General features: G+C 47.5%; 4 protein-coding genes across 4 annotated transcripts; all 4 read left to right on the top strand.

Annotated features, from left to right (window-relative positions):
* The first annotated feature begins 3,626 nt into the window (after nucleotides 1-3,626).
* LOC144225492 (CMRF35-like molecule 7) lies at nucleotides 3,627-8,385 on the top strand. The gene is made up of 3 exons (XM_077756699.1): nucleotides 3,627-3,713; nucleotides 5,178-5,507; nucleotides 7,893-8,385. Exons 1-3 carry the CDS (start codon nucleotides 3,674-3,676, stop codon nucleotides 8,069-8,071), a joined length of 549 nt encoding a protein of 182 aa, XP_077612825.1. The 5' UTR covers nucleotides 3,627-3,673; the 3' UTR covers nucleotides 8,072-8,385.
* A 5,978-nt stretch (nucleotides 8,386-14,363) lies between these two features.
* LOC144225484 (protein CD300H-like) lies at nucleotides 14,364-24,038 on the top strand. The gene is made up of 3 exons (XM_077756687.1): nucleotides 14,364-14,555; nucleotides 20,696-21,053; nucleotides 23,410-24,038. Exons 1-3 carry the CDS (start codon nucleotides 14,516-14,518, stop codon nucleotides 23,663-23,665), a joined length of 654 nt encoding a protein of 217 aa, XP_077612813.1. The 5' UTR covers nucleotides 14,364-14,515; the 3' UTR covers nucleotides 23,666-24,038.
* A 9,421-nt stretch (nucleotides 24,039-33,459) lies between these two features.
* LOC144223371 (CMRF35-like molecule 6) lies at nucleotides 33,460-38,048 on the top strand. The gene is made up of 4 exons (XM_077754085.1): nucleotides 33,460-33,864; nucleotides 34,365-34,697; nucleotides 36,536-36,659; nucleotides 37,708-38,048. The coding sequence occupies exons 1-4, from the start codon at nucleotides 33,804-33,806 to the stop codon at nucleotides 37,844-37,846; spliced, it is 657 nt and encodes a 218-aa protein (XP_077610211.1). The 5' UTR covers nucleotides 33,460-33,803; the 3' UTR covers nucleotides 37,847-38,048.
* Nucleotides 38,049-39,451: 1,403 nt separating this feature from the next.
* On the top strand, nucleotides 39,452-50,619 carry LOC144223362 (CMRF35-like molecule 7). The gene is given in 5 exon segments (XM_077754074.1): nucleotides 39,452-39,602; nucleotides 46,379-46,708; nucleotides 47,929-48,016; nucleotides 49,270-49,345; nucleotides 49,347-50,619. Coding segments are annotated over 5 exon segments (564 nt in total). The 5' UTR covers nucleotides 39,452-39,562; the 3' UTR covers nucleotides 49,377-50,619.
* The last annotated feature ends 13,536 nt before the right edge of the window (nucleotides 50,620-64,155 follow it).

Genomic DNA, 64,155 nt, shown 5'->3' with positions numbered 1-64,155 from the left:
GGGTGTTATTGGGGGGGGGATGTAATGGCCAAAGGTCAGGCCAAACCCAGGAGCGGGTGATGATGGGTTGCCGGGGGGATGGACAGCTTCATTTGTGAAAACGGGACAAATCTTAAGCTTCTGTACTTCCGTTTGTGTTCATGTGTAAGGGCGGAGCCTTCTCCTGGATTGAGGCCCCAGTGAACCCTGAATTTTTGAAGTGGTGGTGAGCAGAAATACTGGCCTCTCCTCTAATTTTTCCCTCCCTCCCTTCCTTTCTTAAGGTGGACTGAGGGGTAATTGGGATAAAATAAACCACATATGCTTAAAGTGCAGAGTTTCAAATGTTTTTCTTGTTTTTGCTACTTATCAAATCTTACATACAGTATAACTTTGCACTGATGTTCAGTTCTATGTGTTTAACACACACATCATTTCACAGAACCACCCACACAAACATGCAAAGCAATGATATCACCTTGCCAGAAAGGTCTTTAACTCTGACCTCCATTTCTTTAATGGCAGGCTGTCCAGCTGGTGAGGATAGGACTTCAGGTGCCTATGTGGCTTCTGTGGGCAGAGGTTCCCGCGTGCGCTGGTTCAGGATTCTGGAGCCTTTGCAGGTGCTCCTAGGATGTGCCCCCATGTTGCATCATCTAGTGGCCAGTCTGTGGCCGGCGATGGTCTTCAACAAGTTCTCAAAGTCCACTATTCTCCTCAGGGTCTGATCAGGAGTGCACACTGGGGAGTGATCCTGGGAGATCAAAGGTCCTTTCTTCAGCTGCTTTCTCTTCTCCATCCTTCCAATACCCTTCCCAGCTTTCAGAACCTCTACCGCCTTCCTCCCTGGTCCTTTGGTTGGGAAACTTGGAGAGCTGAGGCTTTTCTCTCCCCAGTCGGCTGTGTATTTCCTTGTCTTTGGGTTTGCATCCAGAGACAAGCAGCAGCAGAACAAAGAGAGAGAGCATGCGCTGGTATTTCCACCCCCCACCCCCCAGCCCCCAACTCCTCCTCAGGTCTTGAGACCCAAGCTCTTCTGGGCAGCAAGGACCTTCCTCCTTCAGAGTTCCAGCTGTCGGCCCCTAGCGGCAGCAGGTGGAATTGCAGCTTCTGTCCTGAGACTTGCTGGGGACCAGGTTGGGAGGGAAAGAAAACACAAACACCAAGAAAACATGGGAATCTGACACCCACACCCACACACCTTCCATTAGTTCTTCGTTTTCCTGTTCCTCCTGAGCTCTGAAGGTCCTGCTGAGCGTGCACTTTCAGGTTCCCGCTCAGGCAGGAGGATGTAAAATGAAAAATAACCTGAAAACTCACAGCGGGACTGGCCTTATACTTGGTCTGGCTTCCTTCCCCGGTCTCTTACTACGGCTCATTTTGCAGAACACTCAGACAGCAGCTCCATGTATTCTGGCTGGGTTCTCGGTTATAGTCAGGGAGGGAGGTCTGGTGACTTCATCTTACCTGAGCTGGAAGGATACTGCACAGATTTTCAAGAACGAAATTTTGGAAACAGTTCAAAGGCCAGAAATACAGGAGTCGTTCATTGTGCTACAGCCACACAACGGAGCACTAAGGCAACTCTTTCAAGGAATAAATAGCACGGGTGTGATGGCTTGGAAAGATTTCCATGATAAAATATAAAACCTATTCATTGGAGTGAAAAATACACACAGAAAGTGCACATATCAGAAGTGCAAAGATCAATGCATTTGCAGAAATAAAACACACCCATGCCACCAGCACTCTGATCCAGAAACAGACATTCCCATCCCCTAGAAGACTTTTTAATTTCATGAAATATTGGAGGAAATTAAGGCAGCTAGAGAAGTTGCTGGAAACCGCCTTCAAATCTTGTTACTGTGGAATTTAGAAGATGCCTCTGCTGGCTCATGTGAAAACATAGCCTCTTGTTCAAGAAGGGATGGAAGCCTGAAAGAAATTGGCGCCATACACATACCAATACCAATTTCTCAAGGTGTTTTGTCCCCACATTTCAGAACCCCAACCAGCTATGTTTTGGCTCATTATTAATTACTATCAGATAACAAACAATGATCAGACATTGAAGTAGGCTTGTAATATAAAAGACAAGGACCAAAGCAGACCAGACCAAAACAAAATATGACCACAGTGTAAGGAGAATTTTCAAAAAACATCAGCAAACAAAGAACAAAAAAAGGAGCTTTCGAAATAAAAGTTTAATTCCTAAAATGAATATTTCATCCGGGATTACAAGAGAGAATAAAAGCCCAAAATTATACATTTTAAAAAACCTCCCAAAAGGTAGAACCAAACTCACAAAGGTAGAAAACAAAAGAAAAAAGGAGACAAAGAAATTGATTCAGAAGGAAGAGGAAAAGGGAGCAAGGGACAGTCAGGACGGGACATCTGAAGGAACATGGGACGTCTGTGGGAAAGTCATGTAGGAATCATTAGCATAAGTGGTTTGGGGCTGGGAAGTGGCCAGCAACTAACTCGCAGTTAAGGGAAATCTGCCAAGGGGTGACAGAGCACAGTGAGGCTGACGGGAACGGACCACTTCTCCTTCCTTATAATCTCCCCATGGCACTTCTTTTTTTTTTTTTTTTTTTGAGATGTAAATCTTTTATTTATTTTTTTCTTAAATAGTTTATTGTCAAGTTGGTTTTCATATAACACCCAGTTCTCATCCCCACAAGTGCCCTCCCCCATGCCCATCACTCCCCTTCCCCTCTCCTCCACACCANATGACAGCTTTGTAGTAGAGGCTAAAGTCTGGGTTGGTGATGCCTCCCGTTTTGGTTTTCTTTTTCAATACTACTTTGGCTATTCAGGGTCTTTTGTGGTTCCATACAAATTTTAGGATAGTTTGTTCTAGTTTTGAGAAGTATGCTGGTGCAATTTTGATTGGGATTGCATTGAACATGTAGATTGCTTTCCCCATGGCACTTCTGCCTCAGAGGGACTCAGGATCAGGGGACCCTGAGAGGAAGAGTCAGCAGGGGATGATCTGTACTGGACCAGGGCCCAGGGCAGGAGGGGTGTTGTGGATGCACTGAGGTGGGCTGCTCGGAAGGAGGTTCAGGATGGGTCTGTCTGTCCAGTGAGGCTGGATATGAACCCCGAGCACTGAGTCTTCCCTCATGCAAACCCAATGTGTGCCCATCCCTCCCTTGGATCTGACTCTGAGGTTCTGGTGTCCCCACACTGCTGCAGTATGTCACCTGGCTTGCTGGCAGCACACTCCCTAGGTCTTCATGCACAATTGCAAGCAGTACACTGGTCAGTGAGACACATTGCTTCCCCAAATTACCGAAGACACACGATGATGTCAGCCATATGCTCCCAAAGAAGGCACTGATTTTCTTCTAATTAATGAAATTAGGAAGTAACAGAAGGAAAATTTTAAGGGAAGGAAATTTTTTTTTCCGTTTTCATGGTTCACATTTATTCTCAGAATTAATTCCTTAACACACAAAGCTGATTAAGTACAATCTATTCTTGTCTGTTGGTTATAATTAGTGAAGTTCATGAGCGAAATAAGTCAGGCAGAGAAGGGAAGGAAAATTTTAAGGGAAGTACATGAGAGAAACTAAAAAAGGAAAAAAAAAATTAAAATAGAGGCAGTTTGCCTCTGAGTTCAGTTCAAGTCCCCAGAGGGCAGCTGACATTTGCTGAGCACCAAGGACACAAGCCAGGCAGGGAGGACATGTGGTTGTTCCCAGCTCTGTTCCTTCTTATCGTCCAAGGTGAGTGATGTGGGGACTTCAGGACCGCACACCTGCAGGGCTGGAGCATGACACGGACGCTGGAGCGTGTCCTAGGGAAATGACAGACTTTCACTCATCCAGACACTTATTAAAAATTTTTTTTGTTTAAGTTTTGTTACCTAAAGTTACTAAGGTAAGTGTTGTTGGAAGAAAATTTAAAAAACAAATAACATAAATGGTGTCTATTTTCTAGATACTGTTTGTTAACCCTGGCTAAAGATTGATGGACAGATCATAGATGGTTGGATAGATGGCTGGCTGGCTGGCTGGCTAGCTGGCTGGTTGGACGGTTGGATGGGTGAGTGGGTGGATAGGTGGATGGATGGATGGATGAATAGATGGTACCATGGTTGTTTGCACGGATAGACAGATGATAGACGCATACATGCACGTACACACTCACACACACACACACACACACACACACACACATACATAAATGCATGAATTCCTGAGGAACTCTGAAGAAGCACAGACGCTCAACCTCCAGCTGAGACCCACTCAGTCAAGGTGGGGTTCAGACCTATGGATCATTTAAAAGCACAACTGGTCTTGATTTGTCACTCAAGCCAGGAAGCACTTTTCTGAAGAGCTCAAACAACAGGGAGGAAGACAGACAGCAAAACTGGAGTGACAGGCTCTCTGGAGAATTGCTCGTCCCCACACTGATGTGTCCCTGCCTGAGTCTCTTCTCTGATTAAGCCAAAGACCAAACCACCATCAGATGTCATTAGCTCAACTACCAAGACTGGTACAAAGTGCTCTGGTGACACCATGGGTGACAGAGTTGTCTGTAGAACAAGAGAAATAATAGAAGAGATGCTGTTTGAGCAAAGCCTTGGAGGATGAATAAAAAGGCTTGATTCTCTCAAGCAGAGAAGAAAGCACATTGTAGGCAGAAGGGAGAGCTTGTGCAAAGGTATGGAGACACAGATGAGCAAGGTGTGTTGTAAAAATACATGCAATCACCTGTGTCAATGAGTGTGAGTGTGTTTGGTGTGTTTACTTCTGTGCCACGTGTCAATTCAGAGGCTGAGGGTTTGTAGGTGTGTGTGGGTTAGAATGTCAGGGGCATAAATGGGGAGGGGGCCCCCTTTGTCTCGCCAGCTCTGGGATTCAGAAATACCCCTGTGGCTGCAATGTGCACTCTGTGTTGCCAGGAAGAGGTGCTGCTTGAGGGTGGGCAAGGGACAGTGATCAGAACGATGTTGAGGGAGCAGAGGTCTCTGTATTGGGCAATTAGGAGCCTCAAGGGAGATTCACAAGAGGGGTGACAGCAAAAGAAATCCTGCAGGTGATGAAGGGGATGGAGGGGAATGTGGTTATTAGACAGGACAGAGGCTCCAGGCCAGTCTTCAGGGGAGGGCCAGGAGACCCAGCAGCGCCAGGGGCAGCCCTAGGGTCAAGGAAGGACAGGATGCATGTTGGGTTTCTGTTTCCTAGGCCACTTCTACACCCGCCAGGAGGAAGCGGAAAGAGGCATATACGGGGGCACACTGACCGTATCCTGTGTGTATAGCCCGGGATGGGAGTCCTACAAGAAATGGTTTTGTCGTGGGAATGATGGGGATTCCTGCAAAATCCTTGTTAAAACCACCGGGTCAGAAAAACTGGTGAAGGAGGGCCGAGCATCCATCCAGGACAATCACAGCCAACGAAAATTCACCATGACCTTGGAGAATCTTCAGGAGGAGGATGAAGACACCTACTGGTGTGGGATTGAGCCATTTGACCCTGACCTGAGGTACAAATTTTCAGTGATTGTCGACCCAGGTAGGTTCTACCCATCTTGTGTGCTGGGGCCCTGGGACCCACCCCCTGGGAGTCAGGACTATTTCTCTGCCCTCTCTGATGGATGGAGAGGAGTCTTGAAACTCGTCTGAGATCACACGTGTGCATGTGCTTGTGTGAGTGTGTGTGCATGTGCAAGTGTGAATGGAGGGCACCAAGAGTCTGGAAAGGACTGGAAGAAAGAGTGAGCCCCCACACCTCTGCACGTCTCCATCTGGCCTCCCCAGAAGGAACAGAGAAGGACAGACTCGGCCAGAGCAGGCTTGTCCAGAGAAGGCAACTCCTCTTTTCCCGATCATGTCCACCCTCAGCACATCCCAGCCTGAGTAGGGTCTTGTCGGGCTTGCAGGGAGGGTGTGGTGATAGAAAGCCATGATCCTCCATCTCTTAGATTATCTCATGGCTCCCAGCACCTCCTCCAGGACAGGATGGAGACTTTCTGGGCACGTGTTTCTCTGCACAGCTCAGTGCCTGGTCTACTGCCCACAGAGATCCAGGTGATGGTCCCAGTTTCAGCGCATGGGCCAAAGGACCCTTCTCCCATGGGGCCCAGAGACCCCAATTCCTGCCAGTGCTTTCCTGGACCTCTGGTGCCCTGTGTCCCTGCTCTTTCTGGAGTTTGGGGCTGGGACTCAGAGCGACTGTTCCCAGGCCCTGTTCCATATCCAGTGTCAGAGGGAAGGAGTCCAGCAGAGTTGGGGTGCTGTGAGGATTCCTGAGGTCCAGAATGGTCTCCATAGTCAAAGCACTGTTTAAATCTATCAAATACTTTTGTCCGTATCTATGAGATGATCATATACTTTTTCTCTTTTGGTCTATCAGTGTGGCACATTATACTTATGGATTCCCTCATAGTCAAACAATTTTGTATTCTGGGGTCACGCCCATTTTGATGACGATGTATTATCTTGCATATATATCCCTGGATTCAGCTTGTTGATTTTTTTTGCTGCAGACTTCTGTATTTATGTTCACGAGTGATTTTTGCCTATGTTTCTTTTTTGCACTACTCTTGTCAGGTTTTGCCAGTAAGAATATGCTAGTCTCATTAAATGAATTTGGGACTGCATCCTCTTATGTTCTGGAATTTTTTGCGTAAGGTAGGCATTATTCCTTAAATGCCTAGTGGAGGTCTCCATTGAAGCTCTGTGAGTCTGGAGGCTTCTTTTGGAGAGGTTTATTTTATTTTATTTTATTTTATTTTATTTTATTTTATTTTTTTATTTAAGTATGCTCTACACCCAACTTGGGACTTGAAGTCATGACCCAGAGATCAAGGTTTGCATGCTCTGGCAGCTGAGCACAGGTGCCACTGGGAGAGTCTTTAATAAGGGATTTGAGGTTCACCTGGGTGGCTCCATCAGTTAAGCATCTGACTTTGGCTCAGGGCATGATCTCACAGTTCATGGGTTCAAGCCCCGCATTGGGCTCTCTCTCCACTGACAGCTCAGTGCCTGGACCTGCTTCACATGCTGTGTCTCCCTCTCTCTCTCTCTGGCCCTCCCTGTTTGCACTCTCCCTCTCTCTCAAAAATCAGTCAATAAATAAAAACTTTTTAAAAAATGGATTTGGGTCATTTCAATAGTTGTAAGATGATTTAGGTTTTCTATTACTATTTGTGTCTATTTTAGTATATCACATTATATTTGCAAGAAATTTGTTTATTCCACCTAAAGTTTCAAGTTTGTTGACATAAACTTGTTTAGATATCCTTTTATCATCATATTGTATTTTTATNTTTTCATTTATTTTTTTTTTTTTTTTTTTTTTTTTTTTTTTTTTTTTTTCTGATTTGATTTTCTTTTTTTTTATTTTTTTTTTTATTTTATTTTTAATAGTTTATTGTCAAATTACTTTCCACATAACACTCAGTGCTCATCAGAGAAGCAAACCATGAGAGACTTTTGAATGCTGATCTTTTCTTCTTTTTAAAATGAGCAGGCTATTGTGTCTATTTAAAATGAGCAGAGTATTCATTCCTGGTATCAATTACCCAGACCTCTCCTTTTATCACAAATATCTTGTGAGAGTTTTGAGTTCTTTTACAAATACAATTTTGGATTTTTGCTCTTCTCTATTTTTTAAAATGTTTATTTATTTTTGAGAGAGAGAGAGTGCACAGCAGGGGAGGGGCAGTCAGAGAGGGAGACATGAGTTCCAAGCAGGCTCTAGGCTCCGAGCTGTCAGACAGAGCCCGATGCAGGGCTCAAACTCACAAACTGTGAGATCATGACCTGAAACGAAGTAGGACGCTTAACTGACTGAGCCACCCAGACTCCTCAAGTCTTCTCTGTTTTATATTTCCTTTCTACCTCATTAATTTTTTCTTTTCTTCATTATTTCCTTCCTTCTACTTTCCACTGCAAGCGACCATGCAGTGTCACTATGGCCCAAGGTGGGAGACCTACGTGAAGTCCTGGTGTCAAGATGCTTATTCGAATGACTGTACCATCTTTGTTGAAATCAGTGGATCAACGCTGACGAAGAACCTTCTGTTCATCAATCAGAAAGAACGCACAGTGTCCGTGCTCTTATGGAGGAAGTAAAACAACTTTTGGAAAAATGAGCTGTTGTTTTTCTGAGTTGCTCCCAGGCATTTTACAGGGTGGCAGCCCTTCTCACACTCCTATTCTGGAAATTTAGATAAGGACCAAAGCTTAGAGTTCTTGCATAAGTTCCTTCTTTGTTTTTTCTGGGGCACCTTTTAAATCAACCACTTGGAGTTGATTCTGTGAAAAATCAGTGACCTCATTCCCAGCCCCCTTGTAAGTCACAGGGACTGTCACCCTGCTCTCAGTCTCTCAGTCCAGGATGGGGGGCTGCCCTTCCCCAGGCTCTTTGAATGCCTCTCCCAGGATCTGTAAACAATACATTTTGTGACTCTGTTTCCATTGTGTGGGCATACTGAAATTGCGCCTTTACTTTTTCTTTTTCTTTTTTTTTAATATATTTTTTTAATGTTTTATTTATTTCTAGGAGAGAGAGAAAGACAGACAGCGTGAGCAGGGGAGGGTCAGAGAGAGAGAGGGAGTCACAGACTGAAACAGGCTCCAGGCTCTGAGCTGGCAGTCAGCACAGAGCCCGACGCGGGGCTCGAACCCACGAACCGCGAGATCATGACCTAAGCGAAAGTCGGACGCTTAACCGACTAAGCCACTCATGCGCCCCTGAAATTGCGCCTTTAATTAAAACGTCCCTGGGTGGTTCATGTCCCTAAAGTGAGAGTGTGGCTATTGAGGGAGCTACCTACCTGCCCACCCGTGTGGGTGGTTGTGCCTTCTCATCCAGCAGGTGGAGATCTGCATATTCTTAATTCCATGAACCATCTCTGACTTCCAAGTACCCCCAGAGGAACTCAGGCAAGTCAATGCAGACACAGCCTGGTGTGGGATTAGGAGTGTTGGAGATGACTGTGGGTCCAAGTTACATGACCACTGGCCCAGAGAAGTACTCTTCCCTCATGCACCATTGGGATCTCCGTGGCAAGAAGTGTTGTGCCCGATTCACAAGTCCCCTGAGACCCCCAAGGAGCCGACACCGATGCAAGTACAAAAGGGTCTTTATTACAAGCTCGAGCAGGGGCTCACCTGTCTACCAGTGTAGTGGAAAAAGGTGAAGCCCCGAACAATAGTGAGCAGGGTTTTTAAGGGGTAAAGGACGGGGGTGTTACAGTGCACACATTGTACATATAGCATCATCACATAAGCACCAATCATAATTGCACAGCACCCATGGTAACAGCTTTGACCATTCAGTATCTGTGAGGTGTCGGTTACTTTTGGCGGGACCCAATCATGACTTTTGAGAATCCTTTGAAAATGACCAATTATGAGGTGAGTTCAAAGGGCCCACGTGGGGTTCAGGCAAGCGGTGAGAAATTGGCTAGTTTGTATAGAATAACTGTCTACAGTTCCCAGCCTTGACTCAGACCACAGGAATGTTTTCTGATTAGCTGATCTGGGGGCGGTCCGAGGATGGCTTGAGCCTTGAACAATCTGAGGCTTTTACTGGAACTGGGACTGGGGTACGTGCAGCCTGAGTTTGCTCTTAATGGAGGACTTAATTTTTGGCTCTTCAGAAGGAAGTAGTGAAAAACGGGGAAGAAAGGCCAGCTTTTATATTTGTGGATTTTTAGAAAGAGAAATTTTAAAAGTACACAAAATGTAGTGTAAAAAAATGTGTTCTGACTTCTACTCTACTCCGCTACCAAAGGTAAGGACTGTAATGTGTGTGTGTGTGTGTGTGTGTGTGTCTGTGTGTATGTGTGTGTGTGTGTCTGTGTCTGTGTCCTTTGGAGAAATCTTATGCGCCTAAAGCATGTATATGTGCATATATTCTTTCCCTCCCTCACAAAAAAATCACATGTATTTNTAAGCGAAAGTCGGACGCTTAACCGACTAAGCCACCCAGGCGCCCCTCACATGTATTTTTCTATATCTTGGCTATTTTCAGTGAATGTATTTTGAAAATCATTCCATCTCTGTATCTATAGATTTTTGTTTGTAATGGCTTCATAGTATTCCATGACAGCTACATATCATGGTTTATTTAATTGCCTCAGGGGCGACTGGGTGGTCTAGTCGGTTAAACTTCTGACTTTGGTTCAGGTCATGATCTCATAGTTTGTGAGTTCGAGCCCCACATTGGGGTCTGTGCTAACAGCTCAGAGCCTGGAACCTGCTTTGGATTCTGTGTCTCCCTCTCTCTCTCTGCCCCCTCCTGCTTGCTCTCTCTCTCTCAAAAATAAAAATTAAAAAAATTGAATAAAAAAATTGTTTCACTCATAACAGGCATTTCAGTTGTTTTGGGTTTTTGTTTTTGTTTTTGTTTTTTTGCAACTACATACAATTGTGTAGCAAATCTCCTTGCATCTGTGGCTTGATGCACATTTATAAATATACCTGCAGGGCCATTCCTATAAAAAATAACTGTGTGACTGGTTGTACATTTTCCCAATTTTTAATAGTTTATTGTCAAGTTGGTTTCCATATAACACCCAGTGCTCATCCCCACAAGTGCCCTCCTCCATGCCCATCACCCCCCTTCCCCTCTCCCCCACACCCATCAGCCCTCAGTTTGTTCTCAGCATTCAAGAGTCTCTCATGGTTTGCCTCCCATCCTCTCCGCCACTATTTTTCCCCTTCTTCTCCCCCATGGTCCTCCGTTAAGTTCCTCCTGTTCCACCTCTACGTGAAAACATATGGTATCTGTCCTTCTCTGACTTATTTCGCTTAGCATAACAGCCTCAAGTTCCATCCATGTTGCTACATTTTCCCAATTTTGATGGATATTACCAAAGAGTTTGCAAACATTTCTACCCTTGTCTGAATATGTTAATAAATGGCAAGCCCCCACTCCCCAACATTGGGTGTTGTCAATTTTTTACATTTACACTCAGATTGGCAGACTTGGCATATTGATTGCACATGACCTGGTACCCCAGGCAGTGGAGAATGCTGTAGCATTCGGTCCGTGGCAGGTGACTAACAGACACCTTAAAGTCGAAACCAGACTCTGTTCTTCCTCCAAGCCCAGCCTTGCCCTTTGGGTTTGTTGTAATCCCATACCCCCAGCTGCTCAGCCTTGAACTTAGGGGAGGCCCTTGATTCCTCTCTTGCTCATATCTAATCTGTTAAGATATCCTGCTGCTCTTTCTTCAAAATATCAATGTCCAGAATCTAACCATGCTTCCATTTGCCCACTGCACCTGGGTGGGGGTCTCCATTGATGACTGGATGTTTGGAGACTGACTGGTCTCTCCCTTGTGCTGTGGTTTGTCCTCACCTAATTAATCTACTCCTCACTCAACAGCAGGAACAAGACGTTGAAAACATGAGCATAATCTTTTCCCTTCTACATTCAAAACCCTACAATGGCCCATACTTCACTCTGTGTTTCTCTCTGACCCCATTTTTCCTCTGCAACCTCAGGTGCCTCCATGCTATTCCTCCAAACAAGCCAGGCCTGCTCCTGACTCCTGGGTCCTCACCCCAGCCCTAAGTGACCCCTGTCTTCCCAGCTGCTGCCTCCTCCAGCCATAGGAGGATGGCTCTTGAGGGGCTTTGAGGGGCTCTGCACCCCAGCTTTCATTCCAGACCCACCTCAATGGGGAGCTGGGACCAAAGCTTTCTCCTTTTCCAGACTGTGGGTCCCTGAGCGGCCCTCGCACCATGATGGCTACCATAGTGGGGGAATCTCTCAGTGTGCCCTCTTGGCATGATGAAGAACTCAAGACATTTTAACCAATACTGATGCCAAGAACCACATCATCAGCCAAGGAAGACTGTAAAGACTTTGGGGCCAGAGGCGGTGGCCGCCAGAGGCCGAGTGTCCATCTATGACCATCTTTGTGACCCGACCTTCACAGTTACCAGAGGATGATGCAACATTGAATGTGTGAGGTTAAAACAGGGCTTCTCCTACCGTCAGAGTGACTGTCGATTCCCCCCCGCAAGTCCCTTCTTGGTGCCGTCACCAAGGGTCTCTCGAGGGCCTGCTGTGCTTCCTGGTGAAGTCAGGTGAAGTCAGGTGAAGTCAGTTCCTGCGTTGCCATGTCTTTTGCATATGGCCAAGTGTCCTCGCCATAGCTAAAGAAAGGAACACACACACAAACAGTGGCTGAGCACACCCCACAGCCTCTTCCTGCCTTGACCCGAAACCAGCAGGGAGCTATGAAGCCTGTGTGTCAGGGATGAACTTCCAGCTCATAGAAACCTCTGATGGTAGGTTTGCTACTCCTGCCACCTCTCCCTGGAGGGGATTATGATATTCTGTCCTGTACATCAGGCATGGCCATTTGCTGTGGTCCATGAAGGAGGAGCCTAAGAGGCATGTACCTGTCTGAGCAGAAGTTCTAGGAGCCACTCTGTGGCTTCCCTCTTCCTGTCATGGACAAGGGCTGCTCCTTTAGGCTGGGTCCCCAAGCAAACATGTAAGATGAGTGACAGAATGACCTTCGTGGCACCAGCATTCTGAGATTTCGGAGTTTTGTTACAGCAGCATCACCTAGAAAAAGCTGACTGATACTGCCCTATGCACAGCAGGCTGCTTGTCCGGGATGAGGATGGCAAGCATGCCTTTCTTGGAAAGTCTGTAGCTCTGAACTGTCCCCTTCACAGACTCAGGCAGTGCCCCCCAAGAGAGGAGTGCTAAGCAGTGTACCCTGAGCCTTCCTCGCCCCAGAGGGGCTCCTCCAGGGAGACTGAGAAGCAGGTGACCCTTTCCTTAGTTCCCAGGGCTGTGAGCAGCTATGAGGCTTTGCTCTCAAAGGGCTGCTGGTGTCAAGCAGGCAGTGGAGGAAGACTGGCCTCTCATGGGCAGACAACAGTCACAGAAAGGACAGACCTGTCCCTTAGAAGCCTGCCTGGCCTGCCCAGACCAATTGCAGATGGAGCCACTTCCAGAGGCCAAAAGAGAGATGCACACACCTGCACACACATGCCTACCTGCTGCCAGCTGTAGCTAGTGAGCTGGGAAGGAACAGGTGAGTTTGAATCCTGAGCTAAGAGCAATCATGTGACTCACCTAAGGTCACACAGCGAATAAATAGCAAAGTGGAACTTTCCTGGGCATTTCACAAATCACACCTGAGGAGGAACAATTTTCTTTAAGAGCATGTTGGGAAGAAAACAATAATTTGCAGACAAAATGTCACAAGGACTAGAAGGGAGAGGATGCAGGAGATGTAGATGAATCTTTGTATCTCTTCATGCAGCCAACCTCTAAGGGTTAAAGGGAGAGCAGTGGAGCCCAAGCAAATGGAAGTTCATGAATTGAAAATTCTTCTGCTTCTAGCAAACTTCTTCCTCCCTAGCTCTGTCAGTTCTGTGTCATTGTTGAACATGGTGGGAGGGGGAATTGTGCGTGCGTGTGCACACACACACACACACACACACATCTGTGCACCTACGCACACAAAACCTCAGAATATATGAGATCTTCTGCTGCACCAAGAAATGAACAAGCAGGCAATTTATTTACTAAAACATCTAGCTAAGAGATGCTTGATAATAGGATTCCAGAATTTTAGACTTTTCTATTTACGTGGGTCTGGGTTCTTAGAGAAGACATTCCAATCGGCATCTGCCTTTCTAAGTCCTCCCTGGCTGTTTCATGTCATGGGGCATATTTCTGGCCAGGTGCACCAGAGTTATCGCTTGATGTACTGAAAACTTTTCTATCTGTGAGAATCTTGGCAGCTCATTTAACCAGATTAAAAGGGGAGGCTTGAGGGGGGCTCGGTGCCAGAGTGATGGGGACTGGTCGGGAGCACACGACCAAGACAGGAACCCAGTCAAGGCCTCTGGGGTCTGGTGAAGCCAGATCGAAAGCTGGGGCCTGAGAAGAGCAGAGCCCACCCCAGAGGTGTACCCAGCCTCACACTCTGCTCCACCAAGAGTGGGAGATGAGTCCAACTTCATGGGGGCACCTTTGAGGTCACAATGGGTCCCCCTGAGAAGGGTTTGATTTAATGCTCTGTTGTCCTACCAGCTCAAAATTGTTGGTAATTCTAGGACAAATGTATTTTCATTTTGCACTGGGCCCTGCAAATAGCTGGTCTTGTCCAGAGAAGGCTTCATCATGCCTGTATGCGCCAGCTGCGCCAGCCACAGGATATTTGCTATTCATAGAGGGGAGGGGTTGCTCGGAAAATCTAGATCAAATTCAGCTGGGACAGTCCTGCCTTGTGGCAAGTGGGTGTGTTGGCTGCGGTGGAGTCATGGTAAGGGTGTTACCCTCATGGGGAGCAGAAACCAGAACTGTGCATTCAAATGTTTCTGAGGAAAAAATTTAGCAAATAACTAACTGACCACATGATGCCCTGAACCCCTCTCTTCCCCCATTTTCTGACAAGCTCTGAGAACAGAGCCAACAAGCTGAAGAAGGAAGCAGAGAAGTGCCAAGAAATGCAGAAGAGGGAGACGGGGTGAGCGGTCCCTGGGTGAAGAGGTTTCAGCTGCAGCAGGAGAGACACCCGGAGGGACGGGGCCATGTGGGTGCCCTCACTTCTGCTGCTCCTCTCTGTCCCAGGTGAGCAGGGCTTGGCAGGTCAGGTGATAACAGTGTGAGGCAAGGCTAGTGATGGGGAAGAGATGAGGTTACAAGCAAAGAAAGGAGGGGGTGAGCTTGAAAAAAACCTCACCCAGCTGAAGAGGAGGAGGTATTGATGGTAAGATGCTTCCCCTAGGTGAGCATGTACTGAGCCCTAAAGAAATTGGCTACTTTAATCATTATGACCACCAGTTTGAAAATCAGGAAGACTGTCTTTAAAAACAAAAAAAGTTTATTTATTTATTTTTGAGAAAGAGAATAGACATGGAGGAAGGGCAGAGAGAACGGGAGACAGAATCCCAAGCAGGCTTTGCGCTATCAGCGCAGAGCCTGATGTGGGGCTCGAACCCACAAACCCTGAGATCTATGACCTGAGCCAAAATCAAGAGTTGGACACTTAACCAACTGAGTCACCCAGGCATCCTTTTTCTTTTTTTTTTAAATATTTTTATTTATTTCTAGGAGAGAGAGAGAGAGAGAGAGAGAGAGCGTGAGCAAGGGAGGGTCAGAGAGAGAGGGAGATACAGAGCCCGACGCGGGGCTCGAACCCACGAACCGCGAGATCATGACCTAAGCAAAGGTCGGACGCTTAACCGACTAAGCCACTCAGGCGCCCCTGTCTTTTTTTTTTTTAAGTAGGCTCCATGTCCATCGTGGAGCCCAGCGTGGGGCTTGAATTTACAACTCTGAGATTAAGACCTGAGCTGAGATCAAGAATTGGACATGCAACAGACTGAGCCACCCAGGCGCCCCAGGAACACTGTCTTATGCACCAGCCCAGGGCGAGGAGAGCAGAGAACTAATACTGATTTGGCTAATCGATGTGTTAACCCAGTTTTCCCCGTAATCTAATCCTATTTTTATTGCAATTGTATGAAAACAAGAGACCGTGATGCAGAGACATGCAAATAATTGACCGTAGACCAGTTCATAAAAGGCAACCAAGGTTCAAAGAGAAATATTGCTAAGGTCATTGCTCTTCTTATAATACTTATATTCAAGGTCATCACTTTTTAAAAATAATACAATGGTCACTTACTACAAAAGCCTCCTTGTGAACAGCTGTTTATGTAACCCAGTTGTTGACACATCCTCCTATGGGGACCCTATGTGTCTCACAGGTCTGGGCTGGCCCCAGGGGCCCTGCAGTATGAGCCCCTGGATAGTGACACTGCTGGGGACTTGTTCATCCTTTTCTGAGAGTTCCCATAAACAATGTTTCTCTCTCTTTTTTGTTTTTGAACACTAGAAGGAAACTATTTTACTATAAAAAGGGAAAAAAATCAAGACAACTCATTAGTTTGCTCTGATCCTATGAAAACACAAATGTAGCAATTAGAAATCAGAGTAATCTGATGTCAGAGCCAACCGTCAGAGCCCAAGGAGGAAAAAAACCTTTATTTCATTAATCCCACTGCCCCCACCTCTAGCTATATTAATCAAGATGCACCAAAACCCTTAAAAATATCACTCCCGTGAGATCGACCCCCGAGTTGGGCTCTGCGCTGACGGGGTGGAGCCTGCTTGGGATTCTCTCTCTCTCTCTCTCTCTCTCTCCCCCTCTCCCATTCATGCTCTTTCCCTCTCTCTCAAAATAAATAAACAAAAAAATCTTAATATAAATATCACTCCCAAAATAGGACACTATTTTGATACTCTGAACATAAAGATACTCTGCATGATAAAGCTGAACAGACAAGCATGCTTTAGACTTTAAACCTGGACCAACTTTTAAATAATATTGCTTTACAGAGATGATTTAATTTAAAAAATTTAGGGGCACCTGGGTGGTTCAGTCAGTTAAGTGACTGACTCTTGATTTTGGCTCAGGTCATGATCTCATAGTTCATGGGTCCAAATCTTGTGTCAGGCTCCGTGTTGAATGCTCAGAACCTGCTAGGGATTCTCTCTCCCTCCCTTTCTCTCCTTCTGCCCCTTCCCTCCTTAGTCTCTCTCTCTCTTTCTCAAAATAAATAAACTTTAATTTTAAAAAAATAATGATAATAATAAATTAAAAAAATAAAGCACATTCTAAACATCCAGTTTTGGTGATCAGGATAGATAAAGTAATTTTATTACAAATTTCAGGATTTAAAAGTAATTTATTACATTTACTAAGATAAATCTGAAATGGCCTGTGTCAAGCATGCGTGTCCTGCATAGGGACACTGTGATCCTCAGGCATGAAAAGACATAGTTGCATCCCACACCCTTTACTGATGGGATCAGCCAGATGGAAAAAAAAATTATGCTGAGTTTCAATAGCACATACTGATAAGGATCATTTTGGTTTATCACTCTGACATTTGGACTGTGAAGAGTTCAGGGGAAAAAGACTTATTCTTGAAGTCTGAAAGCCAAACTAAAGTCTGGAGGGTGGCCTCCAGAAATTCAAGGTCCTCTTTTGCTACTTTTTATTTCAAGGATCTTTATTTAAATGATACTTTCTGTATTTATTTATTTTTATTAAAAATATTTTTAATATTTATTTTTGAGAGAGGGGAGAGGCAGAGGGAGAGGGAGACTCAGATTCTGAAGCAGGCTCCAAGCTCTGAGCTGTCAGCACAGAACTTGTGAACAGTGAGATCGTGAGCTGAGCCGAAGTCCAATGCCCAACCAACCTAGCCACCCAGGAGCCTGGAAATGTTCTGTATTTAATGAGTTATGATTCAATATTTCTGTAAACCCAAGTCTAAAAGTCCCTGCCCCATGGCAAGAGACCACACAGGAGCTGGTTGACCAGTAAGAAGACTGAGACCAGACAAAAGGAAAACACACTCACCCAAGTTACAGACAATGTCCATCCAGCAACAGAGACAAGAGAAGCAGGGTGGCCATATGCAAGAGGGCCCTCGGAGACCTCAAGCTAAGCCATCCTTCTGCTTCTAAAGGAGAGAAATCTCTCTTTGCCCATTTACTTGCTTTTACACTTAACAGGCTAGGAACCCAAGGTCTCTTTTACTTTATATACATACATTTAAGATTACTAAAGGCAACATCTTACAATTGGATCTGTAGGGAACGTCAGGTGCATGATGGGTACAGAGCAAGCACTGTCCCATGGGATCTCAGAAAGAACCTGGGAGGAAAAGTGCAGCACCCGAGAGGCAACTGAGACAGCGGGAAGAGCACCCTTACGCTCCAGGGCTGAGATGGGGAAGAAAAACTACAAGGAGGGTTGGGGGGGGCGGTGGATGCCGGCAAGGCTGAGGGTCAAGGTCAAGGTCAAGGTCTAGGTGTAATAGAGTGCCTCTAAGAATGTTTTTTTTTAAATGTTTTTTATTTATTTCTAGGAGAGAGAGAGAAAGAGAGAGAGAGACAGCGTGAGCAGGGGAGGGTCAGAGAGAGAGGGAGTCACAGACTGAAACAGGCTCCAGGCTCCGAGCTGGCAGTCAGCACAGAGCCCGACGCGGGGCTCGAACCCACGAACTGCGAGATCATGACCTAAGTGAAAGTCGGACGCTTAACCGACTAAGCCACCCAGGCGCCCCTCTAAGAATGTTTTCTTATCCAGACCTGAGGAAACAGCTCCAGATCTTGAGGGTTAGGGCTTAAGCAACTGAAAGAGTAGGTAAGGTGGAAAGCCAGCCCTGAAGGGTCCCCGCCGACCCCATCAGAAATGGAGAGAACAGTGCCTCCACAGCCTGAGCCTGGGACAGCAGCAACTACACGGAGAAGGTTCACTGTTGCTTCTCCCAGTCCTCCCAGCCCCAAGCCTGCATCTGGAGGGCCTCAGACTGGGGCATTTTGCCCCGTTAAGCAAGGTTCCTCAGTCTCCCCACTGTTGACATTGGGGCTGGACCATTCTGTGTTAAAGGGCTGCCTTGTGCACTACTGGATGTTTAGCCACTTCCTTGGCCTCTGCCCACTGGATGCCAGGAGAAACTCCCCACCCCTCCAGTTGTGAACAATCAAAAATATCTACAAACATTCCCAAATGTCTCCTGGGGGGCAATATCACCCCTGGTTGAGAACCACTGCTTTGCAAATTATTGGTGAGAGAGGCAGACAGCCCTGTGATGTAGAATATAGGTCAGTGGGCCACTTGAGCTTGCTTGCCAGGAAATCCAGTAAGAAAACGCAAGGTATTTAAAATGAGGGAGGAGGGGCGCCTGGGTGGCTTAGTCGGTTGAGCGTCCGACTTTCGCTTAGGTCATGATCTCGCGGTTCGTGGGTTCGAGGCCCGCGTCGGGCTCTGTGCTGACTGCCAGCTCAGAGCCTGGAGCCTGTTTCAATCTGTGACTCCCTCTCTCTCTGACCCTCCCCTGCTCACGCTGTTTCTCTCTCTCTCTCCTAGAAATAAATAAAAATATATTAAAAAATAAATAAATAAAATAAAATAAAATGAGGGAGGAAAAAATACAGTTTTCTTTTAATTAAAATAAATTTCATTAATTAAGTTTTTAAGAGAGAGAACAAGGAGCAGAGGAAGAGGGAGAGAGAGAATCTCAAGCAGGTTCAATGCCCAGTGCAGAGCCCAACGTGGGGCTCAATCTCATGCCATAAGATCATGACCTGAGCTAAAATCAAGAGTCTGATGCTCAACTGACTGAGCCACCCAAGTGCCCCTTTCTTTTAGTTTTAGAATAAAGAAATAGAGTGCTCGCTTCGGCAGCACATATACTAGAATAAAAAAATAGCAAAAGTCTCACATTCTGTGGATGACAATATATTGCTTGGACAGGTAGATAGAAGGAGGAAAGAATGGATGATAGGTAGATGGATGATAGGTAGGTAGATTGCATCCACAATTCTTTTCCAGAAGTTGGGTATTTTGCCCAAATCATTTCTCAGCATCCTTTTGCCCTGGGTTAACCCCTTTTCTTGTTAAGAACATATCAGACAAAGGGGCGTCTGGGTGGCTCAGTCAGTTGAGCAACTCCTTTGGCTCAGCTCACAATCTCATGGTTCGTGGGTTCAAGCCCTGCATTGGGTTCTGTGCTCAGAACAGCTCAGAGCCTGGAGCCTGCTTTGGATTCTGTGCCTCTCTCTCTTTCCTTCTCCCCCACTCACGCTCTATCTTTCTCAAAAATAAAAAAACATTAAAAAACTCTTAAGTAAAAAAAAATAATAAAATAAATATTAAATTTAAAAAAATTTAAATAAAATTGTTTTTAAAATTTCTTTTTTCATGAAAAAAAGAGAACAGATCAGACAATAGCTGTTCCTTGGAGTAATGAGGACCTCTCAAGTGCCTGGGACTGGCATGGCTCTCCAGGCAGGAAGCTCCAATCATTTAAAACTGGAACCTCCTGGGTGCCTGGGGGAGGGAGGACAATGTCATGTCCTTGGAGGTGGCAGAAGAGTTAGAGATGAGGCCTAGGACTTGCCAAGGCTGGTGGGTGGCTGCCGAGGGGTGGGGGAGGGAGCAGCGTGGAGCAGGGAGTTCCTAAAGATGCTAGGTGATGGCAACTGTTGCCACAGGTTTCTGTCCCAGGAAGGACATCAAGTGTGAATGTCCTTGATTCAGAGCCCAGATGAACCCCTTCCTGATGGCCTCTTTATATACCACCTGTCCGACTCCCATTTCCGGTATGACCCAGGCACATGGGCAGGAGGTCCCACCTATACAAGCAGGGATTATAAGCTTGGGGCCTATAGGTGATCATTTGGGAAGGGGACATAGCCAGAAACTGAAGGCTTCCTTCTACCTCTCAATATTGTACTTCATCTAGACTTCTTCGGTTCCCATTCTTGCTTCCTGTTTTCTATTCCATCTGTCCATCTGTCCGTCCATCCATCCATCCATCCGTTTATTCAGAATATACTCAGTGGCTTCATTCAATTCTTGGTAATTGATAGGCACAGTTGTTTCCTCTCAAGACTGACATGTCTGGGGACCCAGAACCTATCTGGAGCCACCCAAAATCTTCCTCTTCCCCCACTTCTAATTTGGCTGAGTACAGACAGGCTGGGTATGGCCTCTCAAGTCTCAGAATCTCAACCAGGGAGCTTCAGAGGTCTCCCCCTTTTGTCCGCCTATAGCCCATACCTCCCTGGTTCCTGACCCCTCCCTCTTCGAGCTTTAGGGTGACATCTGGGTTTCCAAGGGACCTGACATCCAAGGCCCCTCCAGTCCAGGCTCTTCAGGTGAAGAAAGCACCAATGGTGTTTTTCAGGCTTCTCATCTCTGAGTGGCCCCAGCACTGTGACAGGCCCTGAGGGGGGATCCCTGAGCGTGCAGTGCCGGTACAAGGAGAAATACAAGGCGTTTCCTAAATACTGGTGCCGACAACCCTGCTTGCTACTTTGGAACCAGATGGTGGAGACCAGAGGGTCGGAGGGAGAGGTGCAGAGTGACCGTGTGTCCATCGTGGACCATTCTGCAGACCTCACCTTCACAGTGACCTTGAAGAACCTCACTGCAGATGATGCAGGAAAATACAGATGTGGGATCGCAACAATACTGAGAGAAGAAGGACTCCACGGCTTCCTGCCAGACCTCTTTTTCCAGGTTCAAGTGTTTGTTTCCCCCAGGTAAGACCCTGCTTTCTTCTGGTGCCACTGAAGAAGTGATCTGAGCTAGTGAATGCCTGCAGAGCACCTGAGGAAATCTCAACTCAGGAGAAAAGAGCCAGGCCCAGTGTTTGTGCCTCAGAGACTCAATGGGTGCACCGTGTGGGTGTGAGTGTGTGGGAAATATGGGTGCATGGGAGTGTATATGAGTGTGAAAGACAGACAGATGGTAGGGATGAATGATGGATGGATGGATGATGGACAGATGGCTAGATGATAGACAGAGGGATAGATAGATGGAAGAAAGATGTCCATTAATGATAATTCTTATGGAGGAGAATTAAGCAGGTGCCAAGGATAGGGTGCTGGGGCATATGGGAAGATTATGGGACATGATGAAAGGAATCAAGATTCACTGAAAACAAATAACCAAGAGGCTGTTGCAGTTTGGGTTTCTTCAAAATCTGATCCTGAGACAGGACTTAGGTGCAATTCATTTATGGAGAGGTGATCCCAGGAAGTATAGTGAGGGAGGAAGGGAGTCGGGAAAGCCAGTGAGGTGTAACTTTGACAAAGGATCTATCACAGTAGCAGCTGGGCTCTGTCCCACTGGGTACCCTGGGAGATACCACATAGGACATAGGACATTCCTCAGAACTGTCCCACTGAATGGTGAGGAAGCTGAAGTAATGATCCGCATGCATCGATTCTCATGGTGGGGGAAGATGGTGGGCTTTGCTATTTTCTTAGAGCGATGAGGGAAGGCTTCTCAAATGAAGAGATATATGAGCAGAGACCTGAAGGATACAGGAAAGCCAGCCAAGCAAGAATCTGGAGAAAGAGTATTGCAGGCAGAGAGAGGGTCACTCTTGGGAACATGGATTCTGTGGCATTTCTGGCCTGTTCTGCTCAGTGAGCCGCACACACTCCTATAGCTAGAGAGAGCCCTCAGGCAGAGATGGGTGAGTTGGAAGTGGGAAACCACTGGCGGGTCCAAGACTACCCGCTCTCAAGCGGGCTTGAGAGCACATGAACCAGGGTGCCAATAGGGTTTACAAGAGGGCCCAGTGCATCCATGGAGAGGGGCAGGCATCAGCCAAACCCGGAGGCTGCGAGCCAGGCAAGGGACTGGGAAGTTAGAAAGCTTAAACAAATGCCCAGTGTGGGAGAGGAAACACAGCATTTGTGAGGAACTGAGGTGGGGATAGGTACTGGGACTCAGGGGGTGAGAAGATTGGCTATGAGCTGAACTTGGGGAGGTCACTCCTGGGGCTTGATGGTTTTATTTCTTAAATAGTTTATTGTCAAGTTGGTTTCCATATAACACCCAGTGCTCATCCCAATACCTCCGTGCCCATCATCTCCTTTCCCCTCTCCCCCATACCCATCAGCCCTCAGTTTGTCATCAGCATTCAAGAGTCTCTCATGGTTTGCCTCCATCCCTCTCTCCAACTATTTTTCCCCTTCTTCTCCCCCACGGTCTTCCGTTAAGTTCCTCCTAATCCACCTACATGTGCAAACATATGGTATCTGTCCTTCTCTACCTGACTTATTTCACTCAGCATAACACCCTCAGGTTCCATCCATGTTGCTACACATGGCCAGATTTCATTCTTTCTCATTGCCATGTAGTATTCCATTGTATAGATGAACCACATCTTCTTGATCCATTCATCAGTTGATGGACACTTAGGCTCTTTCCATGTTTTGGCCATTGTTGAGAGTGCTGCTATGAACATTGGGCTACATGTTTAGCTACATGCCCCTATGCATCAGCACTCTTGTGTCCCTTGGGTAAATTCCTAGCAGTGCTACTGCTGGGTCATTGGGGAGTTCTACTGTTAATTTTTTGAGGAATCTCCACACTTTTCCAGAGGGACTGCACCAGTTTACATTCCCACCAACAGTGTAGGAGGGTTGGGGCTTGATGTTTTTGAACAGTTTAGGCAGAAGAGCTGCTCCCACGATGGATGGTACTGAAGGTGAGTCAAGACGAATTTGAGTGAGTAATTCATTCAAAGGGGCATTTCGTCCTCAAGGTCGGGGCCAGCAGGAGCTGAGTTCCTGTGAGTGTTGTGGACTGTGAGTTCAGAAAGCTGTTTCCGGAAGCTCTCTCATCTCCCTTCTTCTCCAGTCCTCACCACTGCATCCTCATACGTCTGCTGCATCCTGACGCTCAAGGTCGACTCTTGAGCTGAAGGACAGGAGTCTGTGGCCCTCAGCACGGGGCTGTCCGGCCCTGGTACCAACCAGCTTTGACACTGATATTAACTTTTGAGATGACGGGACCTAAGCACAACAGCAGGTGGGGGAGAGGAAGAGCCTGGGCTTCTTGTCGAGGAGGAAACTCCTGCTAATCACTGTGTTCCTCCCACAGGTCCCTGTCTGACCGCGTCCACTTCCTGCTCCTCATATTCCTGAAGGTGCCTCTGTTTCTGATTATGCTCAGTGCCATCCTCTGGGTGAACAGGCCCCAGTGGGCAATTTGTGGGAAACAGCCTGATGACAACGGCCTTCAGCCCTCCTTGCCCATCGATATCCTGTCCAGAGACACCACTGCTCAGACTAGAGAAGGAGAAACTTCTGGCCCCAAACTTTATTTCTCTTCTCACCTGATCACCAAAAACTTGTAAAACAAAACAAAACAAAACAGAAAAAACAACCTTGAAAAATTGTAATGAAATACGTCACACATACAGAAATGTGTATATAATGTAGATGTGCCTGGTGCTTGGCTGGGGAGAACGTGGGAAACATTCCACAGATTCCTAACTTGCCGGCAGAAATCGGCACCAGGCACAGCCCAGTTGGTCAAGGGAGTCCAGGGTGAGGGCCCGCTTTTGGGTGACCTCACCCTCCTGAGAACCCTCAATGCAGACTCTCAACTCAACATTCCTTCCTTTCTTCACTCATTCACTAAATATTCACCAAGAGGCTACATAGCGCCAGGCTTATTTCTAGATGGTGAGGATATAGCAGTCAACAAAACCTGGCCTTATGATCTAATGGTTGGCTTCAGAAAATAAAGAAATAAATAATATTGGTTTGTAATAAGTGTCATGGAGAAGAAAGGGTAAGAGTTCAGAGGATGGGGTGACAGAAAACAGGGACAGCCTCTTGGGTAAGAGCTTCAGGCGGGTGAGGGAGGGAGGGTGGAAGGGCAGAGCAAAAGCAGAGCTCAGGGCAGGTAAGCACCCTGACTGAGGCCAGTGGGACAGGAATCTGGGGAGTCAGGTAGATGTGGAAAGGCCAGGCAAGCTCTCACGGGGGTGGGTAGCCTGCATCTTCTGAGAAATGGGGAGCCACTGAAGGATTTCAGCAGAGGAGGCCCCAGGATGAGATGTGAAGATGTCAAGGTATCCCCTTGAGGATTGGTTCACAAATGATCTCTGATCTGTGAGAAATCACCAAAACAGCCCCAACCTGAGCTGAGTTTCTGAGAGTATTGATTGGCAGGAGGAGGGGTGGGGCTTAGGGCAAAGAAGCTCTTTCTAGAAGCCAGGTCCTATCCGGGGAAACCCTCTGTCTGCTCTCAGTATCACCCACCTAACCCCCAAAGTCAGCTGTTGAGCTGAGGGGCCGGGGTGGTATATCCAGATACCCAAGTCTGGCCCAAATGTGGGTTATTGCGTCCACAGGATCAGAGAGACTTGGGAAGGGGGCAGAAAGGAGAGACCTGGGGCCTTGTCTTGAAGATGCAGCTCACCATCTGTCACCATGTTCCTTGTAGGCTCCTGCTTAGCTGGAATTCTTGGTCCTTCTGCAAGTGGCCCTACTCCTGACCATGCTCAGTGCTATCCTTGGGGTGTCCTCTCCCCCCTTGTGGGGACTTCAAAAGAGATGCATCCACCCTTTGTGCCTTTTGATATGCTGCCCACACATAACAGCCCTTCAGATTAGAGAAGATAAGATACATCATATCTTATTTATCCATTTTTCTGTTGATGGCTTTGGGTTGTTGCCCATTTTGGAGCCATTCCACAGCCAGTGCTGCTATGAACATTTTTATACAGGTCACCTAGTACATACATGAAATAAGTTCATTAAGATATATACATGTGCTTAGGGATAGAATTGCTGGATTTTAGGGCTTGCATATGCTCAGCCACACTAGATAATGCCAAATGATTTTTCCAAACCCATTCACTGCCCCAGTTAATGCTCCCATCAGCAATGGCTGAGAGCCCCCATTGCTCTGCCTCTGTGTGACTACTTGGTTTGTCAAACATTTTACTTTTTGGGTTTTGCCATTTTGAAATATTTCTTCATTTCACTATTCACGGGATGGCCAGACTGTGCAGCTGAGGTCCAAAGGCAGGTAAACGTGACCCAGGAAAGAGGCCATTGCAGGATTCAAGGTCACTGAGAACAGACAACACACACACACCAGGCTCAAGGGGTGCATCATTTACTTACAGCAGGAGAGAGAGAGGGAGCCAGGCTGTGCATCTGTTCTCTATGGCTGGTGCATGACTCTATAGCTAGTGTGGGCAGTGTGGTTTCATGCACCCCACTTGTCTTGCACAAGAACCCAGACCCCTTCCCAGTGAGGGCTGAAATATAGGGAAACTGGGGTGCTCCTGAGGGTCGCTGACTCTAGCACTTAAGCAGAGCAAAGTAGCACTCAGTGAACCTGAAAGGTATTCCCACAAAAAGTAATAAACCCAGCACAGTCTGTGTGGGTTCCTATCTCCCAGTGAGGATGTGTTCCAGGCCCCAGGTACATTCCGTGTGAGTGGGGGGTGGGAGGGCAGAGAAAGAGGGAGACATAGAATCTGAAGCAGGTTCCAGACTCCAAGCTGTCAGGATAGAGCCTGACGCAGGGCTCAAACTCATGAACTGCAAGATCATGACCTGAACCAAAGTTGGATGCCCAACTGACTGAGCAACCCAAGTGTCCCAAGATTCCAACCCTTGATTTTGGCTCAGGTTATGATCTCACAGTTCATGAGATCAAGTCCTGTGTCAGGCTCTGTGCTGACAGCTAAAGCAGTGCTATGAGGGAAATTTATAGCCTCTAATTCTTATACTAGAAAAGAGGAAAGGTTTCAAATCAATCATGTAAATTCTTACCTCAAGAAACTAGAAAAAAAGAGCAAAATAAACCTAAAGCAAGTAGAAGGAAAATCATAAAAATAAGAGCAGACATCAGTGAAATTTAAAACAGAAAAACAGAGGTGGCTAGGTGGCTCAGGTGGTTAAGTGTCTGACTCTTGGTTTCTGCTCAGGTCATGATCTCATGGCTTGTGAGACGGAGCCCCATGTTGGGCTCTGTGCTGCCAGCATGGAGCCTACATGGGATTCTCTGTCTCCTTATCTCTCTGTTTCTCTCTCAAAATAAATAAACATTATATATATATAATATATATATAAATTATATATACATATATATCTCAAAACATATAGCACACAGCTAAAGCAGTGCTTGAGGGAAATTTATAGCCCCTAATTCTTATACTAGAATAGGAAAGATCTTAAATCAATCATGTAAATTCTTACCTAAAAAAAAAACTAGAAAAAAGATCAAAATAAACCCAAAGCTAACAGTGAAATTGAAAACAGGAAAACAATAGAAAAAAATTAGTGAAACAAAAATCCCATTCTTTAAAACAACAACAATAGAAACAAGAAACTTCTAGCAAGACTGACAAAGAACATAGAGAGAATGTCCAAATGATATCAGGGGTTTCACTAAGACCCTGAAGCCATTAAAGGATAATAAGGAAATGCTGCAAACAATTTTATACCCATAAATTTAAAAAACTTAGAAATGGACCGATTTCTTAAGAGCCACAAACTACCAAAACTGACCGAAAACAAAATAAATAACCTCAGTAAGTCCAATTACCATTAAAGAAATGAAATATGTAATTTATAAACATTAAAAAGAAATATCCAGGCCCATATTCACTAGACAACTCTAGTAAGCATTTAAAGATGAATTAATACACAATCTCTTCCAGTAGAGACAATAAAGTAAGGACTTTCCAAGTCATTTTATAAAGCTAGTATTATCCTGATATCAAACTTAACAAAAATAGTACAAAGAAAACTAAAGATCAGTATGTCTCATGAACACGGACACAAAAATCCTCCACAAAATATTAGCAAATGGAAGCCAGCAATGTATAAAAAGAATTATACACCATGATGGAGTGAGGTTTATTAGAGGTGTGCAAGGCTGGCTCAATATTTAGAAATCAATCGTTGTAATTCGTCATATTAAACTAAAGAAAAATCATGAGATCATATCAATTGACACTACAAAAGTATAAGACAAACTCCAATACCCACTCATGATAAAAAAAAAAACCCTCATAAAAATAAGAATAGAGGGAATTTCCTCAACCTGATAAAGATCATCTAAAAGAAAGGCTAACATCATACTTAGTGATGACAAACTAAATGCTTTCCCTCTAAGATCATGAGCAAGACAAAGATGCCCTCTCTCACCATTGTTACTCATCCTAACACTAGAAATTCTGGCCATTGCAATAGGCCAGAAAAAGAAATAAAGGCATAGAGAATTGAAAAGAAGAAATAAAGCTCTTCTTATTTGCCTATGACATAATTGTCTATGTAGAAAATCTCAAGTGACCCACAAAATCCCATAGAACCAATTGGTGAGTTCATCAGGTCATGGAATACAAGATGAGCACACAAAAATCAATCACATTTCTATATACTAACAATGAACATATCTGAACCAAAATTTAAAATGCAATTCCATTTACAATAACCCCAAAGAAAATGAAATGCTTAAGTATAAACTTAACAAAGTATGTACTGGATACATATGTCAAAAATTACAAAATGCTAATGACAGAAATCAAAGAAAATTTAAATAGATGCCAATTCTTCCCAAATCTGAGCTCTAATCTATCTTGCTGAAAACCCAATATGTTTTTTCCAAGGGGCTGGAGACTTTCCCTGAGGCCCAGCCCTCTGTCTGGAGGGATCTGGAAGGATCATAACACAGCCTGATACCCAAGTACAGAAAGGATTTCTATTTCCCAACTTCATGGATGAAAATGAAGGAAACCACCAAAGCACACTTGTGGCAGTTCTTCAAGCCACCAAGAGATGGCAATAGTGACCATCTGCAGAGCTTCTCTGTAGACCCTGTTCAAGGACTTAAAAATAATTTTGCTCTAACAGGATTGCTTCTCAGCTGCTGAGTCCCTCCTGGCTGATTCAAATATCCTGATCCTGGCCACCCCCAGGTGTCAGAACTAACACCATTGTGTCCTCATGGCCTTTCCTCTTCGGGCTGAGTCTTACATCCTGCTCATCAGCTATGTGCATGGGAATCACTTTGTCTCCCTTGGGACCAACCAAAGGTGTGCCTAGACATTCAAAGGTCCAAGGCTCGAGATCCAGCCAGGGGTCTGGAGCCCGAAGGGCAGTTCAGACTAGAATAAGTGAGGCTCTAATACCCTGTGCCTGGGGAACGGGATAGAACCAGGCGAAAAAACAAGACACATCTGCCTCTGGCCCAGGGCTTCAGCTTTATTGAGAAGCAGCACCACAGGGCTCTTCTGGATTTCTTACCCCCTGGAAGAGATGGAGGGATCCAGTGCCCCCTACTAAACATGGCCATTTGGCTTAGAACTTGGTGTGGTGACAGCTGGCAATGCTTCCTCTCACTGCCCATGAACAAGGGAAGCAGCTCTTTCAAGGACCATGATCAGTGCCTGCAAGGTCTGAGGAAAAGAAGCTGAGAGAGTGAGAAACAAGGAGACAGAGGTGCCGGGACGAAGAGAGATGGGCAGACATGGGCTGGAGGCTGGAAGGGGAGGGTCTACCTTGCAGTGTGGGGAGAGATGTATGCACTCTGTCTCTGGCCTGGCATCCCAGGAACAGCCTCAAAAGTGGTCTTTAACATTGTCTCTAAGTTGAATTGTTTACACAACTGCAGGGCTGCATTGACATAAATGTTGATCCTATGTACTTATATATGTGTTTTATTCCTACCAAAGCACAAGTAAATTAACACTGTAATTCAGGAATCATTTTTATAATCCAGTTAATTATACTTTATGACCATTTGTGTATCAAAAAGTTGATTCATGAGCTTCACACATTTGAAATATGCCATATTTTTTTTTGTCCGTGGAGTACTCACACTCTCCCTTCAGCTCCAGGGTGGTCAGCACTTCTGCGAGCCCCAGTGCCCACGGCCCAGGGGTGCTTCCTGGCATCGTGACGACAAGCTTGTGCCTTCGGGGACACCTCACTCGAGGCACCAGGTCTAGGCAGGTAGTGGGGCTCAGCATCCTACAGGCTGGTGTTGGGGGCCAAGCCAAACTGCCACCTCTTCCTACTCTAAAATTTACCATAATTTTTGGGGCTCCTGGGAGGCTCAGTTGGTTAAGTGTATGACTTTGGCTCAGGTCATGAACTCATGATTAATGAGTCAGAGCCCTGCGTTGGGCTCTGTGCTGACAGCTGAGAGCCTGCAGCCTGCTTCAGATTCTGTGTTTCCCTCTCTCTGCCCTTCCCCTGCTCATACTCTTTCTCTCTCAAAAAGAAATAAACATTGAAAATTTTTTTAATTAAAAAAATATGCCATAATTTTTGTAACCCTATTTTGGAATCTCTCTTTTCTTAAAATGCTGAGAGCTTCACAAAATAGAAGTGGCCCAGGCTTCTCTGGACCTCAGAGAGACTGTGAAGCCAAAGAGGAATAAAAAAGATACTTCTGATTCTAGCCCAAAGGAAGGTAATAACATTTGCCTTTAACTTATCTTTGCTTAATTATTTTTTCCTTGCAAGAGAGACTCAATTCACTCTGTGGATGGTTCCCATGCTGTTTCATGTTCAGCTTGCTGACCTCCTAGGCTTTTACTCTGCATTTCTCAATATCAGCCTTTGAAACACCAATGTTACATCAACTCTGGAAGATGTAGTGGGAGGTGACAGGAGGTGGTGAGCTTTTGGACCTTCCTGTGTTGAGTTTTCACATGGATCTTCCTGAATTAGGTCCTCATGTGCAGGCTTGAGGGTTAGAGAAGTAAACTGACACTGGGTCAAAAACACGTGTATTAGGGTTCCCTAGAGAAACAGAACAAATAGGAAAAATATGAGGAGTTTATTATAAGGAATTGGCCTCCATGGCTATGGTAGGTGAGGAGTACCCAAGAAAGTCAGTGGCAAAATTCATTCCAAGTTCAAAGGTCTGAGAGCCAGGAGTGCAGAGATCAGGAAAAGATGAATGTCCTAGCTGAAGCCATCAGGCAGCAAGGAGCAAATTCCTCCTTCCTCTGTTGTTCATTGAATTCTACTCAAATCCTTATTGGATTGGGTGAGGCCCACCCACCCAGGGGAGAGCAACCTACCTCACTGAGTCCACAGATTCAAATGCTAATCCCATCCAGAAACATCCTCACAGACACACCCAGACATAATGTTCCATCTGAACAGCCAGTTAAGTTGACACACAAAATTAACCATCACAGAGCATACTCAGACTTAAAGCCAAATTTCTGCTGTTTTTGCGCTGCCCACATGGTGGACCTTCCAACTTTTCAGGACAGCCAGGAGCTGGCAGAAACTGAAGTATTTTCAGAAAAAGAAGAAGCACTTGGGAAGTGAGAGAGGAAGAGAGATGGTTGTGGGTGGAGAAGTTTCAGTAAACAGTGAGTCCCTGTCAAGTTTCTCAATTTGGATTACAATGGCCACTGGCTGCCTGACAAACCCTCTCATTCTGCTTCCTGGGTCTGAAGTTATGCTTCTCCCCCTTGCTGGCTCTTGGCTACCCTCTTTCCACCAGAGTTATGGTACAAGGGAAAGATGCTTGAGCAGTTGAGCCAGAGGAATCTGGGTTCAGATCCTGACATCAACCCTTATAACATGCTTCTGGTCAGTTTGTTGACTCTCTGAGCTGTTGGCAAGATAGCTAGAAGGGAGAGAGATTATGTAAACTCTTTGCTATATGAATAAAGACAAATGTCAACCCCCCCCAAAAAAAAAAATCAAGCAAAGTTTCAGAGATAATAGTTTCATGGTTTGGTTTTTATTTTTATTTTTATTTAATTTTATTTTTTTGAGAGAGCGAGTGAGCAGGGGAGGGACAGAAAGAGAGGGAGACAGAGAATCTGAAGCAGGCTTTACACTATCAGCACAAAGCCCAATGCAGGGCTCAAATCCATGAACTGTGAGACCATGACCTGAGCCATTTGGACGCTCAACCAACTGAGCGGCCCACACAGAAGCAATAGTATAGGACTTTCAAGGATTAATTATAAATATGTTGTGTCTTGCTCCTTCTGGGATCACTCACTCTGGGAGAAGCTAGTTGCCATATTATGAAAACACTCATGCAGTTCTCTTGGGCAAGGAGCTGAGGTGTCCTGAAAACAGCCATATGAGTGCGTCATCTTGGAAGCAGATCCTCCAGGCCAGTCCAGCCTTCAGATGAGTATAGTCTTGGCCAACATCTTGACCACAACTTCACGAAAGAGATGCCCTGAGCCAAAACCACCCAGATAAGCCACTCTCAGATTCGTGATTCTCAGGAAGTATGACGTAATAATTGCTTGATGCTTTTAGCTGGGGGAATTTGTTATGCTGTGATATCTAATATAGTTGGACCACACTTGCCTGGACCAATGTCTGCAGCCAATTCAGTCTTCATTTATTTACTCAATCACTCATTCACTCATATACCAAATATTTACCATAAGCCGACCATTTGTCACATACTACATTTGGGCACCAGGTCATTCTGCGCTGAATAAAACAGACCACAGATGCTGCTATGATATAAGCTATATCCTAGTGGGGCGGGGGCTGGGGGTTGGAAAGAAAATTTGGTGAACTATGGAGGAAATAAACAGGGACCAGTGATTCAGACAACAGGGTGACCCCTAGGAAGGGTGATTAGGGAAGGCTTTCTGAAGGGGTGACATCCAAGGTGAAATCTAAAGGGTAAGCAGGAACAAGCAATGAGAAGAGGTGGGCAAAGGATCCAAGGAGAGGGACAAGCAGGCGCTAAGGCCCTGGGGCAGGACAGGTACTATGGCTGGAACACAGGGCACACAGGGGCAGGGGGAGCAAGATGGAACTGCAGAACCCAGCAGTGGCTGAGCCCTCTTGGGCTATGTAGACCAACCAAGAAGAGTGGGTTTCATCTGAAGGGGATGGGACGGCGTACTAGCTACTGTTGACTTTTGTTGAAGTGCTCTCTTGCTGATGAGTGGAAAAGAGGAAGGACAAGGCACTGGGGGACCAGGAGGAACAGGGATGTCACCATCACACTGAGAAGAGAGAGGGTGGTTGCAATGTCAGGGGGAAGAGGGAAAGTAAGCAGATGGAAAGTGCTAGAATAAGCATTAAGTGACAGAGAGAGGATCCCTGGTGACATGGTCTGGTTGCAATAATCCTGGGAATATTGTTGCCTTTGATCAGAATAAGATAGTGGGGGGGAGTGGAGGGGAGGGGGGAGATGGGCATGGAGGAGGGCACTTATGGGGATGAGCACTGGGTGTTATATGGAAACCAATTGACAATAAACTATTTGTAAAAAAAAAAAAAAAGAAAGAAAGAAAAGAAAAAAGAAGAAGAAAAAAAAAGATAGTGTGGGAGAAGAGCAGGTCTGGGAAGACAGTGTTTAGGGGGAAGTTGATAGACCTAGTTGTGCATGATGAAGCTGAAAAGCTGGCATAGCCCAGGCAAGATGTTGGGTCCCGAACCTTGACCTGCCTTACTACTGTTTCCAAGGTAAACTCAACCCAAACCCATCACATCAGAAAAACAAGCCACTCTGAGTTAAGACAGACTTGCCTCCCTACCTCCAGACAAGGACCTTCCCTCATTTCTGCACCTTGAAGAGGCCCCCAGTCACCACTGTGAACCCAAAAGAGATGCCAGCAGCTTGTGTTTTGGAGGACCACCATCTTGTTACACAACCATCCCTCTGCACCACTGGATGGAGAGCAGAGGCCCAACTTCAGCTTTACATTTCCCCAGCATCTCTCATACCTCCAATCTCTGCACCCTCTTGCCATCCTCAGTACTCTGCCCTGCAAGTCACAGCAGAGTGGACTTGCCAAAGAAGAAAGTAAAAAGTGAGGTCCTTGTGTTGGTGATGGCTGCTTCATGTCTATGCCTGGAGAACAAAGAAACACAGCCTGAGGGATTTGTGCCCTGGTTGGGAACCCAGAATCAAAATGAGATGTTTGAAGGCATCTGAGGTCACAGTGCCAACTTATGTGGCCAGAGGAGAGCAGGGGTCCCATGGGGAGAGTGTGTGGAGCGGCAAGTTGGGGAGGGGGTTCCTAAAATTACCGTGGTCACCACTGATGGGTGCTGTGGCCTCTACCCCAGAGATGATACATCCTGACTGCAAGGAAGTGACATGTCACAGGGGTGTGGGCGGCCCCCTGAAGAGGAAATGTTCTGATGTGGTTCCACAGTGTGGGGGTGAATGTGGATAGTGAGAGGAGCAGCTGTGGGCTGTGGAGAGGGACGGCAATCTCACACCAACACCAGACCTGGATTGGGACCTGTCCCCAGATTGAGAAGAGCCCAGGGCACCAGGTCCTGGGCTCTGCCCCGGCCCGTGCTCTTCTCTCCCCAAGCTTCCTCCACCATGACCAGCTCGAGTGACCATGGAAGAAGACTGTGGGGACCAAAGCCAGGCTGGACAAGGAACCAAAGAAGCCTAGGAAAGCAGAAGTGGGACATGGAGACCAGAACTTCTGTGAGAGGCTTGAAATTGTTTCCCCTCAAGAGCCTGACATTGCTGTGGGTGACGTCTATGCCGTAGGAATGACCCCAGGGGACGGGAGGGCATGGCTGCCTGCAGCTCTGCTCCTTCTGCAAGTCCCAGGTGAGTGGGGCCGAGCCTGGGCAGGGAAGTCGACCCTGGGTGGGAGGGAGGGTAGGGAGAGGTGGGGAGGAGACGCCCAAGGGGAAGGAAGAAGGATATGGGAGGAAAGAGGGAGAGCAGAGAAAATTCCAGGAGTGGCCAGCTCCTGCCTCAGCAGCGACCAGGAGGATTCAGCGTGAGTCTTGTCCATTGTGCTGGACAGAGCAGCACTGACGAGAGGGGAACCTGGGCTCGCCATTACCTTCATTGTCATGGTCAGAAGTGATGTCTTGGAGCATCACACACACACACACACACACACGCACACACACACCATGGACACCCTCTCCTTATCCACTTTGTGAGGAAGAAGCTCCTTCCCCTTCATCTTCTCCCTTGAGTCCCGCCAAGGCCTCCTCCAGGTCACGAGGGCCTTTGAGGGACCCAGGGGCTATCTTGACCCCAAAGCCCGTGACCCAGGCCCATCTGGTGAGGGGCCTGCACTCGGTTGTGTTTTCCAGGCTGTTCGTCTATAAGTGGCCCCACCTCCGTGTCGGGCCCCGTGGGGGGATCCCTGAGCGTGCGGTGTTCATATGAAGAGTGGTTAAGACGATATCCCAAATACTGGTGCAAACCGACATGTTTCCGGAAGATTGTGGAGACCAAAGAGTCAGACAGAGAAGTGAGGAACGGCCGCGTGTCCATCAGGGACCATCCTGCAAACCTCACCTTCACAGTGACCTTGGAGGACCTCGTAGAGGATGATGCAGGAACATATCGGTGTGGGGTCGATACATCCTGGTTAGGATACACTGGAGAGCCCACCCTCACCATCAAGGTGTCTGTGACCCCAGGTGAGCTGTATGCACCCCTCCCCCAGCGCCAGCACCAGGGCCCCTGAGACTGGGGCTGATCACCCCAAACCTTCAGGAAAGCAGTGACACATGGGATAGAAGAGCAAGGAGAGGATGGTGCTGGTGACGGGGACACCGGGGATGTGTACGCATGTGCTCTCATGAGTGTGTCCACATGTGTGTGTTGAGATGTGTGTACATTCGGGTGTACACTCCCACTCACACAAGCACATGCACACCCCTGGCTGTCGTAGACGCCTCTGTGTGCCACACCCTGACACGCTGTCATGCCTAAAGCTCTCCCAGGGAGGGGTCAAGGAGTGGTCCTGAGTCTGGGGACAGCTGCCTTCTTGTCCTGACAAGGGTCCTGTTCACTCTGAGGGGGACCTCGAGTCTCCTCCTGGACTCTCTCTCCTCCCAGTGGGGAACAGAACTCCTTCAGGTATTTCCTCCTCACCCTTACAGGCTGCCCATGACCCCGGGGCCCTAGAGAACATCACATGTCATGGATGGTTCCTGGGGCACCAGCCTCACTGCTGTGACTCTGAAGGTCTGCAGCAACCTTGAGGCGGGCCCAAGAACAAGCCTGAAACCCTGATCTGGGGCTTCTGTGACCATTTGGGAACCACCCTGCCTTCCAGCTTGACCCACCCCTCTTCCTCTGGCACCTTGTCCCCACAGGAGGGAACCCAGAAAAACCCTTGAAAGTGCTCCCCTCAGACAAAGGAGAAGGATGGGAAAATATGTTCTCAGGTCTTATGGCCCCAAATACACCAAATAATTCTTCTTTAATAGAACCTTGGTTTTGTTTCCGAAGAATCAAATGAAGGTCATCCTTCTAAGTGTGTAGATTTTTTTAATTAAAAAGAAAAAAGGTTATTATTTTTGAAGGAGAGAGAGAGATAGCATGAATAAGGGAGAGGCAGAGAGAGAGACACACACAGACTCTGAAGCAGGCTCCAGGCTCTGAGCTGTCAGCAGAGAGTCTGACGCGGGGCTGGAACTCACAAACCATGAGATCATGACCTGAGACAAAGTTGGACGCTTAACCGACTGAGCCACCCAGGCGCCCCTAAGTATGTGGATTTTTATCTCGTGCTCTTATTCTGATGTTGTCCCTGGTTCCTCTGAGGTCCTTCTTGTAGGTCTTAGTTTCTCTCTCACACATGGGGTATTTCTCTCCCATGCCCTCTGTGGGTTCCTCCTATTCAACAGCGAGGAGCTAAGCATCCACAGATGTCCCTGGGGACATGAGGGAAAGACCTTTTCCCCATTGGCCTCAGGACAGGCCACTTTCTATGGGGTCCACCAGCTGTGTGTCTGCCTCCCTAGATCTTTCTTTCTGGTCATTCCGTCCCCCAGAGAGGACTGTGCTGACAGTTCGGGGACCAAGAGCGTTGAGTGCCATGGTTTCTGTCACTCAGTGCAGACTGTTTCATGATCCTCACCCCAGACGTCAGCCCTGCCTAAGGACCCTGGCTCCCTCAATCTGGATCTATCTCTACAGAGTAAACATCAGCCCATCCTCTGCTGGGGTGCACACGGTGTGGCTGTGGCTGAGCCTGGAGCCATGTGTTCATTCTTTCCACACACTCAAATCCCTGGTGAGCAGGATGACCCACCACGTGAAGGTGCCCACCTGGCCGGGATGCACCTGCAGCGCAGGCCAAGGGAGGACCAGAGACCCAGTCAGGCCTGGGTGTGCTAGGGGGGATGTGGAGCCAGGACATCTGTCCAGATGGCCTGAGTGACCAGGTCAATGTGAGTCAGAGCCACATAGCTGACCGAGTGGGAGACGGGGGTGAGGGTGGGAGGCCTGACATGCGCTTCCTTCTCAGGCAGCACTAAAGCCCCCAGCATCGTGAGGTCCACCAGCCCCCCAAGTCTTCACACGACCCTGCCAGCACCCATGGGGAGCACTGCGATCCGGCAAGAGACCCCCAGTCCCAGCCAACATCCTGGGTAAGGGGCTTGCATGTGGAGATCTGTGACACCTGGCTGACCTCTAGACCACCCGGGGAGCCGAGGAATGAGGCCCTGCACCCTCGTTATTTACCAAGTCCACACCTAACCGGGAAGGTCCTTCTGTGGACACAGCCCTGAGCCACTGAGCCACAATCCTGCTCTGACAAAAGCAGAATTCACACAAGGACTAGGTCAACACACTCATCGAGATAAGTGAGTGAGCTTGTGATGAGTGCTTGGAGAAAATCCGTCAGAGGGGTCGGGAGGGCCCCTGCGGGAGGGGGACGGGAGCGCTATCCAATACACAACCACCAGGGAGAGGACATTTCACTGGAGAACTGCAGGATTTGGGGAGCCCGCACTCAGGTGTCTGCAGAAATGGGGCTCCGGGAAGGGGGAAGAGCAAGTGTCAAGAATTTTACAAAAGGCGCCTTCAGGGCTTGGCCCAGGCCAGGTGCTCTGGGAGCCGGTGACCTCTGCACTGTTCCCCTGTGCCCTCCCCCCAGCCCTGGCCAGAGTGGCATCCTGTTGATCACCAGGCCTCTGAAGAAGGTGAAAGCTGAGCCATGTCATTCGTCCCTTCTATCATCAGCCACTGAATTAGGTGCCGCACAGGCACCAGATTAAAGCTAACATTTCTGATCCCTCGTGGGAGATACTATTTACGGGAGAACAGACACCAGACAAATAACCCCGATACCGATTTCTAGCCCACAGACAGAGTAACCCCCAAACGCAGAAGGCTGAGGTAGAACCCTCTTCCCTGCCCAGGATCCACGTCACTCCCTGGGGCCTCCCTCACATCACTCCAGTGGCCGGGCCCTTTTCCGTGTCCACCAACCTGTCTCAAGGGCACCTGTTATCCCGATGGGCACGGGACTGGTCTGCTGTGTGGGGCTGCCCTGCCCATGGACCCACCTGGGACTGATTTCGGTGTAGGTTGTTGGGGCCTCAGGACACGGGCACAGGGACAGAAGGAAAGCGGAGGGTATCAGGGCCTCTCCCTGAGGATGTGGCTCACTGTCCGTCACCGTGTCCCCCACAGGTCCCCGCTGAGCAGCGTCTACTTCCTGCTCCTGGTCTTCCTGGAGGTGCCCCTGCTTCTGAGCATGCTCAGTGTGGTCCTCTGGGTAACCAGACCTCAGAGGGGCTCTGGGGGGCAGGCGGAGTCAGCCGGATTATGAAAACCAGTAACACCTATTGCCCATGGATGATCTGCTCCGGAGAACACAGCACCTTTCATGGATGAGAACGGCCTTCTGATAACACATCCAGCCGTTATCCACATTTCCATCAGAACACTCTGTAAACACTTTTGGTAACTTTTTTCTTGCAATGTATCATAGACACAAAGGAATAGATCCAATAAATGCGTACTCTTTTAAATACTTTTTAATGTTTATTTATTTTTGAGAGAGACAGAATGTGAGGGAGGGAGGGGCAGAGAGAGAGGGAGACACAGAATCTGAAGCAGGCTCCAGTTTCTGAGCCGTCAGCACAGAGCCTGACGCGGGGCTCGAACCCACAAACCATGAGATTGTGACCTGAGCCGAAGTTGGAGTTGGTGTGCTTAACCAACTGAGCCACCCAGGGGCCCCTCCCACATTTTTTTTTTTAAAAAACGAACTGAACTCAGTCGCATTATAGGAGTTGTTATTCTTATTGTTATTGAGCTGCATGAGCTCTTTATATATTTGGGATATTAACCCCTTATCTGATACATCATTTGCAAATATGTTCTCCCATTCTTTTGGCTATCTTTTCATTTTATTGACTGTTTCTTTTGCTGTGCACAAGTTTCTAATTTGAGGGGTGCCTGGGTGGCTCAGTTGGTTAAGCATCCAACGCTTGGTTTCAGCTGAGGTCCTGATCTCACAGTCGATGAGCTGGATTCTGCGTCTTCTTCTCTCTCTGTCCCTCCCCTTCTTATACTCTATCTTTCAAAAAATAAAATAAAATGTTAAAAAATTTTTTTCATATTTTAAAAACTAAGCTCTTCTTCAAGAGTTTTAGCTACTGGGTTATAAATCAGGTTCCCAATTAAATTACATCAGGTTAAGGCTAGAATTTGCTTTATTACTAATGAGGAAACCCAGTCCACCAGGCTTCTCTCAGCCTCCTGCCCTGGGCTTATTTTGTTCGACTGTCTATCTAGCATCTGAAGCTTTACTCAGGGCACTAATAATAACGTAGAGTGCTGGCCACATCCTAGGATTGTATCCTCAGAACTTCGCATGTCTTTTCTCACTTAATTCCTATAACAATTCTTATGAGCCCAGTTTACAGATAAAAAACTGAGGCTCAGAAAGGTTTAATAAGTTGCCTGTGGTCACACAGCTTGTAAGTGGTGCTTGGGGTTAGAGCCCAGGTGTGTCTGATCCTACAGGCTGCACTTTTATGCCCTTGGCTGTAATGTCTGAGCAAATGCATCCCTAGGTATGCCAAGGTTGCTCACCTGACACCTGACTAAGAAGGAGGCACTGCTCTCTGCTGCCGGGGCCCACTGCTGGGGTAGAGAAACATTTCTGGAGCTGACACCCAGGCTATGTACCCCTTGGACCCAAAGCCCGATAGGTTCAACGCATCCTGCTCTGACCCTTCTGCAGACACATCTCATCCTGCCCCTCCTCATTCCATACAGCCCTGTCTCCTCTCTCCTACATAGTGGGGAATTTTGTGCCCTGTGACCAGGCCCTTCTAAGAAATTACACCCACTTTGCTGAATAATTAAAAGCAGGAAATACTCTATAAAAGGAAGTGAATGGGTAAGAAACGTAAAGGCGGTCCAGTCAAACAAAGCGCAAGCTGGGGCTCAGGCAGAGCTCCGAGAGTCCAGCTTGGATCCGAGTGTGAGCTCCAGTGGTGGGTGCAGAGGGGCAAGGCACCGGGGAGGCAAGACCATGCGGCTGCCGCTAGTTCTTCTCCTTCTCAGGCTCCCAGGTGAGTGCAACTGGGGCCCTGGGGACTTTGTACTACTAGGGCAGGGCAGGGGATGGAGAGCTATCCCAGGCTGAAGGGGAAGTGTCAGATCGGGGGAAATGAGAAGTGGCTTTTTTCATGTATTCAGCAAAAGCATGCTGGGGTCTTACTTTGTGGCACACATACACCAGGCCCTGAGGAAGTGAAGGGAAAAGGGAAACAGGGCTGGCCATTAAAAAGAGAACCCCATGGGATGCCTGGGTGGCTTAGCTGGTTAAGCACCCAACTTCGGCTCAGGTCGGCTCAGATCATGATCTCGCGGTCTGTGAGTTCAAGCCCCGCGTCGGGCTCTGTGCTGACAGCTCAGAGCCTGGAGCCTGCTTCCGATTCTGTGTCTCCCTCTCTCTCTGCCCCTCCCCTGCTCTCACTCTGTCTCTCTCCCTGTCAAAAATAAACATTAAAAAATTTAAAAAGAGGGCCCCCAACACTCAGTGGGTGAGGCATGCAGATTAACAGCAAACAATGGCAGGACAGTGAGACATTGGTGGTACTATGCTTAGAGGTCCAAGCAAGTCTGACTGAAGGAGACACAGAAAGCCATAAAGACAGCACTCATTTGATGAACCTTGAAGAAAGGGATCAGCCAATCAAGCAGAGAATGGAAAAGAGCATGCCAGGGAGAGGGAACTGCTTCGCCAAGACATGGAGGCTTGAGAAAACATGGTCCATTCCTGCACTGGGGGACCCACGGTGGTCAGGGGGCCTTGGGGCGGCTGGTTGGTCATGAGGTTGGAAATGCACAAGACAAGATTACAAAGGCCCTTGGAGGTCATGCCCAGGAACCAAGGCTTTCAAAGAGAAAATTGCTCAGGAACCCAGGTGGGATGATGGGAGATAGGTTGTGTGTTTTTTTCCTCTGTGGAAAGCCACTGCACAACGAAAAGACATTAGGGACAGTCCAGATGTTTGCAAAACATATGCTGTATGTGTGGGTCACACAGTCTTCTCTCTGGGCCAGTAGACTGACAATCTGGCAAAACAAGACTGGTCCACAGGGGTCCCCCACAAAGGGCATAGATAGAGAGTTGGGAGATTGGAGTTCCAGTCCTGACAGGGGCGTGTGACACAGGCAAGTCCCTCATGGCTCTAAGACCTGGATTTCTGGTGTGAATGGAAAGTCCCTGAAGCCCTTCCTAGCTGTAATGTTGTGGGACTCTGCTATTCGGATCAGATATAATCAGTAACGTAGAAGCCCTGTGATGATACCTGTAGATGAGTGGGGAAGGCAGTGGCTTCTCTGCGACTTTTATGCTCCTTAGGCAGGACTCCAAATGGCCCAGAATTCCCAAAAGACAGCAATTCAGAACGCCCGTATTTCCCCCTGGACTCTACCTGTGCATTTGAGTTCAGAGACCTCCCTCTGCTCCCTCTCTTAATCCCAACATCCAGCTCAGCAGGAGGCCAAGGGAAAGGGTGAGCTACCTGGGCTTCCACACAGAATACACTCATGCAGTGAAGTCAGATGCACACACTCCCATTCACATCTGTGCTCTCACACACTCACACAGAGTTACACACACTCATGTGCACACACAGGCTCACATAGAGTGTGTCTTATATGCACACACCCACACAAACTGTCTTCTCCCCCAGATGAAGGCTGGGAGCACAGTGGCTGCTCTATGGCTTAGGCAGGGTGGGCGCTGCAGAGGTGAGGCAGGGTGTCCCTAGTCCTCCTTCAACTTTCCGAGTTAATGAGGGAAGGGGGTGAAGTAGCCAATGATACAAGAAAAGCCACCCCATTAGCAGATGGCCATTAGACACTCTGGGGTTACTTCTGTGAAATGAAGAACAAAAGTGGATGGGGTGAAGTCAGAATGACCCAACTTCCGGTAGGACGTTCTTGTCTGCTGAGTTTCATGGTTCTGCAGCAACCTAAAGGGGAAGGCAGGGTGCTGGCATAGGTGGGTGCTCAGTAAGCATTTGCAAGCGGAAGAACAAGATCACAGACTTGTAGCCCAGAAATTACTCTTTGGAGCCTGAGATGGTGCAGTTGCATGGGGACATGAGCAGGGACGCCCACTCCATCAGTGCAAGGCAAGGTGGGCTCCACTCCCTTTGCACATCCCAGACCCTCATGAGCCCCTCTGCTCTGAGCCCGGCCCTTGGCTGCCTTTGGCCCATTTTGTGTGTCATTTGGCATTTGCTCTCAACCCAGAGAGCTCAACTATTGTCTCGATTTTGACACAAGACTATTCACCAAGGATTGTGCATACGGGGCCAACTTCCCCCAAGGATTGATATGAAGGGTGAGGATTTCTATCTCAGGGTCAGGGGAAGGAAAATTGGAGATTCAAACAGCTTAGGCTTTGGAAACCCGTCAGCCCTGCTCCTGAGTCCCGCTCCGAGCTGACTGCTCTCCTACCATCTCCTCCTTCTTTCAGACCAACTCTCGACAAAACACAAAGACTTGATGAATAGTTCCACCCATTACGGTCTGTGTTCATAAAAACCTCCCACATATTTCTCTTTCAAACAAGCCCAATCACATTATGGATGCTTCACTGCCAGATTAAGTTAGCAAAGCTACAGTAGGAATAGTATCTCTCTTCCATTGTTTGTGATTGTTGGCAAATACCATCTATACTGAGTCTCAGCGCTCCAGGCTCCAAGCTGTCAGCACAGAGCCCAACGGAGGGCTCAAACCCACGAACCGTGAGATCATGATCTGAGCTGTAGTCAGACACCTAACTGATTGAGCCACCCAGGGGCCCTTTCTGCTGACTCTTGCATTTGATTTTAATTTACATCATTGCTGTCTCTTCGCAACCTTGTTCCTAATCGAGTCCTTCTGATTATTACCATTTTTTCTTAGTTGTTTCATTAATGATATAAACATTTTCACATAACAGAATGTATGATTCAGAAAGTGAAATTCGGGGGCCGCCTGGGTGACTCGGTTAAGCATCTGACTTTCAGCTCAGGTCATGATCTCACAGTTTGTGAGTTTGAGTCCCGTGTCGGGCTCTGTGCTGACAGCTCAGAGGCCGGAGGTTGCTTCAGATTCTGTGTCTCCCTCTCTTTCTGCCCCTCTTCTGCTCACACTCTGTCTCTGTCTCCCTCTCTCTCAAAAATAAATAAACTTAAAAAAAAAGAAAATGAAATTCTGCCCTCCACCCCAATTTCAGCACTGACCACTGATAAGAGTTTGCAACAACTACTGTCTTTTTTTTTCCCTACGCATGCGCTATAGAAAAACCACAGAAATAGGAGCCTACACACTCTGTTAGGCAACTTTTCAAAAACCTGATAATATCATATCTGGGACATCTTCCCTGTTATTACCTGTGATTTGTCTTCTTCTCTTAAACGTGGTATGGGTGGACCATAATTTATTAGCCTAATGTCCCAGGAATCGCATTTGAATTGAATTTGCTTCCAAGGTTTACCGTTTGTTATGTTAGCACTGCAATTAGCAGCCTTATACTTCAGTGCCCACTGGTGTGGAAATTATAGTTCATGCCAGAATCAAAATGATTATGGCCAAAAATCTTGACAGCCAGGTCCTTTGTAAAAACAGTCATAAGCTTAGGGCACCTGGGCGGCTCAGTCGGTTAAGCATCTGACTTCAGCTCAGGTCATGAGCTCACCATTTGCGGGTCTGAGTCCTGCATTGGGCTCTGTGCTGACAGCTCAGAGTCTGGAGCCTCCTTCAGATTCTGTATCTCCCTCTCTCCCTGCTTCTCCCCTGCTTATGCTCTATCTCTCAAAAAATGAATAAACATTTAAAAAAAATAATCATAAACTTTATTGGTACCTTCCAGTATCCAAATACTACACAAGGCATGGGGATTGGGAGGGAGGAAGAGAGAAAAAACACAAACACAAAATCTCTGCTCCTCAGGACAGGGTGTCCAGTAAGGGAGACAATGAGAGAGGCTGGTAATGGTAACAAAATACCAGTGCAGCACTCAAGTTCCTATAAAGGTATGGGAACAACGGGAGGAACCAGTTCTGATTGGGAAGGGGAATAAGGTGACCAGTAGGCGGGCTGGGCTCGAAGACGGGTTTCCAGGTGGAAGGTAGGATGTGAGCCACAACGTGGTCCCCGAGAGAGCACATCAGAGTCAGAGGAAGAGAAAAGTGGGGGCACCAGGTTATAGGATCCAGTGGAGGCAGGGAGGGGCAGGAAATGGTGCTGGACAGAGAGAACTTGGATCTAGATGGAAGAAAAAAAAAACTTGAGTGCCCAGCTAGAGTTTTAAATCATTCTGAGACAGTGGCGAGTGGCTACAGTGGAGATCATGAGATGTTGCTCATGACAAGTGCAGTTGAGGATGGGCTAGGGAGAGTTTTAGCACATAACTCCAGCAGTGATATGCAGAGGGCATAGCAGAAGGGGGTGCAGCAGGCGCTGGAGAAACCTCTCTGGATGCCGCAGCCATGATCTAGGCACCAGATGAGCTCCTGACCTGGTGACAGGCTCCCGCTGATGGGGCAACCTCTGAAAGAAGGTCTGCGGTTTGACATGTACCCTAGTGTTACAACAATCCACAGAATGGAAAGTAGCACAGCCATTTTGCAAACAAAGAAACAAGACCCAGGGAGATTAAGTAGCTTGCTCAAGATTTCCCAGGGAGCATGTGGGAGATGTGTCTTTCTGTGTCCAAATTCACTCTCTTTCTGCCGTGTCATGCTGTCATCACGAAGGGTAAGAGTAGGGGAGGAAAGAAGAGAATCATTTTGAAAAACATTTTTGAGGCAGAGTTGACTACATTGTTTACCAATCAGTTGTGGAGGATAAGGGTAAGGCAAGGTCAATGAAGATGCCAAGATCTCTTCCAAATGCGCTAGTAACACAGTTGGGTTTTTTTTTTTTAATGTTTATTTTTGAGAGAGAGAGAGAGAGAGAGCAAGGGAAGGGCAGAGAGAGAGAGGGAGACACAGAATCTGAAGCAGCCTCCAGGCTCTGAGCTGTCAGCACAGAGCCCAACGCAGGGCTCGAACTCACAAACTGAGATCATGATGTAAGTTGAAATCAAACAACCGACTGAGCCACCCAGGCGCCCCATGATGCAGTTGATTTGAAGAGCATAGAGTTTGTTCTGCTGATTGAATACTACTTTTATTTCCAAAGGCTGCTGTAACAAATTACCACACACTTAGTGGCTTGAAACGACAACATTCGCTACCTTACAATTCCGAAAGTCAGAAGTCCAAAATAGTCTGACTGGCTGAAATCAAGGTGCAGGCTAAGTTGGATTCCTTCCGGAGGTTCTGGGGAAGGCCCCTCTTCCTCACCCTGTTTGGCTTTGAGAGGCCACCTACATTCTTTGGTTTATGATCCTTTTATCTTTCTTTAGAGCTGACAATGTAGCATCTTCCAATCTCCCCCCTGACTCTGACACACTCTTTTTCATCTTATAAGGACCCTGGTGACTGCATCAGACCCGACTGAATAATGCAGGATAATTGCCCCACCTCAAGGTTGTTAACTTAATCACATCTGCAAATTCCCTTTGGCCCTGTAAGGTGACACATTCAGACATTATTGGGATTAGGACGTCATTGTCTTTGGGGGGTATAATTCTGCCAACCACAAATGCAAACCTTGAGCCAACTACAATGGCATCAGGGAGAACGTTCAAAGTGTGAGAAAATGCATCTTCCTGGTACAACAGACCTGACTCTCTCTGCCTCATGTAGATGTGCCCACCTCCCTGGCCTGGTCCTGAGGCTCTCGGGCTAAGACAGTCAGGAGAGGCTTCCATTGTGTTTCTCTGCTTCTCTTGCTTGTTCACTCCCATGTGATCAAGGCACAAGTGGTCATGGCCAAGGACAGAGTATCTGCCCGGCCACATACGGTCAGCTTAACTAGAATCAGTCCCCAGAGCAGCAGAATGCCCTTTCCACTTGTGCTTGTCCTTAACCTGTCCCACTCTGAGTAGACCTTTGCTAGCATGCTCTGTGAGTCCTCCACTGGAGAGAATACTGAAGAAGACCAAATTCAGGGTGGATTTAGTTCTGTGACTATTGACTTTGGGGTAGACATGTACAGTGTGTGTATGGAAATGGTAGACTAGTGCTAAGGGGAGAATTTGGGAAACAAACATGGGATTTGGGGGACCATCAGCATATCAGCAATAACCGAAATCATAGAAATGGAGAATCCCTCCATGCAGGTGTAATAAAGTGGGACAACATGAGACCCGGAAAGGGGACCCTGAGCAACCCCTGAGGTGTTCTCAGGCTGGTTCATACTGACTCACAAGAACTGACTCGGGGCCTCTCCTCAGCTGTGTGTCCAGTCACATTGCCTCGACTGTCCAAAACCAGCCAGGACGGGAATAGTTACACTAAAGAAATTGGGGAACAGCTACAGATGGAGATTTCCTTCCCCAGAGGCTTAGTTGTTACGTATTAATTTACCAACACACCATTGTCTGCACCAAGATTTAAAGAGGGAAGAAGAGAAATCAGTAGAGGCCTCTGAGATGAGCCGTCAGAGAAGAGGTTAGAGAGGGCCGAGTCGGGAAGACAAGGAAAGACCGTGTCAGAGAGTCAGGAGTTTCGCTGCTGCGAGCAGGGTCTGGAAGATGAAGGACCCAAGAGGTTGGGACATCATTACCAAGAGAGCTGATGGGGAAGCTGGATGGAGGAGGCAGATGTTCAGGATGAGGTGGGGGCATGGCCGAGAAGGCAAAGACTCTGGCTCAGTCTCTGGACACCAGCCTGGGGCCACTTGAGCCCAATGGCTCCAGGTAGCAGTAGATGTTTCTTGGGATTCTGTTTTCTAGGCTGCTTCTCCATCGAAGGCCCAGAGTCTGTGAGGGGCCTAGAGAGGGAGTCTGTAACCGTGCGGTGTGACTATAAACCAGGATGGGAGACCTACAGTAAGTGGTGGTGTCGTGGAGCATACTGGGATTTGTGCAGGATTCTCGTTCAAACCACAGGATCCCAGCAAGAAGTGAAGGAAGACCGTGTGTCCATCAGGGACAACCAGAGTCACCGCTTCCTTACAGTGACTATGGAGAAAGTCAGGCAAGATGACACAGACACTTACTGGTGTGGGATCAGAAAGAGTGGACCTGACCTCGGGGCACGTATCAGAGTGACCATTGAGCCAGGTAAGAACTTTCTCCTGTACGCAGTGAGGCCTTCGTGCTCAGGACAGGAAGACAGAGTGCTCCTGCTTCCTCCTCCCCGAGGGCAGAAGGGTAAGAGCTGAGTGCCTGAAAACAGTCTCCATCAGTCGCTGAGGTTCCCTGAGGCATCTGGTTGATGCAGGGCAGGGCTGGCTGGCCCTGGGGTGGGGGTGAGGATATGGACCCCGCCTTGGACGTCCATGGTCCAGGCCTGCTCTCCTGGGGACCGGACAACCCTGGCCACCCCATATTATCTGATCAGAAGCCTGGCTGGACCTTAGACCCCCACAGGTATTACTCTAGGAAAAGGTCCGTCTCTGATAGTCACACTCCAGACCTGCCAATACACAGAGAGAGGCAGAGGGGCCACCTGGGGAAGCCAAGAGGGTCCCAGCACTGAACCCCAGAAACTTGGCCAGCCCAGCGTGGCTGCGGGCCCCCAGCCTCTCTCTTCTCTACTTTTTCCCAGCTGCATAAGAACAAGCAGGGAGTTAGAGGGACCCAGGAAGGGGCTGGTGTAACAGTGGATGCTTTAAGGGGAAAGGAAGGCTTTGACCATTCAGCTCATGTCAGGGGACGCTGCTGGTTTTTCTGGAGTCTCCTCAGGCCTGGGACTCAACCAAAAAACAGGTCATGGATACTCAGTGCCAGGCTGGTCTCAGGAATCCATGACCAAACAGGCCACCATAAATTGTCTTCATAGCATCTCATGAAGATGTTTGATTTATCACAACCTTTGCTCATGATTGAGCCAGACGTGCCCTCTTGTTCACCAGCCCTCCTCCCCCTTACCACCCCAATAACTGGGGCACCTCATTTCCAGAACCACCTGTCCCTGAGCCCATCTCAGGCACCACTTGAGCAGAAAAGACCAGGGACTTCCCCTCCCTGCAGAAAGTCCCATCTAAGAGGGATAAGCAGAGAAGAGGTGGGAAGATTTATGTCTCTCCCCACAACCCAGTAGAGCGCTTCTTCCTGCTTCATGTTTATTTCTTCTTGCCACACTTGAAAGTGATGGAAAGTGGCGGTGCTGCGATTCAGATGACTCAACAGCAGGGAAGAAGCATGGGGACTGTATCCAGAGACCCAATGCCCCAGTGCAGGGGCAGGGCAGCTCCCGGGGAGGGCTGGCAGAGCACTGTGAGCCGCGCATGAGTCCCTGTCTGTGCCCATAACCTGTGGCCAACTCTGCCCGTGTCTAGAGGGAACGCTCCTGACCACCTTGGCGAGCATGCTATCCAGGACGACTGCCAATGGCCGTGCCGGGGTGTCGTCCGTCTCCCACAGCAGGTAAGTGGTTGCTATCCTTACCCTGCCTCTACCTGGGGCGTTCCTGCCCATCTCGCCCCTCACCCCTGTCTCCCAAGGCCAGCCCTCCCTGGAAAGCCACTCTGTAGAAGCTTTCTCTGAGCATCATCCTCGCATTTAGTTGTCAGCAAAAAAGGCCTGATGATCTAGTACGTGCCAAGGGGAGATAATACAGGATCTCCACCGTGCGAGGCACCAGGGGCCACCGGGCAGGAATGTGGGTCGGCAGCTTGGAGCTGGTATTTTCGGGAGCAGCGAAGTCACAGAGACAGGCACACAGCCTGTCGTGAGGGACCCTACTGTGCCCATAGGCACTCTGGGAAAGGGGAACCACAGGAGGGACAATTAGAAAGAAACATGGGCTCATGGGTCGCCTGGGTGGCTCAGTCAGCTAAGCATCAGATTCTGTGTCTCCCCCTCTCTCTCTGCTCCTCCCCCCAAAATAAATAAACAGTAGAAAAAAATAGGGGCGCCTGGGTGGCTTAGTCGGTTAAGCGTCCGACTTTCGCTTAGGTCATGATCTCGCGGTTCGTGGGTTCGAGCCCCGCGTCGGGCTCTGTGCTGACTGCCGGCTCAGAGCCTGGAGCCTGTTTCAGAGTCTGTGATTCCCTCTCTCTCTGACCCTCCCCTGCTCACGCTGTCTCTCTCCTAGAAATAAAATAAAACAAATATATATATATATTTGTTTTATTTTATATATATATATAAATATATAAAGAATATATATATATATAATATATATATATATATAAAGAAAAAAAATAGAGGGGCTCCTGGGTGACTCAGTTGGTTAAGCATCAGACATCAGCTCAGGTCATGATCTCACAGTTCATGAGTTCAAGCCCTGCGTCAGGCTCTGTGCTGGCAGCTCAGAGCCGGGAGCCTGTTTTGGATTCTGTCTTCGTCTTCTCTCTGCCCCGACCCTGCTCTCATTCTGTGTGTCTCTCTCTCAAAAAAATAAACATTAAAAAAATTTTAATAAAGACAAAAAAAAAAAAAGAAAGAAAGAAAAGAAGGTGGTTCCGAAACAAAGCAAAACCAAAAAGTTGAAGTTACTTCTGAGATGCCCTCAAGGTTGGACCATTGAGAAGGTTCACAACGGCCTTCAGAGTGGGGCTGCGGGGGCCCAGGGTCACAGTCTTGGCCGTGCTGGCCAGTGCCCCTCTGTGTCAGGGCATCGAGCATGACGGCGCCTGAGGGGCCTGGGGCTCTGATGGCTCTGTCCCCTCTTGCAGGACCCACTACATCCTCCTGGTGTTCGTGAAGGTGCCCATCTTGCTCATACTAGTCGGTGTTCTCCTTTGGTTGAAGGGGCCTCAGTAACAACAGTCTAACTACATGAACTTGTCCTTGATCTTCTCACCAAAGACACAGCCGCTCAGACAGAAGGATGAGCAGAACCTTCCGACCCCTGGGCCCCATTTCCAGAGGAGACATGGGCTGTGGAAGAAATACTTCTGAGTCCTTAGGACGCGGTGACTGGGCACTAAGGGGCTGGCCAGGCACCCTCCCTGCTCTGTACAGCTCAAGGTCACAGCTCGGGGCCCTCCTGAGGAGTCAGGGGGTGCTGGAGAGCCAGTGTCTGTTCCACTCCTTCGGGTAGCAAATGCCCCCACCCCACGGGGGCTTATGGTCAGAGCTGCTGGGGTGAAGCCTAAGCCCTGTCCTCTCTGCTGGAGAGAGCCGGGACAGAGCCAGAGACTGAAGCACAGAGAGAAGAAACAGGGGTGTGGGACAGAGACTGAGAGATGGAGCCCGGCCCAGGCGCTGCTCTGCTTCCTTCCTGAGATCAGCTCAGCACACCTTGTGTGTTTTTCTTAAGAAAACAAGGTTGTTTTCTTAAGCCAGCCACGTTGGGTTTGGATGACTTGTGCCCACAAGAACCCTAACTGATGCACGTGCACATGCACACACACACTCACACCCCAAAAAGGTGGTGGGTTCCTGGTTCTGGGGCATCCCCTCTGCCCCGGGGGGACACTCTGAGTGCACCGAGCAGAAGAGGGACCAGGAGTCTCTCTGGGCCCAGCTCCAGTGCTGACCTTCCGCCCTCCCCCACTCCTCCTCTGTCCCGGCTCCCCGAGCTCCCTGCCCCTCACCCCTCTGGGCCTGGGGCTTCCTGGGTGCTGCCTCTGTTCCTCGGGGCTGCTAGGCCTCAGAAACTACCTCAAGGTTGGGAATGGCAGTCAGGAAAACTGTCTGGGGGAAACAACGTTGCCTCTCCTAAATGACAATGTTTAAATAATCTTAATAATTACTTTCTTTAAATAATCTTAATGATTAAAAACATCTGAGATAGGGCACCTGCCTGGCTCAGTCAGTGGAGTGTGCAACTCTTGATCTCAGGGTTGTGAGTTCAAGCTTCACATTGAGTGTAGAGACTACTTAAAAATAAAATCTTCAAGGGGTGCCTGGGTGGCTCAGTCGGTTAAGCATCCGACTCTTGGTTTCAGCTCAGGTCACGATCTCACAGTTTGTGAGTTCAAGCCCCATGTCAGGCTCTGCGCTGACAGTGCAGAGCCTGGTTGGGATTCTCTTTCTCGTCCCTCCCCCTCTCATACTGTCTTTGTGTCTCTCAAAATAAACAAATAAACTTAAATAAAATAAAATAAAATCTTTTAAAAAATGTCTGAGATAAACAATGTTTTTTTTCATTTGTCCATTTGGATGGATTTGGTCACTTTGTGCCTGATGGGTCATGGGTTGGTTAAGCATTTGACTCGTGATTTTGGCTCAGGTTGTGATCTCATGGTTTGTGAGTTCAAGCCCTATACTGGCTCTGTGCTGACAGTCCAGAGCTTGTTTGGGATTCTCTCTCTCTTTCTCTGCCTCATCTGTGCACTCTCTCAAAATAAATAAATAAAGTTTAAAAATACATCTACCATCAGCAAATTTCAAGTAGACCGCACAGTATTACTATTTTTTAATACAGCACAGTGTTATTAACTACAGTCATCATACTATACATTAGAACCCAGAATTTATCTTGTAACTAACACTTTGTGCCCTCTGAGCAGCATCTCACCATTTTCCCCGTGCCCCAGCCTTTACTTCTCTGTGGAATGTTTCCTTCTGAACACCCAGGGCACATGTCCACCCTGCCCTTTGTCCTAATAGGTAGGCCCTGACTCTCAGCCTCAGGAGACTATGGGAAGATGCCTCACCAGTGGATAAAGGAGAAGTGAATCCCTGAATCCCTGTACCCAGTCTGGAAGATAGGACACTGTCCCCTATTTGGAAGCTATAGTGCCCTCTCTTTGCCCTTTGGCTGATGAGAAACCTTCTCCCACTTTATACTTGGTTTCGGGCTCTGGTCAGTGGCAGGCCTGAAATTCCCCTGGGCCCAGAGAAAATAGACTTTGAGTCAGACTGAGACCCATTGAGTCACTCTTTTGGGGACCAAGGTCCACAGTCCACCAGCTCCAAAGGTCCACCTCTGTGAATACTTCCCTGGACCCAGCCTCCTAAAGATGCGACCAGACTCGGGTGACAAGCAGATCCTGGGAGGCAAAGCCAGCTGGCCCCCATGGGTGCAAGGCTACTGGCAGTTGCTGCCCTGATGCCGGGTTTGCCCACAGTGTCTCATTGTTGATATTCAACAACCCTTATGTCTTTGTGAAGATTCTGTGGTTGGATTGCTACTCTCGGGACGTCATCAAAGAGAATGCATTGGAGTAGGTGTCTGTCATCTGTCCTGAACACCTCCCCCAACTGCACACACACACACACACACACACACACACACACACACACACCACAAACTTCTGGGAACCGCCCCTTTGTTTCCGATGAGAACTGTCAAGCAAAACTTGTCTCTTACACCCACTGTCCAGGGTAGAGAGAAAGACAGAAATTATAAATTAGGCATTGGGGCAGGGTAGCATTTTCTAGTAAGTGTGTTTCCACTAGGAGCCTGGTGTCAAAGCCCCTGTGCCCTTCAACAGCTCTAGACAGGCACAGCTCCTCATATGCTCACTTCACCCAGAGTTAGGGGAGGCAGAGAAATGGAGAGAGCGGGAACACATTGCTCTTTTAAGAAACAAACACGGTTGGGGTGCCTGGGTGACTCAGTAAGTTCAGAGCCCAACTCTTGCTTTCAGCTCAGGTCATGATCTCATGGTTTGCAGGTTCAAGCCCTGCATCAGGTTCTGTGCTGGCAGTGTGGGGTTGCTTGGGATTGTCTCTCACTCTCTCTCTCTCTCTCTCTCTCTCTGCCTCTCCCTCTACCTCTCTCTCTCTCAGAATAAAAAATAAACGTAACAATATATATATCTTGGGGCGCCTGGGTGGCTCAGTCAGTTAAGCATCCGACTTCGGCTCAGGTCATGATCTCATGATTTGTGAGTTCAAGCCCCTCATTGGGCTCTGTGCTGACAGCTAGCTCAGAGCCTGGAGCCTGCTTCGGATTCTGTGTCTCCCTCTCTCTCAGCCCCTCCCTTGCTCATGCTGTCTCTCTCTCTCTCTCTCTCTCTCAAAAATAAACACTAAAAAATAAAATAAAATGAAACAATATATGTATCTATATTTAAAAAACATATTAGAAAAAAAGAAAGAAACACAACTTCTCCTTCCTCATGAGTCTCCTTCTCCGTGAGTCCTTACTTCTTTTTTTTCCTCTCTCTCTCTCTCTGGAGGGTCTATACTTCTGAGCAGCTTTGCAACCACAGAGGAAGTTCACCAAGTGCAGGGCAGAGCTGGGCAGGGCAGGAGAAGCAGTGGCGGGAAGGACACCACAGTGGAAAGGGCCCCTCCCAGCACCTGGGGCACTGGATTCATTCTACTTGATGACAGATATGTCCTGATGTGGAGCAAGAGGAATGTTCCGTCATTGCTGACGGGCATGTAAAACAGTTACAGGCACTTTTAACAGTCGGGAAATTTCTCACAAAACTCTCAAAAACATACTAGAACCATATGACCCAGAAATCCTTCGTATTGACTCAAATCAACTGAAAACTTACATCCACACAAAAACTTGCACATGGATTTTTATAGCAGCTTTCTTCCTTTTTTTTTCTTTAACATTATTTATTTATTTAGAGACAGAGACCTGCGAGTGGGGGAGGGGCAGAGAGAGGGGGGAAAGAGTGGATCCCAAGCAGGCTTCGCACTGCCAGCACAGAGCCTAATGTGGGGCTTGAACCCCCAAAACTGAGATCATGCCCTGAGCCAAAACCCAGAGTCAGATACCCAGGCGCCCCAGTACGTCCCCAATTCTAAAGCAACTGTGGAGGCAGCCCCTCCTTCCTCTGGCTGACCCTGAGCCCCCTCTGGGGGTGGCACCTAGCCTCAGTTGCCCCTGGGGTCTCCCTCCAGCCTTGAGGAGCTCTGAGGGGTGACACAGACCACACCTGATCCCCAAAGCCTCTGCCGTGGAACCTTCAGCACATCATCTTAAGACACCAGAAACACTGTCCCCTTCGTCACCCACACATGCCGTCTGCCACAGACAGAAATACTTATAACAAGGAAATGAGAAGCTAGGGCAGGCTGCATTTAGAATGAACCGAAAGCTTACTAACGGGTTTTCACGACTTACCAAGAAAAGTTGACCAAGATAAGAGAGAAGAAGACATCTCTAGTTCAGGCACAATGAGTAACAGGTACCTGAAGACAGGAAGTTGGGAGGCAGACACCATTGATGGTTAACATGATGGCATCTGATATTGGACAGACCTGAGTTCACATCCCAGCTCTCCCATTTCCTTGCCTGCCATCTTGGACCTTTGGTTTTCACTAACCATCAGTTTCCTCACCTGTGAAAGGGGGATGAGCACAGATCCTGTCTCACAAAGCAATCTTGATCATGAGGATTAAAGAACACCCAGCTGGCCAAGCGTTAGCTCAGAGCTCTCAGTCCACTCTCCAAGTGCTTGGGGAAGTCGGTGAGAAACCAGGATGACGCAGGCTCTTTGAGACATCTTTCCAGGCAGAGGAAAGAGGAGACCCCAAAGTTCTGGGTCTGGTGCCAGCCCAGGGCGAGCCACCTGCATTCACACTCAGAACTGGGAATTTGAATTTTATGTAATCTGCCTCTGCAGGTAGCAACAAGAAGTGGGCAAGAGGGGCGCCTGGGTGGCTCGGTTAAGCGTCCGACTTCAGCTCAGGTCATGATCTCGTGGTTCATAGGTTCAAGCCCTGCATCAGGCTTTGTGCTGACAGCTCAGAGCCTGGAACCTGCTTCAGGTTCTGTGTCTCCCTCTCTCTCTACTCCTCTCATGTTCTCTCTCTCTCAAAAATAAATTAAAAAAAAAAAAAAAAAGAGGGGCACCTGGGTCAGTTGAGCATCCAACTTCGGCTCAGGTCATGATCTCATGGTTCATGAGTTTGAGCCCCACATCGTGCTCTGTGCGGACAGCTCAGAGCCTGGAGCCTGCTTCGGATTCTGTGTCTCCCTCTCCCTCTGTCCCTCCCCTGCTTGTGCTCTGTCTGTCTGTCTGTCTCTCTCTCTTTCTCAAAAATAAACATTAAAAAATTTTAAAGATAGGATAAAATAAAAATAGATTAAAAAGAAGGGAAAAAGAAACCTGGCCCCTGGGGCAAATCCAGACTTGCCCCACCAGCAACCCAGAGTGATGACTGCTGTAGACGAAGAAAGCCCTCCCCCACCCCGAGCCATTGCTGGGTCCCTTCCTGGGAAGTGGGGCCTGGGCCCCTCAGCCAGCCCTAGGGCCATCTCCTGGTCCTGGACCCTTGTCCCAGCCAGAGCCTGGTGAAGGGCGGCCTGGGAGCCACATGCCGTCACCAGTCCCCTTGTGTCCCATCTCCCTTCTGGCACATTAGTCTCTCTCCAATAATATATCATTTGCACACTCTGCACACCAGTATTGTGCACCAAGCAGGCAAGAAGCACTTCAGGGGACACCGTGGGAGACCCCAGATGAAACAGATTCCCAAGGACCGCCCCCCCCCCACACCTCTCACAGGGAGAGTGGATAAACAAGTCCTGCTCAGCAATAAAGGAAACAACTGGGGTGCCTGGGTGGCTCAGTCGGTTAAGCATCTGACTCTTGACTTCAGCTCAAATTGCAATCTCAATGTTCATGGGATTGAGCCCCACACTGGGCTCTGTGCTGACAGCACGGAGCCTACTTGGGATTCTCTCTCTCCCTCTCTCTGCCTCTCCCCTGCTCGTGCACTCTCTCAAAATGAATAAATAAACATTAAAAAATAAAATCCACATTTTAGGTGAATTCCACATAAAAAAGGGAAAAAATCTATAATTTAAAAAATTTCTTAAATGTTTATTTTTGAGACAGAGACAGAGACACACACACACACATAGAGAGAGAGAGAGAGAATAAATACTTTAAAAAATATATCCTGAGAAAGAGAGAGAGAGTGAGCAGGGGAGGAGCAGAGAGAGAGGGAGACACAGAATCTGAAGCAGGCTCCAGGCTCTGAGCTGTCAGCACAGAGTCTGACACGGGGCTCAAACTCACAGACTGTGAGATCATGATCGCAGCTGAAGTTGGATGCTCAACCAACTGCGTCACCCAGGCACCCCTTTAATGGTTTTTTTTAAAAGCCCATCCAACAGACTTTATATTCTTCATCAGATCATCTCAACAACAGACGTCTTCAGAGAATTAAATCTATAATTTAACTTAATTAAGGTCCTACTGACTCTTATGGTGGCTTGTTTCTTTCTGTGCTCAGTAATATTATAGCAGGATCTTGCATTTGGCTAAGTTTAATGTGGCCAAATGCAGATTGAGGATGCTTCCCTCTGGGAAGTATTTATGTTTGCTTTTGCTGGTTATCATTTTAAGTTTTCTTGTTTTGAGTTTCCCTATGTGTGGGAAGGGTAAGTTTGAATCCCAGACCCATGCTTACAATTCTCAAAGGACATTATTCATATTATCATGATTGTCAATAATGTTGTCTCCTTGAAGCTGCAATAAAGGCAGTTTATTGTTATTATTAATTATGATTACAATTTTAATCATTTCCCTTTGTTCACAAGCAGGTAATTCCTAATCTGCTGTTTTCCTGAGGATGTAGACCCTTTAAGGATTCTGGTCTTAAATGGTGCCTTAAGTACAGCCCCTCCCATTCAGTAGCCTGAGTCTATTGTGCCCCAGACTCCAAGTTCATTCCAGCACACTGGCCTCCCTGTAAGAGCACTTGGCTGAGAGAGGCATAGCTTCCTCTCTGGTTTCACTGGTCACTATTCATTTTGGAGTTTTAGTTTCTTTGTGTGGCCTTTGGGGATGCCCTTGGAGTTGGCTGATGCAAGTTGCTTCCTACTCTTTGCATCATGGACTCAGCACTGCCTTCATCATGTGGCAAACAGTGATCACACCCAGACTCAGGGCTTCTGGGAAAGAAAATCAGGTGATGGTTCTGAGAAACCTTCCAGGAGCCCTGACCACCAGGTCTTCCATGACATCTCATTGGTGGGTTCAGACAAAGGTGACCACCTTGAACCAATAACTCATTCGCAGCCAGACAAGATGACGGCTCCATCTTGGAGGAATGGAAGTTGGGCAGGAGGCCACCCAGTGGTCTGCCACAGAAACCTTCCTACAACCCACTCTACTCTCTGGCCCGTCTGATGTCTTCTCGGATCCCTGTGCCTTGGTTTATGTGAACAAGACAAATTCCCTGCTCTCACACCCACCTCTCAAGGCCTGGGGCTCTCTATCAGCTGCAATTTTGGGACTGTGACCCTTTCCTCCTCTCCTGGGTTTCCCAGATCAGTCTCCTCCTGGGCAATAGCAACTCCCTTTTTGCAAACAGAAGACTCCTGGAGGGGAGAAGCTTCTCACAGCTCGAGTCTTACCTTAGCCATCCTCCCTTTCCAGGTGATTGTGATCCTGGTAACAATTATTAATACTTTATTCAGCTGCTAATTTCTCTCCTAAATTTTTCCAGATTTCTGAGGGAACAAGTGGCCTTTCAGCACTAACGCCCTTCAAGCTAACTCAGCTCTCCTCCCCGTTCCCAGGGAGGGTATGTCCTCAGCTGACATTAACAGAAGAAAGATGGGGCATTGCTGGCAAGGGCCTGGGAGCAGGAAGAATCAGAAATTCTACGAGGCACAGCCCAGAGTCCCCAGTTAGAAGGTCCCCAGTGGTAGAGTCTAGTCTGATCCTTTGACAGAGACACCTAATTGAGCCTCAGAGACATCACTGCTCATCTGCTGGTGATCATCTCTTTATACAGAGCAGCCAGAGACGGCACAAGATGTCATCTGACATCTGACCCTCAAGTTGACGCAGCAACTGGAGGACGTTTGGATGTGTCTGCCAATGTCTCATTTGGTGATGTGTACCTTCTGTGGGCTCTTGGTGTGCTGTGATTTGGTACCCACTCCCACCAGCCTTGGGAAAAAAACAAGCAAACATAGATTATATTATCAGGATGATAAAGAACAGACAGCCCCTCTTCATATTAGAGCCATAGATGATACCCCAGAATCATATGTGTCTCCATCTCCCAGCATATGACATCATGTTCCAAAGATAAGATGGGCACCAGTGAAACTGATCCTGATAAAACAAATATGGGAAGGGGGAAAAAGTCCCTCGCTAATCAGACCCTAATTGTCAAACAGGAAAGAGGAGCAGAATGGTCATCTTTGAGACTTTTATTTAGGCACAAGGAAAGAAAATGACAGCCTTGGAGAGGAAGAGGGGGCTGGCCACGGGCAGAAGTGGTAGTGCAATAAAGAAGCTTGCCACACCTGGAACTTCTCATGCATTCTGTTAATTCACACCAAGACAAAGCTCATGGTCAAGTTTCCAAAACTTGACCCAGCTCTGTACATTTCTGTCATGATCACCTTTTTTAATATGTGAAATTAAGAGGTGCCTGGGTGGCTCAGTCGGTTAAGTGTCCAACTTCGGCTCAGGTCATGATCTTGTGGTTCGTGGGTTCGAGCCCTGCGTCGGGCTCTGAGCTGACGGCTCAGAGCCTGGAGCCTGCTTCTGATTCTGTGTCTCCCTTCTATCTCTGCCCCTCCCCCGCTCACATTCTGTTTCTCTCTCTCTCAGAAATAAATAAGAAACATTAAAAAATAATTTTAATATGTGAAATTAAGATACAGCTGGAGGCGTAGGAGGAAAAGGTAGATGAAAGGAGATCTGGGCTGGGAGCTGGGTAATTAGCAACCAGACCAACATGGTAGCCACAAGCTACATGTGGCTACTGAACACATGACCATGTGGCTGGTCTGACTGAGATGCCCTGTAAGCGTCAAATATACACCTGGTGTTGAAGATTTATTATGAAAAACCAGTTTTTAGTACTCCATATCATCAAATGATAATATTTTGGGCATACTAGGTTAAATTGAATGTACTACTGAAATTAATTTCACTTTTTAAAAAGTCTTTTTAACGTGTTTACTAGGAAATTTAAAATTGCACGAGTGACTCCCATCATAGATCTACTGGACATTACTGGGGGTAAGATCCACTTGAGGTTGGGATTTGCTGCCTTTTATACACCAAGAGAAGCTGGAGAAGGAGGCTTCCAAGCCTTCCCCAGTGCTGCTTGGGAAAGTATCCAGGGAAAGGGGGGCTTCTTGACGGCAGGAGGAAGGGATATGAGGCTAGAGGGACAAGTTTGGGTCAGAGAGTTAAGACCATCCCGGTAAGAAAATGAAGATCTGAGAATAAAATCAGGATGGGTCCTGTAAGGATTTCCTAGTTTTTCCTCTCCTGGGTAACTCTCTTGAATCCCATTAGACTAAAAAAGAAATCTTTTTAGATTAAAAATAATTTTTAAAAAAGAAACAAATGCCTTGGATTGCACATCAGTTAGTAAGACTGAGTTCATCAAGCACCCTGAGAAAGCCTGGGGGGGTTGATCATATCAAGGCAGACACCCCCAATCCCGGATAATGGGAGCAAAAGAGTGGTATAGTGAGGTCAGGACATGTGGATACTGGTCCTTGTGCTGGTGTGACTGTCTCCTCTAATGTCCCCTCCTCTGTCCTCCGAGCATCCCATACAGGGAGGGCACAGATGTGAAGGCTTCTTACAGACTTTTCATCTTAAATTTCTAGAACACCTGATCCTTCTCTCTGCACGTCAGGCACCAACAAATGTTTGTTACTGGTGGTGATGAGCAGAAGGAGGAAGAGGAAAGCTATGAAGCAGGAACTTTGCTTATTTCGGCTACTTCCACATTCCCTGGGTGCGGGCAGCCCCTGGTACCTACAACAGTTAGTAAATAGATGCTAAATAAGGGAATGGGGAAATGACAGAAAAAGGGGTGCCCGTTTGTATGAGGGCGGTCTGACTTTGAGAAGACCAAGGTAATTTATTAAGTTTTTATTTAAATTCGAGTTAGGTAACATACAGTGTAGTATTAGTTTCATGTGTACAATGGAGTGAATAAGCACTTCCATACATCACCCAACGCTCATCACAAGTGCCCTCCTTAATGCCCATCACCTGTTTCATCCATTCACCACCCCACCTTCCCTTGGTACCCACCAGTTCTTTCTCTATAATTGAGAGTCTGGTTCTTGGGGGAGCCTGGGTGGCTCAGTCAGTTAAGTGTCTGGCTTCAGCTCAGGTCATCATCTCTTAGTTCATGAGTTCGAGCCCCACATCAGGCTGTCTGCTGTTAGCACAGATCCCTTCAGATCTCTATTCACCTCTCTGCTTCTCCTCCATTCACATTTTCTCTCAAAAATAAATGTTAAAAAAAAAAAGAGAGAGAGTCTGTTTCATGGTGAGAAGGACAAGGTAATTTAAATTATATCTCAGTGTTGAGGGGACTGAGAGGCAGTTTAGAAGAACACATAGAATGTTTTCCAGGCCCAGAGGATAAGTGTCATGATTTGACTTTACCTTAATAAGCCAAACCAACCCTCTAAACCAGAGTCTTTCAACCAAGGATGACTTTGCCCCCTAGGGGACATCTGGAGAAGTCTGAGACAATTTTGGTTGTCACAACTGGTGTGTGTTTAGGGAAAGCGCTACTAACATCTACTAGGTCAAGGCCAGAGATTCTGTTAAACATCCTACAATGCACAGGACAGAGACCCACGGCAAGGAATTACCTCATCCAAATGTCAACAGTTAAACGAAATCAAGCATTGAGTTACCATAGGAGCAAGCAACTCTATTCCTAGGTATATACCCAAGAGAATTGAAAACGGACATCCATGTGGAAATTTGCATGTGAATGTTCATAGTAGCATTATTCATGATAGTCGCAAAGTGTGGAAAGCATCTAAAAGTCCACCAATTGATAAATGGATAAACAAAAGGCAGTATATCCATATCGTGGACTAGTACTCAGCGATACAAAGGAACAAAGCACGATACACGCTACGACATGGGTGAGCCTTGCGAACATGATGCTGCATGGGAGGAGTCAGATGCCATGCGGGGTCCAGAACAGCTCGGTCTATAGAGACAGAAGGCAAATGAGTGTCTGCCAGGTATGAGGGGAGTAAAAGTGGGGTTCGTGCGTACGGGGATTTTTTGTTTGTTTGTTTGTTTCTCTTGGAATAACAAAAATGTTCTGAAATTAGATAGCCATCGTGGTTGCACAACTTTGTATGTATGCTGAGAACCACTGACTTCTATCCTCCCAAAGGGTGAATTTTATAGGATGTGAATTAGACCTTTAGAAGCAATCACTCAACAACAAACTGAGTAGCACCAAGTCTGAAAGATTCTAATCTGGACAAAAATGTGAAGCCAACAGTCGGCTACCTGGTGATGGACACAGAAGAAGGGAGAGACCAAGAGGGCCGTTGGAGGCCCATCTGACTGTGGAAGGGGAGGCCCCAGTGCAGGGAGACCTGCTCTCACCCACGCTCCTGAACTACCCTCTGCCCACTCAGGCGACCTGCAGATGAGCTGACGTCAGAAAACTGGGGAAGGGCTTGAAGGCGTTCAGATCCTGGAAGGAATGTTCCCCAGATAAATCCCTTGGGTTGAGTATCATAAAGCTGAGCCTCTCCGCTTGACTGGATGGATTTTGGGCTCTGGTTCTAGATCTGCAAGGCTGAGGACCAGACTTGGGCAAATTCACCACAGTGATGTTTCTGGAAAAGACTGTTAAGGACTCCACGCCCTCACACTGCTCACACACATTCTCCTTTCCACCCCCGCAGGTTAAAAAGCTATGCCGAGCTTGAACTTCACAAGGAGGGAGAAGCCCACAAGAGAGAGTCAGAAAGAATCCGTGGACAGGCGGTCAGGGGTGCGAGGCGGAAGTGACATCACAGGTCGCTACTCACATGGGTAATGTGAGCACACGCCAGGTTGACACCTGGCACTCCTCTCTCAGTGTCTGTCCCACCGTCCCTCCCACGGTTGTGGCTGGCGGGCAAGGCTAGTCAGGAAGTCAGCTTGAAGAAGGTGACTCGCCTATTTCAAGCCTGGTCCTACCTGAATCCAGGCTCAGTACAGTGTGGATTAGTGAAGGGGTATGCCCCTTCACTTCCCCAGACCTCAGCTTTTATATCTGTGGAATGGATGACGCATAACCTTCTACGTCCCTTCCAGCCAGATTTCTCATGACTCTGAGCCAGGATAGGACACCTGTTTCTAGACACCTGATCCAGGCATCTCCAATGACTGACCAGGCTGTGATTTTATTTATCTATCCACCCCCTACTAGGGGACAAGGTAGAGAAGGAAGGGACATCATGTATCTTCATTGCTTTCTCTCTGGTGCGAAACACAGGCTGTCTTCCACCCTTGCACATAATAGGTGTTCAATAAATATTTATCAAATGAATGAATGAATAAATGAATGAATGAAAATAATACTGCCATATATAAAAGAATGAGATGGGGCACCTGGGTGGCTCAGTTGGTTAAGCATCCAACTCTTGATTTCATCTCTGATCTTACAGTTCATGAGATCGAGCCCTGCGTTGGGCTCTGTGCTAAGTGTGGAGCCTGCTAGGGATTCTCTCTCTCTCTCTCTCTCTCCCTCCCCCCCCCCGTCTCTGCCCCTCCTGTGCTCACTTGCTTTTGAAAACAAATAAATTAAAATTAAAAACAAAAAAGAATGAGGTGGATTTATACATGCTAATATGAAAATGTCACGCATATATGCAGTGAAAATAGCGATCTTTTCAGAAAGAAATACTTCTAACGTAATAATAAGTTTACTGAAGGCTATGTAACAAATAGAAAACAAAAGTTACTTTTGTGGAAGGAGATTAGTATACTGGAGCCAAGAAAGGACAAGGAGGACTTTTTATTATATACTTTCTTGCACTGTTAGAATTTTCTGAGCACTCTGGATTTTTCCTTTCACCTTCTTTTTCTTTTCCTTCTGTATTTTTATGTTCAGAGACATTATTTGGGTATAGAATGATAGGTCTTTTCTGAATTAACGATATTTTAACTAAAAGCAATGATTTCTCAAGGGGCGCCTGGGTGGCGTAGTCGGTTCAGCGTCCAGCTTTCGCTTAGGTCATGATCTCCCAGTTCGTGGGTTCGAGCCCCGCATCGGGCTCTGTGCTGACTGCCAGCTCAGAGCCTGGAGCCTGTTTCAGTCTGTGACTCCCTCTCTCTCTGACCCTCTTTTATTTCTGAGAGAGAGAGAGACAGCGTGAGCAGGGGAGGGTCAGAGAAAGAGGGAATCACAGACTCTGAAACAGGCTCCAGGCTCTGAGCTGGCAGTCAGCACAGAGCCCGACGCGGGGCTCGAACCCACGAACTGCGAGATCATGACCTAAGCGAAAGTCGGATGCTGAACCGACTAAGCCACCCAGGCGCCCCTAAAAAATTTTTTAAGTAATAAAATTAAATAATAAAAGCAATGACATCTCATTTCTGTCAAATTGGCAAGTTTGTTTAAATAATTTTTTCAAGTACCATTCCCAACTGCAATGGGATATGCTAAGGTATACTCATGTAACAGTTGTGTGTCTGGTTGGAACTTGGCCACCATCCTTACGATTTGTTCTAATATGTTACTATAAAACACTGACTCTTGCAACTTGCATAAGGCAGCTGAGGCTGACCCCATCACCTCATCGCTCTGCAGTCAACCCATGTGCTCTGCTGGCCTCTGCTGGTGGAGAGGGATGAGTTCTGCTCCCTCTTACAATTTATTAAGAGAAAGGTCACAGGGTCAGGGCGCCTGGGTTGTTCAGTCAGTTAAATGTCACTAAGGCTCAGGTCATGATCTCATAGCTCCAGGGTTCGGGCCCCACATCGGGCTCTGTGCTGAGCCTGCTTTACATCCTCTGTCTCATTCTCTCTCTGCCCCTCCCCCACTCATGCGGGGGTCACATGGGTCTTATAGACTTGCTTAACAGTTACTATAAAGAAGAAGGAAAGAAGGAAGGAAGGAAGGAAAAACAGAGAGAAAGAGGGAGAAGAAGGGAGGAATTCACACAACTGGAGAACAGGTTTTGGTTCAAGGCCTCTGCTTGGTGCACCACGGATGATGTCAGCAGTCCTGAGAGTAGACACTGCCTTTCCCTTTCTGCTTTCCTCCCCAGACACATGGAGCCCAGGATTTGCCCTTGACTTGAGTGTTAGGATGTGTTGTGGGTTCATTTGCTCCCGGTGTCTCAGATCTGCATGTAAGGCAAAGGGGAGTCCAAAGGGTCAAATTGAAAGTTACTGAGGTCTAACAAGCGATAAATCAAAGGAATGGCAACAAAGTCTCAACAGCCAGAACCCAAGAGGGGGTTTCTGGAAAGAATCTCAGAGGCAACAAAATGTGTAGCACAGAGGACTGGGGTGCAGGGGGGTGGGGGAGTAGGGGAGTGGCAAGAACCTTTATAAAGAGCTTGCTTCTGAGCAGCCTGGTGAAGGAGAAAAGCGCCAAAGGGCCCTAGACCGTCCTTGGTTATGGCTGAGCCAACAGATTCAAGTAGCCTTGAATGGCGACAGCAGAATGTGGAGCCGGTAAGGGCAGATGTGAGATTTAACACCTATTCCGTCCGACATCAAATCTGCCACACCAGCTACAGGAGGGGCAGCTGCCCTTCCCTGTGACATGCTGAAGTCAGGGTGGGGAGAACCCAGGAATTGGGAAGAGGCGATTGGGTGCTAAATAAGGGAACTCAAGTTTGGGGAGAAATGGAATTTTCAGCACAATGACATCCACGCGGCGGATGGTTAGGGGAACTGCAAAGCCAAGCAGGAATCTCCCTGTCCTTACCCTACTTCAGGCCCTTC

The sequence above is a fragment of the Crocuta crocuta genome, unplaced genomic scaffold, assembly GCF_008692635.1.
Source record: "Crocuta crocuta isolate KB4526 unplaced genomic scaffold, BGI_CrCroc_1.0 scaffold50, whole genome shotgun sequence".
Classification (NCBI taxonomy): Eukaryota; Metazoa; Chordata; class Mammalia; order Carnivora; family Hyaenidae; genus Crocuta; species Crocuta crocuta.
Note: the sequence above shows the minus strand (reverse complement) of the source record. Positions and strands in the feature narration are given on the sequence as shown.

Coding starts and splice junctions, on each gene's coding strand:
- LOC144225492 (XM_077756699.1), top strand. CDS start 3,674: ATGTGGTTGTTCCCAGCTCTGTTCCTTCTTATCGTCCAAG. Junction 3,714..5,177: donor GTTCCTTCTTATCGTCCAAG/GTGAGTGATGTG, acceptor TCTGTTTCCTAG/GCCACTTCTACACCCGCCAG. Junction 5,508..7,892: donor TTCAGTGATTGTCGACCCAG/GTAGGTTCTACC, acceptor TTCCACTGCAAG/CGACCATGCAGTGTCACTAT.
- LOC144225484 (XM_077756687.1), top strand. CDS start 14,516: ATGTGGGTGCCCTCACTTCTGCTGCTCCTCTCTGTCCCAG. Junction 14,556..20,695: donor GCTGCTCCTCTCTGTCCCAG/GTGAGCAGGGCT, acceptor GGTGTTTTTCAG/GCTTCTCATCTCTGAGTGGC. Junction 21,054..23,409: donor CAAGTGTTTGTTTCCCCCAG/GTAAGACCCTGC, acceptor TTCCTCCCACAG/GTCCCTGTCTGACCGCGTCC.
- LOC144223371 (XM_077754085.1), top strand. CDS start 33,804: ATGACCCCAGGGGACGGGAGGGCATGGCTGCCTGCAGCTCTGCTCCTT. Junction 34,698..36,535: donor CAAGGTGTCTGTGACCCCAG/GTGAGCTGTATG, acceptor CTTCCTTCTCAG/GCAGCACTAAAGCCCCCAGC. Junction 36,660..37,707: donor AGTCCCAGCCAACATCCTGG/GTAAGGGGCTTG, acceptor TGTCCCCCACAG/GTCCCCGCTGAGCAGCGTCT.